This window comes from Neopelma chrysocephalum, unplaced genomic scaffold (assembly GCF_003984885.1).
Source record: "Neopelma chrysocephalum unplaced genomic scaffold, ASM398488v2 Primary Assembly neopelma1_25, whole genome shotgun sequence".
Classification (NCBI taxonomy): Eukaryota; Metazoa; Chordata; class Aves; order Passeriformes; family Pipridae; genus Neopelma; species Neopelma chrysocephalum.
Window position 1 is genome coordinate 5,181,824 of NW_020897694.1, and position 72,089 is coordinate 5,253,912.

Consider the following 72,089-nt stretch of genomic DNA (forward strand, 5'->3'; position numbering starts at 1 on the left):
CCAGTGACAGGATTCAAGGAAACAGAATGAAGCTGGGCAAGGGGAGGTTTAGGTTGGATATCAGGAAAAGGTTTTTCACCCAGAGGATGGTTGAGTACTGGAACAGGCTCCCTGGGGAAGTGGTTACAACACCAAACCTACCTGAGTTCAAGAAGCATTTGAACAATACTCTCAGGCACATGCTGGAATTCTTGGGGTGTCCTATGTAGGGCCAAGAGCTGGACTCGATGATCTTGATGGGATCCTTCCAACTCAGCATATTCTATGATTTTATGATTGTGTGGTCTCTGTTTCCTTGGCAGAAACTGCAAAATCCAGCCAGAGATGTCTGGCTCCACAAATAAATGTTTAAAAAACTCATGCTTTCTCTCATGTTTGTAAATTGGTATCTGATACATTTTCCATATTATACTAGAGGCAACTAAACTCTGTGATATGAACAACATAGGACCAAAATTTCTTCACTGAGACAATGTTTTCCATGCCAATCCCTAGTACTGTGAATTAAAAAATCCATTCAAGAAAATGGTTCAGATAATAAATGACTGTTTAACAAGAATTTTGACCAAAAGCCACTACTTAGCAACATTGCAATGGAGGGAGGGAGAGGACATTGGTTAGTAAACTCAGGATTTATGAAGACACTGTCACTGCCCCATTATGAGCCTATGTCTCATCTGTGGAAACAAACTGGACAAACATGTCAGAAGCCTGGAAGACAAAACTGAAGAGGGCCACCAGAAGCTAAGAGAGAAACTCAAGGAAGGAACCTTCCATATCTCGCCAGGACAAACAAGAGTCTCTGCTATCAGAAGCAGGCATTCCCAAGCTAAGGACAGAGGGTACGCTCCATGATGGGATCTATGGTTTTACCTCCATGAGCATGGAGAAGATATGAGAAGGCATATTTGCATGTATTAGATTAGCTATCCTTGCTTTATATGATGATGTTAAAGAAATCACGTTCTTATATATCTGTAAATTTCTTCTGCACTTCACAAAGCTAATTTGACATTATATCACATATTTTATTAGTAGCTATTTCTTACTTGTTTATCAGGACCCTAAAAGCAGACAGGGTTTAAGCATAGAATTGAATGGCCATCTTAATTTTATATGGTCTGAAATCAGATAATCTATATCATTTATGGCGATAGAGAGAGAAAGATGGAAGGAATACAGGGTCTGTGTTTGGCAGCATGGAATTTCAGTACTGCAGCTGGTATTTTGTAAGCATCAGTTAAAAAAAGGAGATTTAAATGAGGAATTAAGAAGAACAGGAAAGAAGCTTATCTGATTGATTTTGCCTTTTTCTTTCCTCTTTCATTTCAGTTTACATGAGGCACAATATCATTAAGACCTGTGAAAGGGAGTTTTCAGAACCATTACAGATAATGTATGTATATGGTAAAGTTGAAAAATGAATACTTGTGAACAGTAATAATACACAGACTGTTAGTGCTCATCTTGCCCATGCACATCCAACAGCTGTACTACAAAGCAGCACTAATTAATTCAGAATCATCCAATGTATCTTCAAGTGCTATAACTACCATGAATGTTCTGCATTCTTGCTGGTGACGCTGTTGAAGGCAGTGGTGAGGGCTGATTATGGCTATCTGATATATATCTGTCCAGAAATAATTTGGTTGTATAATGGTTAGAATATAAAATTATTTTTTGTCAGATGAGTTGTTTGGTGAGTCAGCACTGTCTAAAAAATACAAATGTTCTAACATAAATGCAGGAGTATTTTTCAAGTCCTGTCCCTTTATTCTCATGTGCCTATTTTTAAGTATCTCTGTAATTTCAAGGCTTCAGGTTATTTTGTTGTTCATTTTTTTTTTTGAGACATGTTTTCTGTCTGCAAGTTACAGAGAAAATACTGAAGAGTATGTTCTTTCTTGTTCCTTATGACTCATCATGAATGTGGATGTGGATCAGAAAAATGCAATCTGAAATCATGGGTTTCATTATTGTACAACAGAAATGTTATACTTTTGAAATCTAAGAATTGCAAAATTTTACAGAACTATGCCAAGCTCAGATATATGAAACTGAATATAATATAAAGGGAATTTTCAGAATTACTTCAAATATCTGTAGTCTATGCTTGTTTCACAGAATTTTATTAGATTATATTATATTACTCTGTTTCATTACTCTGATAAGACATGAATCTATAGCTAAGAGCATAATTAAGATGACTATTTGTTTGTTTCCTTTAAGGTTAAGCCATATATATGGCCTGTATTTAGATAAATATATGCTGGTATGTCTATATATTTGTGTATGTCTGTGTCCATGCACACGTATAGATATTTATATCTTCAGGTTTACTCCTCTGATTTATGAGGGGACAGATATTCCCTACCAGCTTTGGCCTCCTTATTTTTGGTACATAGTATATATACTAGAAAATAAGTGTTCCCCAGTAAAAATAAACCAAAAAGAAACAAAAAGCTGGTGGAGGCAGTACAGTATCACAAAATATAACTTACTGCGTATAGGGAAACTTCAAACTTGTTGCAACTTAACAGATCCCCTGGTCTGACTCCTATAAGTTAGGAAGAGATACAAATCCAAGAGTATGTATGACATCAGATGGTGTTCTCTCAGACTGAAAGGAATGCAAAACGTTACCTTGAAATGCAAAAAGTAGGTCATCAAGTTTTTTTATTTTATTACTGAGTCATCAACTTGTAATTTCTGGTGAGATTTCTGTTGTTTTCTTGTTAAAAGTCTCTCCTTTCCATCTTAGAGGCCAGTCTTTGAATGCAACTAATACAGTGAAAATTCCAGTTCTCATTTACAGCAGGAGTAAACTGCCAAGGCACATGTCAGAGAGGAAATACTGAAAACGTTATCCTTGTGCGTTACCCTAGTTACCTACATGTTTGAGCACCGGTCATAGAATCATAGAATGATTTAGAGCTGGAAGGTAGCTCTGAAGACTATCTGCAGAAGCATCAGACTTCTGCTGAAAATAGGACCATCTTCAAAGTCAGATCAGTTTGGTCAAGAACACCACGATTTAGGTGTACTAGCAGAGTTCCTAAGAATTTGTGAATGCGAATCCAGAACTAAACCTATCTCAAGAGGAAGTCTGGTGAAATGTTTTTGAATCCTGTAGCATCCTGAAGAGTAGGCCCTTTGCAGATCTGAGTTTTCCTCAGTGACTAGCCCATGCTTTCAAGAAAATTCTTTCAACATATTCATTTCAAAGAGAAGAACAGCAAGCAATAATCTTGTCACTGACTAAATAAAGTATGGGAGAAACACAGGAGTTTTCCTAATGATTATTAACAAGAATATAATTTTTTGTAAGATTTTGAGCAGCGATGATCCAACTTCTATTTAAATAAATAAAAAAATATATGAACCATTGTTATGTAAAGAAGAGGGGAAAAAATACAGTGGAGCAAACAATGTGTATTTTACAGCAATAAAGTCATGCTGGAAAGTTATATGCTTACAAGGAAGTTTAACTGAGGAGAAAAGATGCCAAAAACTGTAAACAAAAAGAATAGTGATGTAGAACATTGCATGCAGCCATTCTTATTCCAATACAAAGCTGAACCACAGGATATTTCAGTTCTACTGCAAGAAAAGAATCTTTCGAAAGTCATGAATGAAAATAGCAATAACAAAAGGCAAAAAGAACAAACAAAAAACCCCTGAAGAATTCGGGTCTCAAACTAATTAGTGTTTTTTGAATGAAATATTCCAAAATGTAAAGGAAAAGAAAAAGAAATTCAGATGAGGATTGAACAAAGTAGTTGATTTAGATGTAACTGATGGAGGTGCTCTGTGGACATGAAATGGAGACAGAGGTATACTGAGAAGCGTCACCTAAGAATGCCAAACTGTATGAATTAGAAGAGAAATGGGATAAAACAGTGCAATGCTGGAGCCCATCCACAGTTGCTTTAAGAGAGACTTTCACTAATGCTGTCAGCTACCACTCAGAGCATGAGGTGAGAAAGATTATTTTGTACCAAAGCATTAGAAACCAATGGAGTCAAGCATAGTTCAGGTCTATTATTTTGTGGACTTAAAACATATGTGAGACATTGTTGTCAGCTGACTCATAAGTGCCATCTTAATATTTGTCAAAGGACTTTACAAGTTAAAATAATTGTTTAATTTGTAAGTCACCACTTGTGCGTTGCTTGAAGATTGACTAAAGTGCCAGATCATACAACAAGTAGCAAGAAAGAGGAGTGAAAGGGATGTTAAGTCCTTACTGCTGATCTTTCTGAGAAAAGAATCTTGCTTCATTTCTCGTACTAAAGGTGGCAGAAACTACCAGAAGTCCATGTTGATTATTTTGTATGGGCTATGACTAAGAGTATGATTGCTCAGTGAAAACAAGGGAATTATCAAGTGGATTTAATTTTGGACTAGATATTAATGTTTACACTTCAATACAGATAAATATTGTAGCCACCATTTCATACATAATCAGATTGTGTGACAGGGATAAAATTTACTAATTAATTGTTTAAATCATAAAACTACTTCAGGATAATAGTTGTAAACAAAATATTTTAATCCTGTAGAAAGAAAGAAAGATGTAATTTAAATCTTTCTATAAGGAAATCATAGGAAAGGTTTGGTTGAAAGGGACAGATCATCTAGTGCTAACCCCACTGCCATGGAGACATGTCACCCACTAGATCATGGTAGTGGGTTGACCCTATCTGGATGCCAGATACCCACTAAAGCCACTCTCTCACTCTCCCTCTGCAACTGGACAGAGAAGAGAAAAAAAACAAGCTAAGGATACATGAGTTGAGATAACAGCTGAGAGAGGTCAATGACTGACTACCTTCATGGGCAAAACAGACTCAAAGTGGGGATATTAAATTTATTACTAACAGGATAAGAACCAAAGATTGAGAAATAAAACAGTCTTAAAAACACCTCCCCCCACCCCTCCTTCTTTCCGTGTTCTCCCTCCTCTCCCTCAGTGCTGCAGGGGGACAGGGAATGGGGGTTATGGTCAGTTGTTGTTTCTGCTGCTGTTTAGAGAGAGGAGTCCTTCCTCTGCTCCTGTAGGGTCCTTCCCACGGGAGACAGTCCTTGATGGACCCCTCCGGTGTGAGTCCATCCCTTGGGCAACAGTTCTTCATGAAACTGCTGTCCCGTGAGTCACTTCTCCATGGGGTGCAGTCCTTCACGGATGAGCTGTACCAGCGTGGGTCCCCCACAGGAGCCACAAGTCCTGCCTGGGAAAAGCCTGCTCCAGTGTGGACCTCCCTCTCCACAGGCTGCAGGTCTCCAGCAGAACCCTAATCCATCTTGGGCCTCCCACAGGGTCACGGCCTCCTTCATGCATCCACCTGCTCCAGCATGGGCTCCTCCATGGGCTGCAGGTGGGTCTCTGCACCCTGATGGTCCTCTGTGGGCTGCAGGGGGACAGCTGCTTGACCATGGTTTGCACCACGGGCTGCAGGGGCCACAGCTCCAGCACCTGGAGCACCTCCTGCCCCTCCTTCTGCATTGACCTGGGTGTCTACATTGTTGTTCCCATGTTCTCACTCCGCTCTTCCCTGGCTGGAATTCTTTCTACATCACAACCTGTTCTTAAATATGTTATCACAGGGGCGTTACTATTACTGCTAGTTGGCTTGTCCTTGGCCAGCAGCAGGAAGCCCATCCTGGAACCGGCTGGCATTGGCTCCACAGGACAAGGGAAGCTTCTGGCAGCTTCTAATAGAAGTCACCTCTGTAGCCCCCCCCCCCCACTGCCAAAACCCAGCCACAGAAACCCACTACCAATCATGCTGCTCAGAGTCCCATCCAACCTGGCCTTGAACCCTTCCAGGGATGGGGCCTTCACAACATTTACAACTGATGCTTCTGCCACATAGTAATTACATGTTTCTTTTGAGAATTGAGTGTACAGGTAAATTGACACTGATCATAATAGAGCTTACCATATTTTTTGGTAAGAACAAAAGAAACCAGAACAAAAATAGAGAAATTTATGAAATCAAATATTGTAATTTTTGTCCAAATTTAAAAACAGAGTGATGAGTCTCTGTTAAACTTATAAATACATCCATAGAGTGAATCAGGGAGGTGTCTATCCACTTGTATACTTCAAGTTTTACAAGTGTCTTGAAATCAAACTCTAATCATTATGTCCTCTTGGAGTTGTCTTTTAATAGGTAGTATCATTGAATTCAACAGTACTTGATGTTTAACTGGTAGAGTAGTGCTAAATAGACATAGCAGATGAACTAAATCTTTGAGTAACTTACTTTTCCCAGCTTCAGTGTAGCTACCACTAATAATCTTAGTATAATTCTCATGATATTTCAATTTTTTTAGTTTTTTAAAAGTCCACCTCCTGGAGCAACATAAAAATTCAGCTTTAAGATAATAAGAAAAGTAATTTCTAATTTTTGTCTTTGAGAAGAAGACATTGAAAACTCAAAAAAAATCCTGTAGGTCTTCAGGACAATTGATTTCCAAAATTATTCTTTAAACACTTTATGATAATAAACATATATTAAGACATTCTTGCATCTGATTCATGATTTTAAGAGTATTTTTTTTGTAATATATTATTTCAATCATAAATTGCCAGCTACTAATACTAGCAACTAGCAGGCTGAAAATCAGAATATCTATGACATTAAAAATTTCAGGATCTCATATAAAGAACCAGATACTTTTGAGACTGTATATGAAAGCCAATATCTTCAAAAAGATATTTTTGAAAAGTTTCAAGCAGCAGTTTGAAGTTTTTTTCAGAAGAGAACAAAAGACACTTTAATCTCTAGACGATGCTTCTATCAGTAGTAGCTACAAAAAAATGATTAGACAAATAGCATATCTCATTATTGTGACATAGCAGTAGCAGAAGTATTTTACATGTCTGTTATAACCAAAGACAAATTGTAAAAAAAGAATGTAAAAGGTAATTTTTGAAACTTTCAGAGGAATTTTTATGGAATTTTAAAATAGTTACTTGTTCTCAGGCAGAATTTTCTCCAATGGTTTCACAGAATTTCTCTGTGAAGACAGATTTTTCTTCCACTGGACAACTATCTTGTGAAAAAGGTCTTTACTAAATCTCACAACCAATGTATAACCTGTAGGAGAATACCATAGATAATTCTTAAGTGTAGCTGAGATTCACTCTGAAGATCAATATTTAAGAGCCAAGACAGACTAAATCTCAATATTATCTCTTTTTATAGATGAAAAAATCCAACCTAAATTGTTCTCATACTGCCTCAAGAATTACATGCATTTCTTCTATTAGCAACAGATTTAGGGATGTAACTCTCTGCATGCTGAGATGAAGCTTTGCCACTGAAGTCTAATTTGATTTATCTATCAGCCAGTTAGTGTATTATTAAAAATTCACAGCAGGGTCAATCTCTTGTTGATTTACATAATTGAGTTATCTGCTTTCTAAGTTAGGGTGTTTGGTAATCGCTAAAGTCTGTAGGCCAAATTCCACCTTCCCCTTTCTATGCAACTTTACAGCAAGAAGCTGTCTCAGACTTTGGCAGAAATACTCACGTAAGTAGTATTCCTTGTGAACATCATTGTCCAACAAGAGCAGCATACTAGAATGATTCTAGGAAGACCTGAATTTCCATAAAGGCACTAAATGAAGGGTGTAAATACAAAGGAGGAAGAGATTTGCCTTTCTCCAAGTAGATTCAAAATAGTATGTAATGGTATGCAATAATGTCAGTTTGTAGTATTAAATCCTGGCTACTGTTCAGGACACTTGATGTGAAAGTTAATTCTAAATTCTTGTCCAGAAATAAGACTTTCACAAGGGTAAAGGCATAAAGGCATGATGGAGAGATGTCATAAAATGTGATTCATGCAGAGTTTAATACAAGTACCTAAAGACATGCAGAACTAATGGAGAGATATTTTTTGTTTTGAAACTTCTGGAGCCTCTGTGTAATCTTGAAATACTCTTTTTGTTCCTTCCCATGTCAACTGAAACTACATAAAGTGCATCAAAACCTTAAGTGATCAGAATCTTCATTGACCCAGTATTTTCTAGAGATTACAATACCAGTTCGGGTAAATTCATGGTTATGTAAGTTCCAGTGTTTTCAGTGGAAACAAAGTATGGTAAACTCTAAACACTCCAGAAAACTGCTACCCACAGTTACTATATCAGGTTTTGCTCGTCAATCTCACCTGCTAAAGATGAACAAATATATTGATGTCAAGCAGTTGCAGGTATGTTGGGAAAATATTGTACAAAGAGGTATAAATTCATCACAAACTTATGTAATGTGAAGACTTCTGAATTATTTTTTACTAAAAGCAGACTTTTGCAAACCTTGCTGTTCAGATGGCTCACTAATCACAAGATGCACTATAAATACCAGTTAAAAGGAGTGATAAATTGAAAATAAGCATGTTTCTTTGCCTTTTGTGCTACTTGCAAATGAAATACTTGAGCAAATAATTTTTTCCAGAAAAATCTCTTTCAAAGACAGAGATATTCAGGAAACCATTAGTTTCTGCAATGAAATGTATCAAAGAGCTGCCTTCAGTTAATAGTTGGACTCAATAATCTTAGAGGTCTTTTCCAACATAAACAATTCTATGATTCCAAAATTCTTTAAAAGGGGTCCTTTGTTATGCATTTCACACTTCAAACAGACATGCCATCAGAAAAAATAGCACTTAAAAAGATAAACAGAATTTGACTATTTGAACCAGTCATAGATATTGCTAAAAAAAAAAAAAACTTCCTAAATGCCATCTTAAATGCTACCCATAAAATTTATTTCATCCTTCCTATTCATTGTTTGTTTTCTGTAATATGCTGCTAAATTAATAACTTGTCATGACCCTCCTTATGCTACTGCTTCTGTTAGTTCTTTAATGATGTTCTTTATTTTGAACTTAAAAGGCTAAGGTGACTCTCTGCAGAAAAATCAAGGAAATTCTGTTCATTTAAAAGGACAGAGGAGAAAAGAGTCAAATTGCACTATAAATTTAGGAGGTGGTGAGTAATAGTAACAAAACCAGTATAGTTGTTCAGATCTTCCTTTCAAATATGTTGATTTTTATCTCTTTTTGAGTTCCAACCATTAAGACCCACCATATGAGACAGGGAAAGAAGAAACTGTTTTATGAAACGTCTGGGGCATCCCTTAAAGGTGTGCCTATATGTCTATGCATTTCAGCTGGCAAACACTAAATGATTGACACTTTGCATAAATACTTTGAAATCCAAGACTTTGACCTGTCATTTGTTAGAAATGCTACTTATAACAAGTGAAATCCACAGGTAGCTAATATACCATCCAGACAGGGCAATTTTTTTACCATACAAATTCTAACTGTGGTGAATTTCAATATTCAATATCTCAATAAAAAATCAGAAAATCAAAATAAATTGATAATTCTTACTGCTTTGCTGACAAGAATGGGACTATGAGTATTTTACTCAAAAATTAAGAAAAGTAAATTTGTCAGCTCCTCATCCTCATGGCTAGGCTTTACGAATGAAGATTTGGGAAGGGCTCTACCCACGTTTGTTGCAAGCGTGTTGGTGGCTAAAAAGGCCAATACGAGATAGAAAATTGTCAGCAACTATAAGCAAACTATAGCTATTTTAAAGTGTCACTTACAACTGCACTAAGAAAACTTGAATAGTATAAAGGAAAGTCATGAATATTAACCTTTCCTTTATGAATATAAACAATGGATACATAAGCATACATAGAAACTGATATAAGGCTTTGAAATTAGTATTTTTTTTCTGTTAGCAAAAAAGATGTTGTTTTCTTTCTCAGTAGTTTAGAGATAGGGACCCCTGGTGGCCTAGTGGTTAGCGTGCAGGACTTTCACTGCTGCGACCACGGGTTCGATTCCCAGTCCCTCCCGGGCAGATGGAACCCGTTAGCCCTGTGAGGCCATCCATCTATGAGAAGGATACTCTAAACAAACCTACGTCCTGAGGACCTCACTGCCATTGTCCAAGCTTGCTTGGCCCCGGCAGATGAACCTTAGGATTAAAGGGTGGGCTCAGTTCAGCGCAGGCTGTGTCTCACCTAAAAAATCCATTGCGCAGGCTGGAAAGGTAAAAGACCTTTCCCCAAATCTTCATTCGCGAAGATGGGCCATTATTATTATTATTATAGTTTAGAGATTCATTTAAAGGATACTGCATATATTAGCAGGTTGGTTATTTTCCTTGTCCAGAAGTACATTATGTGGTTTATAGCTAGAGTTATGCTATCATCCCTTCAATGTATGAATCCAGGGCACATTCTTATTTAGAACATCAGATGTTAACTTATTTAAAAGCAGGGAACTGTCCCTGCTTGATTATTTGATGGAGCTGAAAACTATTTAATTGAACACTATCAGTGACAGAATTATGCACCTATTTTTGTATTTGTAATTCATTTGCATAAGTGTTTTCCAGATAGTCCAGAAGGAATATTAATTTTCACAAGAAATTTGTGGTCAAAGACTAAGCAAATATGTAAAAAGTGAACAAGAAATTCATCTCCTACACATCAGTTTACTGTGAGCAGCACAGCTGAGAATATAATGTCCTCAGTAAGATAAAAATTCCTTCTAGACAAGTATCCTGTCCTCAGTAATGGGCTATCTTGAAAGCTTAGGCAAAAGCATAAAGCAGGGCAAACTACAGGGCAAGTATCCAGCATCTCTCGGTGATCTATAATGTCAGTAATGCTGTGAGACAGAGATACCATCATGCTCAGGTAGCACTAATAGTATCATCTTGTGGATGAGGCACAAGAGAGACAATAGTGCAATTGAGTCCTAGATTTGAGTACTTTTTGGCTTAAGTCTTTTGAAAGTGTACTCTGATTTTAAATGCTCACTTCAAAGGCTGCCAAGAACAGAAGCACTCCACATCAAGCAACAGTAAAAATGTTCACTTCTTTGCAGTTTTCTCATTTGAAGAAAGGAGGATAACAGTCTTAAATTCTGTGGGTTTTTTCTGGAAAGTAGAAAGACATGATTGAACTTTGTGAAAATATGACATTTAAATACAGCTAAAGAGCTATCAATATAATAAAATGGCTACAGTTCATTACCATTCAAGTTAATTAAGTTAATTTAATTCAAATCACAGTGCCCTCTCTAACTCATCCTCTGCAAAGTAGGTCCTGTAGTGATAGGACTAGGAGTTGTAATTTTAAACAAAAAGACAGTAGATTCAAACTAGATATGTGGAAAAATGTTGACAATGAGGGTGGGGAAACACTTGACCAGGTTGCCCAGAGATGTTCTACATGCCCCATCCCTGGAAACTTTCAAGGTCAAGTTGGACAGGACTCAGCAACCTGATCAAGTTGAATATGTCCCTGCTTCCTGCTTGAAAGTCCCTGCTTTACTGCCTGTAAATATTCCTTCTAACCCAAACCATTATATGAGTCTATGAAATGTAGCCTGTACTGATGAGAAATGCTTGGATGTGAAACTATGGGACTCTGTGTAGTGACTTAAAATGATCATCACAACTATGACCTAAACTCCCTGAAGGCTAGAGATTGCCACGGTCCGTGGGGGAGGGGAGTAGGACCACGACACTGCACAAAGAGTCCAAGACGAGGTTGAAGGTCTGGTGCAATGGCTGTTTATTCCTGCAATAACTTAAATATACTATGGGTCAGGCCCTGCTTGGATGTTCATGAAGTATATTCTATCTTCTGTAGCATATGAAGAGAGTTTTTCCATACATGACTGTTTATAATGAGCTTCTACAGTATGTCCACCAACATATGAATTTGCTTAAAATGTTAACATAATGTTACAGTATTTCTTTTATCTACCTATATGGAAAGTTTTAAAACATACTAAACTTTTTTACTTAAAAAGTTCTTCATATCAGAATAACATTCACAGGAGCTCTCCAGTCTTAAAACTTCAGTATGTATCTCCAAGTCAATCATCAGATTGCAATTAGTGCAATTAACTCTGTTGTGTCCATGGTTGATGCTAATTTATGCTGCTTTAGAGAATATAAAACTGTGTCACCAATGTTTAATTGGAAGGGAAGATATTAAAGGATAGGGAGATATTAGAGAATTACAGTGCCGTTAACAGAACAGATATATAGGAGTAATAAAGACCATCTGCCACGTCAGCAAGCACACTCCAGAGACAGTATTTCACTGTACCTTAAGAATTCTACTGACAACCACAGAGACACTGGGTCAGGAAAAGGCATGCCAAGGGATCACAGCAAGGGCCCAACATTGCTGCCTCCACACCTTTGTAGTCTGGGCCACCCGTGGTGATAGGTGTCACAACCCACCGGTAAGGGGCGTAAATTCTCATCAGGCTGAACAAAGACCCCAGACCCATGTCAGAGAACTCTTATGTTTTATTGTATAGTTGCCTTAACTGCAGCAACCAGCCCACTATTTAGACTCAAAAAGGTGTTGGCTAACAAGCCCTTAATTTTTACAGTACACTTCAATAAGCTCCCTCGCAAGGCACAACACACCGGTTTTCAAAGATACTGACCAACAAGTCACAACACACTTCTATAAGCTCCTCACTCTCAAAACAAACTTCAGTAGAGAATGTGGGTAGAATATGACAGCCACACTTTGGCCAAATGAAGCAATGGAGGAGAGAATAAAGGCAGAAAAAGAGAGGAAGGAACAAAGAATATCACTCATTCTTAGATCTCATGTTGGTCCTGCTGTATGGATGCTCAGGAGCTTGGAAAGTGAGACAAAGAAAGTGAAAGGTAAAGAGAAGAAAAAAACAATGAGTGGCATGGATCCGCTTGCTTTTATAGTTTAACTGGTACACGCCTCTTATGTAAACTAGATTTTTCATGCCACTTCATTCCCACTTGCACAGCCAGCCCTTCGAGCCCTACCAGAAGTGAGTCGAGGAGGTGCGGGGACTGAGGCACGAGTCCCAAAACGAAGCCAGAAGTTGGCTCACCACAATACGGCCACACTTCCACAGGACCCACTCTTCAATTACATCTTTCTGTTTGCAACAGTCAGAATGTTTAAAACAAAATTGTGCTTATGCCCAGTCCTCCACAATAGGGACCTCAACCACAGCACTAAGGTTGCTTAAGGGTTATAGTTAGGGTTAGGTTTCAGAGAGCTCCAGGGACACTGGGACTGGAAAATGCATGTCAAGGGGATCACAGCAGAGCCCCAACATTGCTGCCCCTACACCTCTCTAATCTGGGCTACCCGTGGTGATTGGGACCTCAGCCTCAGCACCAAGATGTCATTAGAATTACAGTTAGAGTTAGGGTTCAGAGAGCCACAGAGCCTAGAGCTCCAGGAACACTGAGTCTGGAAGAGGCATGCCAAGGGGATCACAGAAAGGCCCCAACATTGCTGCTCCACACCTTTCTAATTTTGGCCACCCATGGTGATAGGGACCTCAGCTGCAGCACTGAGATTGCTGAAAGATTAAGAGAGTCACAGAGCCTACAGCTCCAGGAATACTGGGACTTGAAAAGGCACGCCAAGGAGACCATGGCAGGGCCCCAACATTGCTGCCACTACATCTTTCTAATCTGGGCCACCCATGGGGACCTCAGATGCAGCAACAAGATTAGGGTTAAGGTTAGAGTTGAGAAAGTAAAAGAGCCTAGAGCCCCAGGGACACTAGGGCTGGAAAACACATGTCAAGGGGATCGTGGCAAAACACCAACATTGCCGCCTTCACACTTTTCAAATCTGGGCCATCCATGGTGATGAGGGATTCAACCACAGAACCAAGTTTTATTAAAGGTTAGGGTTAGAGTTCACAGAGCCACAGAGCCTAGAGCTCCAGGGCCTATGAGGCTAGAAAAGGCAATTGCAGGGGGATCATGGTGGGGCCCCAACACTGCTGACATGACACTGTTTTAATCTGAGCCACTAATGGTAATGAGGATTTCAGCAGCAGCACAAGCTGCCACTAGGGTTAGGGTTAGGGTTCAGAGAGCCGCAGAACCTACAGTTTCAGGGACACTGGGGCTCAAAAAGGAATGCCAAGAGGATTATGGCAAACCCTTAACATTGCTCCTCCTGTATCTTTCTAATCTTGGCCACCCATGATGATGGGAACCTCAGTTGTAGTGCCAAGCTGCCATTATGTTTAGGTTTAGGGTTAGTATTCAGAGAGCAACTGAGCCTACAGCTCCAGAGGCATCAGGTCTCAAAAAGGCACTGCAAGGCTCTCATGGCAGAGATAATTTTGATTCCACACTTTTTTACTTTGGGCCACCAGAGCAGTGCCAAGCTGCCATTGGGGTTATGGTTAGGGCTTAGGTCCAGAGAACCACAGAGTCTGTAGTTCCAGGGACACTCTGGCTGGAAAAGACAAGCCATGGGGATCATGGTAGGGCCCCAACATTGCTGCCTCCACACCTTTTTACTTTGGGCCACCCACAGTGATGGGGTCCTCTGACACAATGACAAGTTTCTCTTTATGGTTGGGTTAGGGTTCAGAGAGCCACAGAACCTAAAGCTCCAAGGATAATGGGGCCAGAAAAGCTATGCCGGAGGTATCACATCAGAGTGCCACCTTTCCTGCCTCCACACTTCTATAATTTGGGTCACCGATAGTTATGGGGACCTCACCCTCAGTGACAAGCTGCCATTGTGGCTGGGGTTAGGGTTCAGAGAACCTACAGTTCCAGGGATACTGGGGCTGGAAAAGTCATGCCATGGTGATCATGGCAGGGTTCCTGTGTTGCTACCTTCACACCTTTCTAATCTAGGTCACCTATGGTGATGGGATTAGGAGAAGCCATATGAGGAGTGGCTCAGGTCACTTGACTTGTTTAGCATAGACAGAGATGAGACATCATTGCTGTCTGCAGTTTCCTCACAAGGGGAAGTGCAGGGGTAGGAACTGACCTCTTCTCTCTGGTGACCAGAGAGACCATGAGTGAATGGCCTGAAGCTGCATAAGGGGAGATTAAGGAAAAGGTTCCTCACCCACAGTGTGGTTGGGCACTGGGAAGGTCTCCCCAAAAAAGTGGCCATGGTACCAACATCCAACATTTCAAGAAGTGTTTGGACAGTGCTTTCAGGTACATCATCATTCTTGGAGCGATTCTTCACAGTACCAGGAGCTGGACTTTCATGATCCTTGTGCACCCCTTCCAATTGAGAATATTTTTTTATTCTATGATTCTAAATAAAACCCACTGTATTTTTGATGGATATTAGGTGGGTACATTTTGTCCTTCTCAGCTATTAGAATCATAGAATCATAGAATTGACCAGCTTGGAAAAGACCTCTGAGATCATCAAGTCCAACCTTTGATCCAACATGGCTGTGGTTACTAGACCATGGCACTAAGTGCTACATCCTGTCTCATCTTAAAAACCTCCAGGGACAGTGAATCCACAACCTCTCTGGGCAGCCCATTCCAATGCCTGATTACCCTCTCTGTAAAAATTTTTTTCCTAATATTCAAGGTTAACCTCTCCTGGCACATCTGAAGACCATGCCCTCTTGTCCTACTGCTGGTTGCCTGGGAGAAGAGACCGATGCCCAACTGGCTACAACCTCCTTTCAGGGAGTTGTAGAGAGTGATGAGGTCTCCCCTGAGCCTCCTCTTCTCCAAGCTAAACAACCCCAGCTCCCTCAGCCTCCCCTCATAGGACTTGTGCTCGAGTCCCTTCACCAGCCTTGTTGCTCTTCTCTGGACCTGCTCCAGCACCTCAATATCCTTCCTGAACTGAGGGGCCCAGAACTGGACACAGTACTCGAGGTGTGTCCTCACCAGCACTCAGAACAGGGGAAGAATCACTTTCCTCGTCCTGCTGGCCACACTGTTCCTGATCCAGGCCAGGATGCCATTGGCCTTCTTGGCCACCTGGGCACACTGTTGACTCATGTTCAGCTTCCTGGCAATCCAAACTCCCAGATCCCTTTCTGCCTGGCTGCTCTCCAACCACTCAGTGCCCAGCCTGTAGCGCTGCAGGGGGTTGTTGTGGCCACAGTGGAGGACTCGGTACTTGGCCTTGTTGAACCTCATCCCACTGGAATCAGACCATCTCTCCAGTTTGTCCAGGTCCCTCTGCAGAGCCCTCCCACCTTCCAGCAGATCAACACTCCCCCCTATCTTGGTGTCATCTGAAAATTTGCTAATGGTACACTCAATTCCCCCATCTAGATCATTAATAAAGATATTAAACAGAACTGGGCCCAATGCTGATCCCTGGGGGACACCACTAGTGACCGGCCACCAACTGGATGCAGCACCGTTCACCACCACTCTCTGGGCCCGGCCCTCCAGCCAGTTCCTAACCCAGCACAGGGTGCCCCTTTTTCAGGAGAATGCTGTGGGAGACGGTGTCAAAGGCTTTGCTGAAGTCCGGGTAGACACATCCACAGCCTTCCCCTCATCCACCAGGCGGGTCACCTGGTCGTAAAAGGAGATCAGGTTGGTCAGACAGGACCTGCCCTTCCTAAACCCGTGCTGGCTGGGTCTGATCCCTTGTCCATCCTGTAGGTGCTGTGTGATTGCACTTAGGATGATCTGCTCCATAACCTTGCCAGGCACTGAGGTCAGGCTGAAGGGCCTGTAGTTTACTGGTCCTCCTTGCAGCCCTTTTTGTGGATGGGCGTGACATCTGGGACCTCCCCAGTGAGCCAGGACTGTTGGTAAATTAGTATCAGAAAATCTGAATTGGAAGTCTTTAGCACATAATTTGGTTCTGATTTAGACTACTCTTTTAAAAATCATTTTCCTAGTAGTAAAATATTTTTATAGAACATAAGTGGCATCTTATTACTCGGTTCAATCTCAGGTATATATTTTTATAGGTTGTTAATTAAACAGTTAAGAATTTAATTTTTTTTTATATAAAAACAGGATTTTCTTTCTGTATAAGTATCCTGTGTTTTCTGTATTCCTTGGCTTACAGAAAAAACTCCAAGTCTGTTGATTTCTGTAAGCTGCAGCAGCGCTATTTCTAATCTTACATATTTACAGCTGAGGCTCCTCTTTTATAGCAGTAACAGTTCCTCACAGAGAAACTCCCAATAGCTAACTAGATTTGTAAGCTAACCAATGTATTTATGTAAATGGAGATAGCCAACCATCTGCAGTCTGACAAATCTGTGGCATGTTCCCATATTACAATAAAAAAAGTATCTATTGGATAGTAAATTGTAATGCTTGCTGAAGTTTTCAGCAAAAAAGAAAGGGAAGGGAAGGGAAGGGAAGGGAAGGGAAGGGAAGGGAAGGGAAGGGAAGGGAAGGGTGAAGGCAAAAGCACAGAGGCAGAGGCAAAGATGAAGGTGGAGAAGAAGACGGAGAAGAAGAGAAGGAGAAGTCATGCACATAGTCTCACTCTTCTGTCTTGTGAGGCCAACAGTCCAAGCACCTATTTTGGATTAAACCCCTAGATTTCATTTCCTGGGTAGCCATTCAATCTCTTCAATCCCATTGCCTTTTCCCCCTTATGCTTATATATGAATTTCTGTGTAAATGAACATGACTTAAACATGTCTTACTCATACTATGAAAAAAAAATCTAAAAAATTTATTTGAGTTGAATTATATTTTTTTTTTCATAATTGAAACAATTTTTTTACTTTTTGGTATTTAATCATGAACACTGAAAACATATTGTATTACTTGCCAATTTTCAGATCTCACACTCCAGCAGCTTTACAAAGGCAGGCTTGAGGTTTCTGTCAAGCTAAGGTAAAATATGGCCAACTGTATTTGTTATTCAAGAGAACCCTAAATTTAACACAAAACCTGTCAATGTTTTTACTTCTGTAACTGGAAGATTGTTGATGACTGGTAAAATTATAATTCTCTCGCCTTTGTGCTATTGTATGTACCATCCTGTTACTGTGATGGTTTGGGTTTTTTCCCTGGAACGACTGCATTGATGAAAGGCACATCACATATGCAGTAAAACTCATGTCTTAGTCCTGTTGGATGTGCACATTAAGTCTGATGCAATAAATCTATAATTTTTTCATTTGCCATAGTTTCTATGCTTAGTTTAAGCAGGCTTTTCATAGCTTCCTATTTTCTGATTTAGGTCTAAGATTTCCTGAGTTTGCTGTTTTCCCAAAGACAGTGAAGAACAGGGAAGCTTAATTTGCTAATGTAGAGCAAAACACTCTGGGGTGACTCTATTGTCTTAACAGATCTTTTTGGCCAGATGATTGATTAATTTTTCGTCAATGGCATAGAATGCTCCATGCATGGAGGCCATTTAAATGACAGTCTGGAATTACATATGGCATACCTGGAGTTGGCTTCAACTTGAAATAATGTCTAACAGTAGGATTAATCTCAACTAAATTTGTCTGCCTAAAAGTTAAGCATCAAGCTCAAGTTAATTTTAAAGATTTCTTCTAATGTTAATAGAAGAGACAGGTGCTTCCATGGGACAATTAGTCCTGACATCATTTAGGCTGGGTATGCAGTACTCTTGGAAATGGTGGTCTGTCCATTGCCTGTGCAACTATTCTGGATGGCTAGTTTACCAGTGGCTGGCTAACTTAACATAAGCAGTGAGTTGTTCTTTCCTTTAAAAATATATGATACTTATCTAAAGAAAGGATGCCTTGTCTCTGTCTTTTTTCTAGAGAGAAAGTGTTAAAATGTTCAAGTGCCCTGAGTTTTTTTGGGGTTTGCTTTTGGTTTTTGATCCTGGCTTCAAATCAGCAGGTGAGTACACCTAAATCCTAGCTGTATGGGTGTATGCGTGTGCTATATGTATGAGTGACTGCTTTGTTCTAGTGCTTCTGAAGCCATTTGAAGGACAAAGCAAGTATTCAAAAATTAAAGAAACATGAGGCTAGATATTGGGTTGTATCAGGGCTGAGTCTGCACCAAAATACTCTAAAAACTAGTTCATACCAAACAGTGATGCAGTGCTTTCATGTAGGAGGAATCTCAGGAAATATACAGTTGTCATGATGTCTCTTTTGCTAAACCCAGTCTCTAGAAATAGAGAAGGTCTGAAATTGTCCACAAGCACAATTATCACTGAAGCCATGTACAGCCAAAATCTGTTCTCAGTTGTCTAAATATGTGCAGAGAGCTTGGATTCTGCAGTTGGGTATATTTGAAAGAAAACAACTACTGTATAAATGCCTAAATTCTAAATGAGCACTTTATCTAGTCTTGTGAAACAAATTTGATTTTCATTCAATTAATGACACGTGCTTAACTGAAAAGTATCCCAATACAGTAAGTGTTGTGCTGTCTTCCATAAAAGTAAAATAAATATGTTTTCCTTGAGATGCTGAAGTGATAAAAAGGTAGCACATTTTCCAGTCAAATAATTTAAGTCTTTTAGGTCTGTTCTTGTCTCCCATGAGTTTTCTGCAGCATTATCAGAAGAAAGAACAGAGGGAAAAATAACACAGAGGAAAAGAAGAAAAGAATCATTGCTTACCGGTTTAGCAATTCTAAAGCAAAGGAAGAAAAAAGCATCAGATAAATTTTCTTATTGCTAACAGTTATAAAAATCCCTGGGGAAAGGATTTTAATATCATTGCTAGAAGAGAAAAAAATCCCTGAGCCAACAGGTTGGTATTACAACGCTTTTTAAGTTTCTCCTAGGGATGCTAAGGAAGAGAAAATTAATATATGTGTAGTGGTGGTGACTTTGATCTAATGTAAGTTCCAGTCCAAGTTAACTAGTAAAGTCCCCTCAGATACTTTCATCCTGGAAACTTCCTGAATACAGGTGTGCAAGATTAAAATATAGAATAATACTAGACACAAAAAATGTTGCCAGATCAGGACCTTTAGGAAGCCCTTGTGTTTCCAGAAGCTGAGCCTCTCCTGTGACTTTAGGTGTTAAAGGAGAAAGGAAACAGTATGAGCCTTTTCTTTTTTTTCTGAAGAGTGTAACATGCTTTCTGGCATGTACTGTGTGTTCTTTTTGTAAAAAGTAAAGCAAACTGCCCCCTAGTACATGGTACATATACTTAAAAATTACAACATCTATTGCCTTAGTAAAAGCAAAAATACTAATTTTATTGTCAGAGAAAATTTATGGAGACAAATGGTATTAGAGCAGAACATCAAATTACTTAATCCTCAAAGAATGTTTCTTTTCCTTGACTATAAAAAGACAACCATATTAAAGAAACATATTCTGGTTCATAGTAATTTTCAAAAGTGGGGGCCAGAGGTTAGGCATGTCTGGGAATTTGACTCCTGAAGTTTAAATATTCAGCATGCCAGATGTCAAGGAGAACAATAATCCAGCAGTAACAGCATTAACATTTGGAAATTTGCAAGTCTGGAGTACACAGAGATTAAATCAAAAGTTATATGGCCCATCTTCGCGAACGAAGATTTGGGGAAAGGTATGGGATAAGAAAGAGAAACAGCAGTCTGCAAGCAAGGAAGAAAACCTGTGAAGTTTAGCAATCCAGTTGAATTTTAGAGATATAGGAAGAATTAAATACACTGAAAGGCTTTATGGGATCTTAGAGGATTATTTAGATGCTTGCTTCCTGATGACAACATTGGTTATGACACTGAATCATTATAGATATATTGATGAAATAATATCACAAGATTGCCTGATAAACACTGTTGAAATACTGCTTATGCTGTTGGATGCCCCACAAGCAGCTTTTTGGTTAGCTGGAAGCTAGAGCAAGCCCCACAGAATTCTAGATCTTGAGGAAATTCAGGTGGAGATAAACAATGTTAACATAAAGGAAATGAAAGAATCTGATTTAAGTTCAAAGGACAAACAAGCACATCCAAATGTAAACACAACTAGGCATGCAGTCACGCTCAAGAGGCTTAATGGATGAAAGGTGGAGGAGGAAAAAAAGAAGGCCACAGTTCAGTGGAGATCCTTAATTCATTAGAATGCCCACAGCAGTAAGAGTCAACTGGAGGAATCAATTAAATATTACAGATGAGTTATGGCAAGCATAAAACTCTTCAATAATCAAGTGAAATGAAAAAAAAAAGTAAAAAAGAACCAAGAAAATGAGATATGCTGAAGGTCTCCTTTTTGTGCCTTACACATGCAAATGTTTTTTTTCTCCACATATTGCAATTCTTGTATTTAATATTTCACTTATTTGTGGAAATTAAAGAGCACATTAAAATAACTGTGAATGTTCGATATGATTGTCACGTTCGAATGTTTCAGGAGGGGGTGTGCCATGTCTCTAGCTCAGTCTGCTGGTCATGGTAAGAGGAAAAACTTTCAAGTGAAATATGGTTTAACAAATTTACATAATAAGATTCTATATCCCCCCCTCACACAGAAGCCATAAATTTCTTCAAGATGGCTATAAGTTATCCTAACATAGTTATACACTAACCACTGACATTTGCCTAGAAGTAACTTGTTGCAAGCTTTAATAAACTCTCATGAATCTCAAAAGGGACTGGCAGGCATTTCTAACTGAGGTAGAGACTCAGTGGAGGTTGTAAGCAAGTTTTTTAGAGACACTATACACACAAGGTAATTTCATCATGTTGCAAAAGGCTTCTTAGGACTTGTGAAAGCTTATTTTAAAGAATATTGGTTTACATAAATTGATGTAGGTAGGTTTGGGTTTCACAGAATCTTAGAATGTTTTGGATTGGAAGGGACTTCTGAAGTAAAACACAACAAACACAGGAACTTATGTACAGTTATACTGACTCTATTACAATAAAGTAATCAAATGGTTTAACCTGCAATACATGAAGCAAGTCTTAACTTTGATGCATGCTTATCACAGAGCATTTCAAATAACACTGTGAAATTACAAGACTTTTCCTCCCTCATGTTGCAATAACTTACAATCATATGTGTTTTTTGAGGGTTTTTGGTTGTTGGTTTTTTTTTTTTACCTTAGAGGGCTGAAGAGCACTTTAGAAACCATCTTCATCTTTCAGTGGGTCTTTACTTGTCTGAGGAGAATATTTGAAAACATTTTTAATATCATCATATAGTTGTTTAATCTTTAGCTGCAGTCAATCTGTATTTGTCACCTATTTACAAAGAAGGACACTACCAAAGAAGACAACATGAACAGTCACACTGATCTTGATTTGTGTGAAGTTTCACCTCATTTCCTCTGAAACTTCAGAGGAAAGTAATTTTCAAGTTTGTGAGAGAAACTCTTAAATTGCACTCACATAGTTCCTCAGAATAAAGGTCAAATGTACCACGTGAATATTATCTCCAGTCTTAATGTATAAACAGTTTTTTATGAAATTTCAGCTGTCATTTTAAAAAAGCAATTACCTTGTGCAAGGTAAGTATGAAACATTACAGTTTTGCTTTAGTGACTATCATTTTGCTGTTGTCTGAGAGTAGATAGAACAAGAATTAAACATTGGTTATAGTTTACTACTCCTTTGTGTACACACACCCATGAACCATACAAATACACACACTAGTTTATTCATTTTGATCATTTGAAACAAAAGGAGTGGATATGAGTAGGAAATAAACATCACTATGAGGGTGATCAAACACTGGAACAAGCTGCCTGGAACAAGCTGTTCCTGGTTGTAGGAACACTTTCCTCGGACACAAAAAAAACTCAACCAGAAAGGGCCCCAAACAACCAAGTCTAGTTGCTTTGAATCTTTGAGGCTGATTTGAATCAAGGGTGAGTGTAGAAAAACTCTGTTGGTCCTTTCCAAACTAAATGATGCTGTAATACTACGATTATGGTAATCAAAATCCTACTTAGTATGACAACCTTTTTCCGTATAGGACAAAATGGATGTTTTAAAAATTCAGCTCTCTGAAATCCTGCAAAAAGAACAGGAACAGGCAGCTTTCCAGATGATCTTTCAGGTGTGACTCCTCAGGTGTGACTTCTCCCAAGTCCTGAAATAGTACTACAAGGAAAGGTTGTGACCCCTTTATGAGTGACAACCACACATTATATATGCATACTGCCCTAAGCAAGATCTTGTGAACAGTTGTCAATACCTTATATAAGTCTATTTTAGACAGGTATTGGGATCTTTTGTAACATGTCATTGGAATCATTTACCTGTCACTTTACAATGAGTTGCTTTCACCTTCATGACCCCAGTGACTTTCTCCCTTGTAAAAGACTCAATAAAACCCTCAAAAAATAACTAAACCCCTCCATTTTCCATAATTCTCCCTCACAGCAGCACTATTCATGCCCAAACATAGGAAAGAATGACTACTTTCACAGAATTATGTCCCCATCTCAGTGTGAATACTGTTCCTTAATAAATTCACTTTAATAAATTCACAGTAGCTTTTCTGGCTACTGAAGTAACTGCTGGTCCAACAGCTTTCTCAGGTTTTTTGGGTAGAACCCAGATATTAAGAATAAGAAGGAAACCATAAGGAAAGCAGATGTTAGAACTACTGGAGGATAATGAGTATGTCATGGCATTCTGACTGCATTTGGTATTCTGGGCTGCACTAGGCAAAGCAGTGCTGGCAGGTGGAAGGAGGTAATCCTTCCCCTCTACTCAGTCCTGATAAGACCACACCTGGAGCACTGTGTTCAGTTCTGGACTCCTCAATACAAAAGGGAAATGGGCATTTTGGAGACAGTTCAATGCAAAAGGCCATGAAGTTGATGAAGGGACTAGAGCAGCATCTCTTCTACGAGGAAAGGCTAAGAGAGCTGAAACTGTTCAATCTAATGAGGAGAAGACTCAGAGGGATCTTATCATTGTTCATAAGTACCTGAAGGGACAAAAGAAGGATCCAGGTTCTTTTCAGTGGTGTTCAGTGACAGAACTAGAGTCAACAGGCACAAACTGAAACACAGAAGGCTCTGTCCAAACATCAGGAAACATTTTTTCTTCCAGGCGTGACTGAGCAGAGGCATAGATTGCTCAGCAAGTTGTGGAGTTCCTCCTACTTGGAGATTCAAAAGCTATTTGGACATGGCCCTAAGCACCTTGGTATCCCAGCTAGGGCAGAAGGGTTGTACCAGATGAACTTCAGAGGTCTTTTCCAATCTCAGTTATTCTGTGATTCTATGAAAGGCTATGACACAACATAGTAATGTGAGGTACTTTTGTTTACATTACCAAGACATGCATGAGCTACCAAGCTGCTGAATCCTCAGTTTGCTAAGCTCTTGAGGGTTTTTTTCCCCTGTTTTTGTTTGGGATTTTTTTGTCATTTTTCTTTCCTTGGCCTCTACATTTACAAAAGAATGCGTGATATCAAGCCAGCTTGGATTTGTGGGAGAAATGAGCAAAGAAGTGTAAGAAAGTAAGAAAAACCTCTCAGCAAATGTGTTGAAGCAACTTCTTGATGAAGAAATGAAAATAAACATTTTGTCTATTTTTTGGGGGGGAGATGCCAAGACTTTAATCCCTGAATCACAAAAAATTTAATCAAGGTTTTACCACATACAAGGTCCCTTGAGTAATACCAGCATGTTTTCTGTTCTTGGCTCAGCAATCTTAAACTAGAACCAGCTGAGAAGAAACACCAGAGCATCCATCCCAGTCTGCAGAAGAATGGCAATGGTAAGACCATACTTAAAAGCGGATAAGTGTGAAGAAATTTCCACTAACCAAATCTGGCCTTGGTAGCAAAACTTTGCTTGTATCCTCAGAGCAAATATTACATCATGATAGAAATTTTCATATTGTTGCTATGGTGAGGGAAGGAACGAAGAACACATGACATTTAATTATTACTGTAAGGTTCTGCAAAGCAGACCTAATGAAGATAAACAGTAAATATGGTTTCTATTGGAAACTAGTATTAATTGATCTAATCAATCCTACTATGTACCTATCAGCACCATTGAACACCTAGGAAGTACACATATATATGCACACACACACACATATTTGTACAGTAATTCCAGTTACAAATTTTGTAGAAATTGGTCTGGATTTTGAACTTAACGAAAAAAAAAATTACTTGCTAGAACACAAAAACACTCATATATGTAATTAATAGGACTGCATACACATATAAAGACTTAGAGAAATATGATTTGCCTTCTTGATAAGCCAGGAATGGAGTAAGGTGCCTCCTTCCAACAGAGCAGTCCGAGTAGCAAAAGGTGCTTATAAATTGGATATAACAATAAACTAAGAAAGGTTAATCTGCTGGACTCTTACTGTAAACCTGTAGGTTATAAATAATCTGCAAGGGATTCCTCTCATTTAACTAAGTCCATTGAAATAAAATAACTTCTCTGTAAAGACCTGTTATTTTAGTCTGTCACCATAGTGGTCTGTAACTACTTTTTAGCTGGTTACAGACACAAAAAGGTAAAAGCTGTGTTTCCAAGATATTGCAGCTATTGCCAAAGACTATATATGGGAAGAGGGAGTATAAGTATCTGCTTCTACCAAAACCCAGTATTGTCCTTTTCAAAGTGCACTAAAGAAAGTGTGATATTGTACACACTACCTCATTCTTTTTCTTTCTGTCTCTTTCTATCTACACATGCAAACATCAGCAAGAAGGATATAAAGAAAAAGGTGCATATTTAGTTTCCACTTTCTTGTCTTCAAAGCTTTCCAGGAAAAATAAACAAAAAAACTCTATTACATTTCATTTTATTTTCAATCTTTTCCTCAGCTGTGTAGCTGAGATTCCTGTTTGTATTATGAACAGCAATGTAAATCCCACTTCATATTGATACTCTTCCTATGGTAAAATTTCCCTATTTCCTGATTTACTGGTGTGTACAAACATCCTAATGTTGGGACTGTCTTATTATGTATGGGAAGAAATGATCCTTCATTTCCTGGAGAGATAAATGTAAAATCATTTGGTGAATTTTGAATATGTTAGTTTATTGGGGAGCCACGGATAAATTAGTTTTAATATACAAGTATTTACCTGCTTTCCTATACTTGCATGAAAGGATGGTCAAAAGCCACTGCAACTAATGCGTAATTCCTAAAAACAAACGTGTAATTTCCCAAAGAAATCTTCAAATATTATGAACAATAGTGGTGAAGACTCACTAATCCACACCATTCAGATTAATCATAGTTTGTAATTTCTGCTGGCTCATGAAAATATGTATCTTTTCCATACAACATTGTGGGATGATGTTTGATTTTTCAGAAAAGAAACAAAAGAAAACAAGTAATAAAATAAAACAAAACTGAAATATATTACAAACCAAAAATATTTATATGACAGTGACTGCAGAAGCACCAAAAACCCGTGTTATTTCAGCCAGTGAATTCCTTCTGGTGTAAGGAAAGTGTTTTTCATTGTTTTGGAAGACCTTTGAATCAATCCACTTTAGTGCTGTAGGTACTGCCCTCCTAGTTTAAAAGTTTTAAACCATGAAGTCTAGGCATTCTTTTGTGGGTTTAGATTTTTTAATTATTTTTCAGAAGTACTTAGCATTCTGCATTTCTTGGAAAGGAACCCAGGAATATAGGAAAAGAGAGTGCGCTTAAGACTAGAAAACACACCTGTTTTGATTTTCACTCCAAAATGGTCAGCAATCTACTTTCCTTTGAATTTGCCTGCAGATCAACTCCAGCAATGAGCACATTTGCCTTCAAACCCAGGTTAGGTGTTGTTCATGTCAACAGTGCCTATATACAGCTGTCGCGCTTTAGTTGTCCATCATAAAATAAAGGGAAGAATATTTAAGCTAAAATAGGAAGTGGCAACACACTAGGAACTAGGGATTTAATCCGTTGTAGTCCCTCTTTTCGTTTTACCTATTCTGATTCTCTTAAGAAGACAGATTTCTTTTACTTCTTACGCCCCTTAAGTTCTTCCAATGACTTTTTTCTCATGTTGAATTTGGGTAATAGTAATAATAGCACAAGAGTATTACATATCTTAGTTTCCTCCTAGGTTAATCCAAGATGTCTGGTACATACTGTTGTTATTAAAAGGGTGTCAGAGCTTCAAACTTAGAAAACTTGAACTGGGTGATGTTTCCATGAGGAACTTGCTCAAGACAGGTGAAAACATATCTCATGGTGAGATATTTCAGGCCATGTGTGTGGACTGAGATGTGAGGCTGCCACAGTCATTGAAGTTTTTGGAGTTTCATTCATAAAAGTAATCACTGATTCCAGAGTTTACAACTCTACCCTCAAGGTAAGCTCAGTTGGTTACCAGGGGTCGAATGTGTGATACCAAGAGTTCAATGTGGGCAAACCAGAAATACACCATGTATTTTCTTTTTTTTTCTTATTATTTTTATAGTATTTGATTGAGAACACATGTTTTAACTAAAGGGGAAAAATATGTCAAGACCTGTAAGAGACAACTTTTACAAAGCTCCCTCTGTCACTTTAAGTGACTAGTTCCCTTTCTGTTTTCTAAATAAATAATTACTATTCCTAGATCATAAAAAGACTACAATTCTTTTGTTTATCTGAATTTACAAATCCTTCCTACATAGGCTCAAAATTTATGGTAACAATTTGGTGGTATGAAACTTTCCTTTGTCTTTTGTCAATACTTTCCAGAATACTTTCTCTCAGCTACTATTTGTGACAGTATGGTTTCAACCTACCAGAAGAATACGGTATACTTAGTCATTGACAGTAACAATAGACAGTTTAGTCTTTCCAGGGAGATATATATACATTGCATCAATCTGTTATCACTGTACTGTTAAAAGGCCACTAAAAGGCCATAGCTTCAGGACAAGAGGCAATGAGCATGAACTGAAACACTCCATTTGAATAGAAGAAAATGCCCTTTTACAGTGAGAGTGACAGAGCACTGGCACAGAGAGGTTGTGGAGCGTCCTTGGAGACATTCCAAACCCTCCTGGAAATGGTCCTGTGTAGCCAGCTCTAGGTGACCCTGCCTGAGCTGAAAGATTGGACTAGATGATTTTCCAAAGTGCCTTCCAACCTCAGCTGTTCTGAATTTCTGTGAAAATCTTCAGAGATTCACCGACCATGTCAGTGTATCAATGCATAGATGAAAAAAAATAACTTCTGGAGAAATAACAACCTGATACTCTCCTCCAGTGCTTCTGAAGATGTGTCTCTATACTTCCAAAGGTACCTTTTGGATAATCAAATTCCAGTTGTTTATGGCAAAGGCAATGCACAGTATGTTTGTTGGGATCACTTCAAGTAAAAGGGGTGATGGTATATGCACAGCCAGAGGCCACAGCTCTTGCAACAGAAGTTTATTTGCTGAAACACGGTGGTTTGATAGCCTACTATCACGTCAGCCTAGCCTTACAATTTGACATTGGCTGTTGCATCTCAGTGATTTAGAAATGTAAGCATTTTTCTCTTCCCATCAAAAATCAAAATATAAAACCTTTTAATAAACTGAATCCAATCATACCCAGAATTTCAGCTGAAGTACTTGAAAAATTAATTCAGATAATTTCTAACTTCCTGTATGTTTTTAATCCTACATGAGGCTATATTTTGCTATATTTTGCAGAAGAAATTGAAAAAAAATTCCTTTAAATTTAAAAAAGACTTTAAAATATCACAGTGGGATAATTTTCAACATTTTTTCCCCCAAAATAGCTTTGAAATGGAGAATGTATTGAAATGTTTCCATGACTACTTCTAATGATTTTGCAGTTTCTGTAAAAACTCAACCTTCAAGTTTGACATAGCTGCAACATAATTCTTCCCAAAAAATTCTCCAAACATTTGGTACCTCATGTTTTCATTTCATCTGTGGAGGAGCTCTGTGCTATCAGGAATATTTTAACTCTAGCGGAATCCTTATCACAGATTTAATTCTTAAAGGCAGACAATGTCCTTTCCCTCTTTTCCTGAGAAGATGTGATGGATACTACTCCCTAAAAAGTATCTCTATTCCTCATGGGATGTAACATTTTCAGGTTCTTAGGTGTCACTCTAAATATTTCTCAGTTTTTTAGTACAATCTTAGTAGCTCCCTCATCTGGGCAATGTGGATGAGAGCACTCAATGGCTTGTTTAGAAGTGCTCAAAGATTTATGGATGAAAAGCATGTGAAAAATGGAGATACCTTTCTTGATAGAAATCAAAAAGCTTAGGGAAGCTTTTAATTCTTAATTTGAAGATTCAATTCTAAAACTTTCAGCATTTATATTACAGAAATCAAATCAGACCTATCAGAAACTTCAAAGTTCCATATTTTTTATTTTAGCCATTACATTGGTAATCAATTTTCTGTAGAATTAGCTCTGATTCCATTCCAAACTGCAAACCTCATTAGCTGCAATGTTCTGATGTGCTTTTATCCTCCATTTGTATTTTGGGGCTTTTTTCCCTCTTCACTTTACCTCTTTATTGCAAAGCATCTTACATTCTCCTAATTTATGTATGGTTGTGCCCAGTCTCAAAATGTCATTAAGTTGATAGGTCACACTTTAAATTAAGTTTGTCATATAAAAGTGTAATTTAGATGCAATAAAACAGTTATTACCACTTTTAATTAGGAAAAATAGGAGTCAGGTCTGTCTGAGAAACATTCTTAGACATAACCATGCAGAGAGCCAGGCTGCATGTTTTTTTCATTCAAATAGAATCACTGATTATTGCAGTAGCCCTATTCAAATTCAGCTGAGGGTGCATTCGTCTGTCAGCAGAACAAAGCTCAGTTAAAGAAAAGAAAGATATTTGGAAATTACAGTTTCAAGTGTTCAGCAGATCTCAAATTTTTGTTGATTGTAATGGTGCTGTCTCAGATTCATTAAATGTGCAGTGTTTCCCCTAGCAAACAGCTACAGATACATTCTTGCAACATCCAAAATCATGCAATTGAGATGAAGACTAATGTGGATCAGTCTAAAAGCAATGGATTTTTTTTCCTCTGGTTGGTTAGTCACTCCTGTCACACCCACCACACCCTGAGCAACAACTGTTGCTCATACATGTCCGTTTAAAAAGTTCTAATCATACATAACAGCTATCTGTTCATACCTGTCAGTTTAAAAAGTAAAGGTAAGCACAGCCATAATTTACAGTCATTGTTGAAAAGGGAGATACAACTGGAACAGTAAATTTAAATTCAGTGTGGTATGGAGCCTATAGGATGTAATGGGATATGTGGGATATAACACAAGATATAAATGTGGAATTTGCAAAACATATACACCTGTCAAGTCTGCTTCTGCTGAGTGTTACTGCTCTTCTCCATTGTATGAGCAGTGAATACATTACCTGTTTACCAAGGAAGCTAATAAAGATACCTTTGAAATTACAACAATCATAAAGTGACACAGGGTTGGGTTTTTTTTGAGAGAATAGTTCTGGTCACCACTGCACAGATTTTAGGTTAGTGGAGCTGTACTGAGTTTGAGAGTGTACAGCCATGGGAAAGGGGAATAAGGCCTGTGGCATGGACTCATCTGCAGTTTCAATTGCTCACTAAGATGTTTTTGTTACATGGACTTTCTTTTGACATAAAAATACAGATGTGGTTGTGGCTGCAAAACAAGGATACTTTCATCAGAAAACTAAATGGCTAAACATAGGAGAGAAGAGAACAACAGTATGAAAATAAACAGTACTCTATCTGAAAGAAAATACATATCTAGCATGAAAAAATGTGGCATTTACCTATAAGGTATGGATGTTAACTGTTTTGTTTAACAATGCTATCTGGAGCTGTCTTTGCAATTCTGAGGAATGTACAATATTCCATTTTTTCATAACATAATATTACACTGCATCAATTGAGTATTTTGCTTTTGGTTGCACATTTTATATATAGAGACACAGAAACGTTATCTATATACATACATATATACATATATATATATACACATACATGTACATATGAGTATACAGTCAGAGGGACTTTCCAAGTGAGCACTTTCCAAAGTTGTTACATTTTCAAAGGACTGACAGAGTGTTAAATGTCAGTATTCTGAAAAACAAGACATATTTTGTATATCTTTTGTCACCAGATATTCTTGTTATCTCACATTTTCCATATAGCTGCTTGTATTAGAGTGGCAAGGTTACGTGGTATAGTAGTTCATCTGTAATAGGAAGTGATCAGCTCACCTCTATAATTGCTTTCCTAGAGCTCCAGGCATAGATTTGCCATGAACCTTTAATTCCCTCTCATACACCACCTACTACATCTTGTCTCCTGCTCTGTTTCTATGACATAGGTACAATTCATTTTCCCGGCATTTTGTGGTAACATCTGCCTGGCTCCACAATCTTATGTGCTGCATGCAATAAATCAGCAACAAGAAGAATTTCCCAAGAGTCTAGGATAGATTGCTTTTTTCAAAGTTAAACTCCATGCTGTCCTCTTACCTAACATATGCCCTGATATTGAGAAATTCCCCTTTCATGAAACCACAGTCAGTCCAGCCACTATTTGCATCTGCCTCTACACTTGTTGAACAGAACTCCAGAGATTTAACTTTTCTAGGGCACCCTAATATTCTGGTCTTGACAATATGCAAGAAAAGGTCCCCAGGGACAAACATAAGACTAAAGTAAGCGTTTAGTGATACTCTTCTATTCTTCGGCTCTTTGTGACTTAAAGAGAATTCCTTCTTGAGTTTGTAGATAACATAGACTCCTTTATATATACCTTTGAATTTTTTACTACTTGTTGAATCATTTTTTAACTATTTATGTTTTTAGCATCTGTAGGCTATGTCAGTGGTATGAAATTAAACAGAGCCAGGAAATATTACCAAACGAACTAGATCATCTGCTAAGCTGTTATAACAGTTGCTAGCAGAGTTTTGGCTTGTACCAAATATTTCCTAGGCACAATTTGGGAGTTAAGCACAAGCTAGGATCATTCCTAATAGATAGTTTGGATGCAGTTACTCTGTCTTGGAGGCTACAAGAATTTAGTGCAAATACTAGCTGTCCCTTGCCAGTTATCCTCAGTGCCAGAAAATTATGATCTAAATGTATCTGTATCTAACATATCTAGTCTGAACATCCTAACATAGCAAGGAATTATATAGTTTATTCTTGATCTGTACTAAACCCAATTTTTTCACTTCACATTCCCTAATTCTTGTTTGTTTACTTTGTTCATGTAATTATTAAGCCACGTAACAAGAAGTATAAAATAGCTGCAGTATTAAGAAATAATCTAAGGGCCAGATCTAGGCTAACGTAGCAGAAAACTAAAGCCAGATGAGATATCTTTACTTAAATGGAGTGATTCACTAAATTATTTTTATTAGCAAAAATATGTTGAGAAAGCATTCAGATGTGTAGCATATATGTATAATATATCGGTATAAACAATTAAATTTATTAAAGGACAACATAATTGCCTGTAAAGCAGAGTGTGTTTTTAAAAGCACACTAGCATATTGCTAAATCTGGTAACTCAGTTAGGAAATATTTGGGATATTTTATTACAGATATGCTTTCTGAAATTCAGCCTTCAGATATATTAATTTGGATGATGGCCAGGCTCTCTGATCCTATTAACCACATTTGAAAACCTGCATGTGGCTAGAAAAATATAACATCTGTACCACATTTCAGAATAGCAGTAAGGGAACTCTGTGAGTAATTCACCATCAAAGAATTACAAAGTCTTCCGTCACTAGGCCAGTATGTGTCAGGGGACAGGGATAGCCTGGTAATTTTGACCTGATAACTCTGAGGACCCCACACTCTTCCACAGCTAGGACTTGGATTCACTCAGAAGCTTTGAGCCAAGACCTCTTTGTTGATAGTTATGCAATGAATCCCTAGAATGGGGATTTTGCTTGAACTGCTGGGAAGTCACCAGTTGTCCACCATGTTCAAAATTGATACCCTCATCTTATATAAAATGACTAAAAAAACTTGCTTATGATCTGGATGAGAATGTTAACAAAACTACCCTGTTATCACAGGGCTACATTCATGACAAAGTCTTTCTTTCTGCTATTCTGGTCCACAGGGAAAAAAGGGATGGTATTTTTTATTAGACACAAATTATAAAATGAAGTAAGGATGAATGTTTCCAAGTATAATAATTTTTAATGCACTTCTCATCACTTTTCAATTCCACTACAGTAAGGTCAAATTTTATACTAGCCTGTTCTAATGCCAGAAATTAGCTACCTATATATTACAAATAATACCTTCACCTCTCTGTTGAGTCCAATAGTATGTATATGGCTGATATGTAGCTTGAGTTAATAGATCAAGATCCAAAAAGTATCCAGTATTTATATGGGAGTAAAGAGAGAGAGAAAGGATCCATTAATTCTCATAGGAATTTCTTCTGGGAGCACATCATCGTCATTTTTCAAACTTTTATCTTATTTCTAGTTTGAATATGGCTAGCTCTAGACCGGTTTCAGATTTTAGTCAAGCATTTGTGTGACCCCCTCCAAGAGTGTGCTGACGTTGCCTCTGGACTGACTGTACTGTGTTTGTGAGGCAAGGTTTTGGTAGTGAGGGCTCTACAGGCATGGATTTTGTGGGAAGTTGCCAGAAGCTTCCCCCATGTCTGACAGAGCCAATGCCAGCTGTCTCCAAGACAGACCTGCCCCTGGCCAAGGCCAAGGCCATCAGAAACAGTGTTAGCACCTCTGGAATAGCAGACTTAAGAAGGGGTGGGGGGGAGGGTGTAAGAGCAACCAGAGAGAGAAGAGACAATATGTGAAAGAAACAGCCCTGCAGACCCCAAGGTCGGAGAGGAAAGAGGGGGAGGAGATGCTCCAGAGGCCTGAGCTGAGATTCTCCTGTAGCCCACAATGCAGACCATAGTGAAGTATAGGCTGTCCCTCTGCAGCCCCTTGAAGCCCACAGTGGAGCAGAGTTCCATGTGCAGTCTGTGAAGGACCCCACTCTAAAGCAGGTTGATGCCTGAAGGAGGCTGTGACCTCACAGGAAGTCTGTGCTGGAGCAGGCTCCTGACAGGATCTGTGGCCCCATGGAGAGAGGAGCCCATGATGGAGCAGATTTGCTGGCAGGACTTATGACCCCATGAGGGATCCACGCTGGAACAGCCTGTTCCTGAAGGACTGCACCCCATGGGAAGGACTCACATTGGAGAAGTTCATGGAGGATCATCTCCCATGGGAGGGAACCCACACTGGAGCAGGGAAAGAGTGTGGGGAATCCCCTCTCTGAGGAGGAAGGATCAGCAGAGACAACTTGTGATGAACACAATGGCCATTCCCCATCTCCCCGCACCATTGTGGGGAGGAAACAGGCAATTTGGAGTGAAGCTGTACCCGGGAATAAGGGAGGAGTGGGAGAAGCTGTTTTAATATTTGGTTTTATTTTTCATTACCCTACTCTGATTTGATTGATAATAAATTAAATTAATTTTCCCCAAGTCAAGTCTGTTTTGTCCATGATGATAACAGGTGAGTGATGTCTCCTTGTCCTTATCTCAACCCATTACACTTTCATTATATTGTCTCTTCCCTGTACAGCTGAGGAGAGGAATGATAGAGTGGATTAGGTGGGCAACTGGTGTCCAGATAAGGTCACCCCACCACACTGACATTGATAAAACAAAACATGAAAGAAAGACTCTGACCCTGTGATTTCAGTAGGATTGAGTGAAAGCAGAAACAGAATTGCTAAAATTTTTTTTAAAAAGGAAAGGAGAAGTTCACACATTCAAGCACAAATATCTTCAATAATTAGCAATAACAGCAAGGGGAACACAATTACAGACAGACTAAATTGCTTTTTATTTAAATGTTCTCTTTTTAAAATGTATCCCAGTGTGAAAGTCCCTCTTTAAATTAGTGAGAGCATGCATAATCTCAATGTCTCCACTGGGGGTTGTAGGAATATATGTTCTCTCACTTGCTTAGTTGTGCATTTAGGGGATTAGAAGAAAATTATACAGCCCTGGGTACTTTATAATGACAGATATCAATAGTAATTTAGCTAATTGAGTGTATTCGAGCTTTATTTTAATTTACTGGTGTTTTTCACTTTATTCTTTGTTATTTAGTTCTGCCTCAGTATTCTATTACGACTATAAGCCTTGACCCTGCAAACTCTTTCTTGTAGAAATAGACTTTTCTTTCTGTATGAGGAAGGAGTTTTACAAGTAGATCTGTATCCATTAGAGAACACTTAAGAAACTAGGGCAAAGAAATGCCTATCTCAGTTTCTAAAACTTTTTCAATCTACCACAAAAATAAATCCAAGCAATGTTTCTGTAAAAAAGAGAAAGTGTTTTAAAACATAAGCAGTTTCAGTTTTGTTCATCTCATTCAACTTTGTTCTCTGTTTTCCTGTACAGTAGAAAATTAAACAACATGGGTGAAAAAATCATAGAGCTCCCAAATTTGTAAGCACTTGGTGAAATGTACTGTATATTGAAATTTACAGGTTTTGCCAAGCTCTGATAAAACAAATAAATCACCCTGCTTGGAGAAATTTTTTCATGGTTTACTGAATATTCTGAACATGCTGCAAACTCAACTGAAAGTAATAATAAAATCTAATCAAAACTATTACCAATTTGTAGGACAAGACGAAGGTTAAGAAAATGAATCATGATTTTTATAAAGTATTTTCTGGAAGGATTAGCTCCTGTAATTCTCATAGGCTATGAGAAAGCCTTTGCCTCTTTGCTATACCTACCCTTACTGTAATGTCAGTGTACTTCACAATTCTTACTGTATTTAACACAATAATGTATTATTTTGACTGGGATAGAGTTCATTTTCTTCATACAAGCCTATATCATGCTATTTTTTGAATTTGAGTTGAAAATTCAACACAAGTGTTGTTAACCTAGGGATGTTTTAATTATTATTGAACAGTGCTTACAACGCATCAAGGACCTTTTAGTTTCTCAGCCTTCCCTGACAGCAAGGAGGCTGGGGGTGCACAAGAAGTTGAGAGGGGATGCAGCTGGGTAATGAAAACATTACCACTATATCGGTATATTCCACACAATATGACATCATGTTCAGCAATAAGAGCTGCAGGGAAGAAGGAGGAAGGGAGAGAACATTTGGAGCGATTACGTTTCTCTTCTCAAGTCACTGTTACATAAGGTGGAGCCCTGCTTTCCTAGAGACAGACAAACAGCTACCTGCCCATGCAAAGTGGTGAATGAATTCCTTACTTTGTTTCTGAGCACATCTATGCTTTACCTATTAAACTGCCTTTATCTCAAACCACAAGTTTTCGTGCTTTTCCCATTCTGATTCTCTCTCCCATCCCATTGGTGGGGACTGAGCAAGTGGCTATGTGGGGCTGAGCTGCACACTGGGGTTAAACCACAACACAACTCCATGAATTGCAAACTTTATTTAATAGATGGGGAAAATAGAGCAAACAGAGCAAGCAGACCTATTGAATATCACTGAGCAAGTCTATGACTCTAAGAAACTGAAGATTTCTTGCCATAGGCTAGAAAACAATACTTTGTCCATTTTTCCTGTAATCTGTTACTTCCATTTGCAAAGTACACCCAGATAAAACAGCCCACACAAAAATGATAGAATTTTCCTTGATAACTGAAGAGGATGTAGGTCAATCTCCTTACAGATAATACTACACCAAAAAAAGTAAATTGCATCTGGGGTTTTGGATGTACCCTCTGCAATCAATATTTAGCTATTTCTTTTACAATGGGGAAGACATGTTTCTTATTGTGATTAAACTGCTTCCCAAAAGTCTTCTTCCGTTTGCTTGTTTTGTTTGCTCTCTTCAAGGCCTGATCTCCCCATCACAGAAGCCACAGTTCCCTAAGCCTACACAAAATCATATCTTTTCAACCTGGGACTGCTGGAGCAGAAGGCGCTGAACACATCCTTGATGTGATCCTCAGTGGTTGTGTTAGTCTAGAAAATGCAGAATCCCATGAATAGGCCGAAAAATCCTATTACTCTCTAACACTCCAATATGGTTTTATTGGAACTCTGTATTTCAAAGTTGAATACATTGGAATTTTAGCTCTTCTGTAAGCCTGACTAGGAGTGACTTTTATAAGTGTTCTTATAGTTTTTGGACCATGTCCAAATGCATTATTGCTATTAGACATTAGCTATTCAAATTACTTTACAAATATGTACTGCCTATAGAAAACATGAATGGAAAGCACACTTATTCTACATCTTTTTAGTACAATGATAAAAATAAATCCCACATTATAAAAACATGCAAAATGGAAATTTTCACAATACAATTATAGAGTTGGTAATATTAAAAATACAGTCAATTTTGCCTTGGCAAATATAGAGCATAGCTTGGAACTTTATCAAAGCTTTTAAAAAAAATCTTTTAAATACCGTTTTTTCCTGGATTTTACTGAACTCTTGGGAATCAGTTGCTCATAGTTGATGTAGAACTGTTGAGATATCTGACGACATAACATGTCAACAACATGAATAGTCTGACACCACAATAAATTTCAACAATCTAACATTGTAAGCATCAAGAGAAAACAAAATAAAGCAACAACTTTATCCCAAGAGGATAAAGTCCTTCTTCTGTGGACTAGATTGAAAAGGAAAACAGTAGGTGTATGCATGTTGAGACCTAGAGAGTCTTGTTGCAGGGTGAAAGGTTGGTGTGGTCTTCTAGACCATAGTCCTGTTATACACAGAGCAGCCTGACCCTTAAACCCATGAGAACTCCGTGCAATTTAGGCATGTAGTTTATCCATCTATAAGCTCTAATAAGTCAGTACATGATTGTTTCCTACAGTATATTCTCAAGTGCTTCATCCAGTATAGTAATAAATTATTCACATGTTGGGCTTCCAATACTTCCTCGGAGAGATTACTATGGACTAATAGACCTCACAGGAAGTTTTATTGGTGTAAAGTCTGCATTTTTCTTAGTTCATTTTCATTCAGTTGTTTCCACTTATGGTACCTTGGACCTCTCAAAGCAAATCCCATGCCTCCTAGGTGTTTACACTATTCAGTTGCTTGTAGACAGATATTGCATCCTCTAGTAATGAGTTTCTGGCCAGTGGTATCCACTCTGTTATTATTTACTCTTTCTTCATAATCTGTCTTCCTCAGTATATTTTTCTGTTGAGTTTCTTGACATGATAATTAGTTGTAAATTGGTGGATTAGCAGCAACCTTGAAATCAGATTGTTTAATATGGAAAATATATGGACTAAGAACTAACTTAAAAAACTTGGCCAGTACATTCTCACATACTTATTTCATCATCCAGCATCAAGGATATTTTGAAAAATTTGTGTTCTTAGTGAAAACACATCAACAGTTGAAAACTGAAGTCCCAGTAGGGACTATATGATTTAATGACTCTCGCTTAGCATCAATCTTATGTCATTAATTTTCTGAAATGAACCATATTGACAAGCATGTACACAAGTTATTTAGCCATGACCTCCCACTAGTTTTCAGTTGTTCATGCCACATGGGAGCATACAATATGACTAGAAGTCCCCTGAAATATTGCTGAAGATTATTGTCTGAGGCAGATTCTTGTATTTGACTGGCCTATATATTCCAGTCTTGTGTACTATGGAATTCCTTCCTTCTTTATAAGAGGTTTGTGAGATGGCAATTTAAACAAAAGTTCAAATCCTTCATGACCAGTGCAAAACAATAAAAATCTTACAGCTCTGAATTTAAAACTCATGGGTGTACCTTAATTAATAGGAATATTTAGGAATAATTACATATGATTTTCTTTTCCTTTTAGTATAAGTTTTCATAAGCTACTCAATTAAGTCTCCAACAGCACCTTCCACCTTAGTAACTTAGTTGAACACAAGAGGGAGAATTTTGTTATTTAAATAATTCTAAAGATAAATTATTCCTTTCTTTTATCAAGCAATATAGAATTTTTAAGGAAACACTGCAATGGGTTTTCACCTGTCTTCTTAGAATTTTCAACCTTTTTACCATATTTTGTTTCATGCTTTTTAGTTATAAGCCTTAGTAATGTATTGTCAGCATGATTAAGAAGGCACTGAAAATAAAGCATGGGGATAGTTAGAATCAGCTTAGATTTTAAGTATTTTTATTTTGGATGTAAATTTTAATGAAAAACATATTTCCAGTGGCAATGGAGGACTTTTAAATCACTCAGTTTTAGACCTTCAGAACAGACATTTAACTTAGTATAAGCGTGCAGGTTGCCTGCATAGTAAACAGAGAAAGCTAGCAATGTTAAAAGGCTCTTTGGGAACTACCATCTTGTTTTACTATATTTTTAATTTTTGTTAAAAGAATTGAAAATGAAATAAAGTAGTTGCTCTTAAAAATTTCTATGAAAGGCCAGATGACTACTTAAACCAGCAGCAGCTGTTTCAGAGATGAGTGCTAAAAGATTTCCAGTAGTTTAGGTGACAGATTTTCATGGAGTTATTTCTAACTCACAAAAATATCAGTGAATATTCTTTTCAATTCTTTCTTTCTTTCTTTTTCTTTCTTTCTTTCTTTCTTTTTTTCTCTCCTCTACAGCTATTTAACAAATTGTGTTATCATATCAAATGAACAGAAGTAATGTGTATCAAAGTATCAAAAACTCAGCATATGACAATAACTAATGGTACCTAAGGACTTTACTCATGACCATGTGTCACTTTCCTTACTTCAGCCCCACTTCGGAAGCCATATAGTCTTGTTATAATTAGTCCTTTGGAGAGGCAAGATTTACCGATTAAGCCAGAAGACCAGAGTTCACAGGTTTTTTGACTTGCAACTCAGAGCATGAACTTCAGGTAAGTTCTTGCACTTACCTGAACCCAAGAGTGTAAACACATCCAAAATGACCCAATTTGTTCCTACATGTATGATGAATATTGACCTCTGATGACTTTTGCACTATATAGTAGCAGAAAAATATATAACTCTCTCTGCTCTTACCTACTAGAGCACTTATATTTTCTCCCATCAAGTGATTTTTAAAATCATAACTCAAAGCCTGTAGTCATTTTTAAAAAGGAAAAAAAAGCAGAACAGATGGTAGAAATATGAGGGCATTGCTGAATACCTACCCAGACCTCCTGCATTTTGGAGTAAAGACAGTTCTCAGTTAATAAATAAAAAAAAAAAACAAACAAATAAATAAATATGTCCCAACCAATACAACTTACATATTTGACTCAATGTTTAAAACAAATGAGCAAAATCAAAGCAAGCAATAAAACAAAACCCCAAACCCTTTCAGAACAGAAAACAGTGAATAAAATTTGCCAAGTGGAAAGCCCTGTGATAGCCAGAATTCTGCCTATCTAGGTTACAGATGGTAAATATAGCTAAGGCAGAATACAGCTAGCTGTAGAAGATATGGAGAAGGCAAATCAACAAGAGGAAAGACCTGAGAGCTAAAGCCACCAAAGATCATGAGAAAGTGCTGTGAGTGAGAATTTGAACCACGTATTTTCTTTTTCTTACATATATTGACTTCCTGAGATGAAGCAGTTTTGCACTAGAAACTGGGAAAAACCGTTAGAAGGTATAAACAGCTGTACGAGCCATTCATTCATGGCTTGCTACTGTCACATTTTGATGCATTACTTCCATTAGGACAGCATGTCATGTTCCCCCTTGCAAGTAACATTGTTAAGTGATGGACAATGCACATCTGTTCCCAACATGTAACTACACAAAATCTGAGGTTTTAAAAGGATCTAAAGATGAGCTCCACTGGCCTATTAGCTGTGTAGCTCTTGCGGCATCCATGTAAAGTTGAAGAAGGCACTTCATCATCACCTTAGCCCTCATTTCTATTGTAGAAAGAGAACAGGCCATGCCAGAGTGTGATTGAGTACACCTGAGGTCTGGATTGTCTTCTAGAAGTGCCTGCCTCTGCCTGTTGCCCAAAGACAGAGCATAAGACAACACTCTTCTGACTTAATTGTGAGGTATATGTGAGGTACATTGGATGAATCTGGCCTCTCTCCTGTGCTCAAACAGGTCCAGCAACATAAAGTTTTTAAAACGCAATGAGGTATAAGACTGTAGAGGAGTGTTAAAGAGGAGATGTGATTTAATACTACTGTTCTGGTCTGTTTATTTAGGACGAATTTTTCTGCCAAACATTCACGAAAGTTCATCTGGAATGATGCTTTAGTACTGTGAATGCTTTCATACACACCAATAAATGAAACATCCTTATGAGTCACAAGCTCTATAGATTCTCACACTCTCATTAATTAGCAAAGAGGTCAATTTGATGGATGAGAAGGTGAAATCCCATTTGGTCTCATCACCCACCATCAGAAAAAATGAGAACTGAAGATTCAAAGGTACATCTTTAGTTTAATTGCATTTCACATTCAAATAACATAAAACTGTTGGCTAGCAACAAATCCTCTTAAATCACTTATAACTTTGTGTGCTACAACCCAATTCTCGCATAGGTAAAACCACTTCAGACATGAATAAAGATTTATGGACTACTCCCAAAGAGCATAAAGAAAGACAAAGCTCATGAACCCTCTCTCAGACAGAATCTGAACTGTTCAGCTGCACACTTTAGGCTATATACATCTGATATTTTCATTTCTTTTCATTTGCAGAATAGTGGTATTCAGCAGCACCAAACACTGACATTGTCCAAGGACAGGGTAAGAGTCAGTTAAGGAGTCAGGATTTAATTTGCAAAACAATGCAAGTAGTTGGAGAGCATATAGAGGGAAGGTGAGGGTCATAGGGCCAGAAGCATTAAATCACAGACTAGCAGTATGTATAGATCCGATTTCAAAGAGCCCTTGGACTTAAGCATATATTTTTTCTGGTCATGATTAATCATAAACATCAAGCCTGTCATGAGCAATGTAAATGATTTTGCAACAGACTATGTGTATTAGTCCAGAAAGGGCCCAGAAGGGGCAATTCTTTCTTCACTGTTGTAGCAATATTTGTATTAAAAGTAAAATAGGTTGGGGGATAATAAATTCAAGATTATGATCAAGAGCCAATTCTTAGATATGTTCTTAGGCATTTAAATACCAATCAGCATGCCAGTAAAAAACTCCCGTGCCATAGTTGAGAATCATAGAATTATAGAATGTTCTGAGTTGGAAGGAACCTATAAGAACCATTGAGTCCAACTCCTGGCCCTGGTACAGGACAACCGCAAAAATCACACTGTGTGCCTAAGAGAATTGTCCAAATATTTCTTGAACTCTGACAGATCACTTCCCTGTGAAGCCTGTTCCAGTGTCCAACCACCTTCTGGGTGAAGAATCTTTTCCTAATATCTAATCTAAACCTCCCCTGACATAGCTTCACATCATTTCCTCTGGTCCTATCACTGGTCACCAGAAAGAAGAGAGTGCCTCTTCTTCCTTCCTCACTTCCATCCTCAACAGGAAGCTGTAGACCACTATGAGGTCTCTCTGGTTTCTCTTTTCTAGGCTGTGTTTGTTAACAGTATCAGCCATGCACTAGCATATGCTACGATGCCAACTTTTGTATTCTGATCTTATAAATAATAAGTAAACTCAGTAAAAAGTGCAATTCTGCTTCACTAGAAACTAAGTTGACAGTTTTGTTTAAACTATGGCCTATGACTCCCCACAATAACATGTTCTGAATAAGACATGCACAACTCAGATCCATTTCCACATCATTAATAAAAGCTATAAATCATTTACGTCCATTTGTCTTGTGACAGTAGACAAGATATAAGCCCAAATTCAAAGGAGTATGTGCATCAATAACAATGTTAATACCTCAAGTATCAAAGAACTAAAATACTGAAAGCATTCTAAGTGGTGTTGCACAAACCATCCTGTTATTTGTGACGCTTGCTCTAACACCACCACTTCAGGAACTGCTTGTGATTATCTGAATTGCAACAAAAGTTAAAGGTCCAAGTAGCACTAACACGTGATAACTTTATGGCCTATTCCTCCATGGCAACTGAGGTATTACACTTATTACACTTAATAAATCCTATTGCAATTTTGCAGAATGACAAAATGGTTGAGGTTGGCACAGATGGTTGCAGATCATCTAATCCAACCCCCAGCATATTCAAAGACCAGGTTGTGCAGCACCATGACTAAAAAGGTTTTCAACATCTCTAAAAATGGAAACTATACAAGCTCTCTGGGCAACATGCACCAGTGCTTGAGCATAGGCACAGTAAAAACAAGTGTTTTCTTTGTGTCCGAAAGGAATTTGATGTGTTTTGATTTATGGTCATTGCCTCTTGCCCTGTCACTGTGTACTTCTGAGAAAAGTCTGGCTATGCCTTCTTCATTCCCTTTGCATTATGTATTTACACATATTGACAAGATCCCTCTTAGCCTTCTCATCTCCAGGCTGCACAATCTCAGCATTTTCAGCCTCTTCTTATCAGGCAGATGCTCCAGCCCCTTAATCACCTCAGTAGCCCTTCCCTAGACTGTCCACAGTATGTCCTTATCTCTCTTGTACTGGGTAGTCCCAAACTGGACCACTCACTCCCCATGTATCTCACCAGCTCTGAGTGGAGGGGAAGACTCATCACCCTTGGTCTGCTGGTAGCACTTCTAATGCAATTCTTTCCATGCTGGCCCTTTGATGTTGTTGGCTGATGGGCAGCCTGTTTTCCATCAGGACCCCCAGGCTCTATTCTGCAAAACTGCTCTCCAGTCTGTGCGCCCACAGCATATATTGGTGCAGGTTTCGTCTCCCCAGGTGCGGGACTTCCCTCTTCTCTTTTGCAGAACTCCATAAGGCTACCAGTTGCCCATTTCTTCAGCCTGTGTAGCTCCCTCTGAATAGAAGTACAAGCATATTGTCTATCAACCACTCTTCCCAGTTTTGTGTCCTCTGCAAACTTGCTGGAGGCATACTTGATCCCATCATCCAGGTTATTAATAAAGATGTTAAACAGTATCAGAATTGCTATTGAGCTCTGGGACACAATGCTGGCAACTGGCCTCCAGCTGAACTTTGTGCCAGTAATCTTTGAACCAGGGAGTTCAGCTAGTTTTCAGTTCACATCCCTGGTCATCCAACTGACCAGAACTGTCTATAATTTTAATAGATTATATAAATATTAGTATGCATTATAACTTGTTCTAATTTATCAGTGCTAAATAGCAAAACAATTTGCCTGATAGAGTCTGCTCTGACAAATCATGGCTGCCCAGACATCAAAGGTCCAGCGTAAGCCCAGGGGATGAAAGATATTATTGACTGGTTATGTCTTCCACCTATCTGAAGTCATGTTGTCACCCCAGCCATGGCAACACATAATTCTGCCTCATCTATGGTCAAGGAGTCAAAATCAGAGGATGCACTGTAGAAAGAAATCTAACAGCAAAAAAGATCATCCCATGGTTACAGAAAGGGGACTTTTGTGCTGAAATGGGACAGTAATTGTATTGTTAACCCAGCACAAATATATTTACCATAACTTGTAGCAAGGCCATCTCTGTATAGCAGTGGATAAAATTGGCCAGCAATTTAACAAGCAATAATTTCAACAATCCTAAGATCTAAATCTAGACATTTGTGATTTCTAATTATGAACACTACCTGTAAGTATATGCAGAGGAAGAGGTACTACTTGGGGTTAATTCATCTAAATTTAAAATAGATGTTTCAGATAGAAGTGAATCAATTTCTGCATATGTCTTTTTCTCTCAGTCAATAAGGTGACTAGGTCAGGCTAATTCCTAGTCCTTCTTCAATTCCTAAAGGTAGAAATAGCTGAATCCACATTGTGAAAATGCTGTGAATGAAGAAAACAGAGGACTTGGAAGTAGTGCACCTGTACAAATCCACAGAGAAGTCTTAAAGGGAATAAATGGGTTATTTATGGAGCTTAGTGATCAGGAGTGTGATGATGGAAGTGACAGTGACAGAAGAAAAAGAGGAGGGGTGAAAGTAGTGACAGGAAGGACAGTAGATCACACGTGGCCATGTAAAGTTGAAATTGGCAGCAATCTAACAAGGAGATGTCAGAATTCTGCATCACCTTGCTAAACAAAGGATAGGGAGGCAAACCCAGAGTAAGAAGTTAGGTCAAGATCTAGGAGTCACAGTCATTAAACATGTGAGTGGGTAAAACCACTTTAAAAGGTACATATAAAATGTCATAATGAAATATGCATTAACTTAATTAGGATCATCAGAGACAAATCATTCCCTTTTTATGTATTTAACTGATCCATGTGAATAAAAAATGATTGAAAAGAAAAATTAAAAAGGTAGACTAAGGACAGCCAAAAGACATTGATGTTCTAGACATATCAAATTACCCAGTCACTCTTTGATGACAGTATTTAAGACACCTAAAAATGTACCAATATGGAGGTTACAATGGGTAACACAAAGGCAGGAAGTAGTTGTTCCTGGCAAAGGTGTCCAAAATGTATTTAACAATGTTACAGAGACTTTTCCAGAATTAATATTCAGAAATTAAAAAGTCACTCTATTATTCACATTTTTGGTGATTTGTAAGATATTTGGTTTACTCTGATAGACTAAGATCTCCTCCCTTCACTCCCAATAATCAGCATTCGCATGATAATATCAGCATCCCCATAACGCTGATATTCATGTATTGCGGGCATTGGGTTCTTTACAAATCTGCTCAAACCTCTTTTCTCCTAAGGATTATGCCTGTCTACATGGGGATATTGAACTCTGAGTGGTATAGTCTTGCTGCTCTTGGATTTTTGACTGGTTTCTGTGTTATTTTAGTCTACTTCTGAGTCTTAATATTTACCCTCCTGTTTATCTTCCAGCCCAAACAAATAAAGCACTGCCTTGACATTAAGCTTGTTCTGGGGATGTTACCAGAGAGTCTTGAGAAGATTCTTGTTTTATGATGACATTTTATGTTTTTGCTATTTCTTTTGACTGGGATTCAGTGGAGCTGCTCTGTCTATGGGACCACTATTTAAGGGGGGTAAGAAAATAAATTATAAGGAAATCATGTGTAAACTGGTTTGCATGAAAATGGAAAAAAGCCAAAGGCGAGTACTGTTGTATTTTGCTTCATATTGTCCATTTAAAAAGTCTTCACTATAAGCTTTTATCAATATAACCTTTTATCAATATAACCATTTATCAATATAACCAATTCTTTATATTGATAAAAAGACCACTCATGTTTAAAGTAACACAGTATTTATCACTGTATTAATAAAGTAACCTTTATTAAATCCAGTAGTCTATGTCCAATGATAGCCAGTACTGTAAACTCCAGGAGAAATGACCAGTGCACTGATTTGTGACATACTGCACATCAAGTAAAAATTTATGTTGTGTGTTTTGAGTGTAATTTAGTTATAACTGAAAATTTAAAGCACTGCATGCATATCCTACTTATTTACTGAATTCACTACAAACAGTTTATTATTCTTTGACGATTTTTTTCATCGTTAGCAGGATGCCCTGAAGGGTTGAGGAGAATGAGTATACATATGTAGAAGCCAGAAACATTTGATCTCATTAAGCAATGAAAATTGTCAGTGTAACGCAGGAATGAAAGTATATGACATTGCTAGTCTTATTTACACAGATGATTAAAAAGAGATAAAGTAGCTGACCCAGACAGCTAATAAATACAGCATTAAAAACACAGTATTTTCCACCTTATTTTTTCTGACCTACTTTTCTTTCCCATAATTGTCTTACAGTTATATCCTGAGTTCACATATTGGTTGTATTCATTATTCTGGCTTCCTAGTTATTTGTTAAATTTAGTAAGAATTTGTTTGATTAGGTTTGATTTAGCTCCTCTTGGGAGCCCTGAAGGACTGGGAAAGATAAGCAAATCCTACAAGTAGGACCTACACATGTTCTCTATCTCATTAAGGAATGAAAAGTGCTGGGTTAAGGGAAGAAAGGAGAAGTGTTATTCCTATTTACACCAAAGTTTTAAAAAGCTGAGGTATGATTCTCTGTTGTTTAAAGCTAACTACGTTCAACAAACTTTGGAGTTCATTCAAAACCAAGGGAATTGGATACTTCTCAGTATATGAACTTTACATCCTTAATGAAATTTAAAATAATGACTTACAGAATCTTACTTTTCCACTATAATTCTATTTTTTCACATCACTTTGTCATAATAAGAGTGCATCACTAATCGATATTTCAGAGCTGGATTTTCAAAATATTAAGACTTGGCCTTAAAAAAGCCTATACCTTTATTTAAGAAACAGAGAGAATATTTCAATCATTAACAAAAAAGGTAGTATTTGGCCCTTAGTTAACTTACTATAATCAGTTATGCCTCTTGCGAGCAGTAAAGCAGAAAGAAATTAATTCAAAATATTAAACCTTTATTTTTGGCTAACATTGCCAGACTGGAGTGTCTGATTTACTACATTTTCTATGTAGTCTATGTGCAAAGTTGACAACTCCCACATTATGTGTCATGCCACCCCTTCCAAAACTGGTAAAGTCTACTTCTGTCAGCTTGTTCATGTTTCAGAAGCATTTTTTAAAAGGAGCTTTAATTATATTTGCAAGTCTAGTATTTGCCCTTGAGAAAGACAAATTAAGATGTATTCTTCTCACCATTACAATTATTTTCCTCACCATTTTTTTTCAAACCTTTTTCTACTTTTCCCTACTCACGTGATTTGCTAGATAAACACATTAAGAGGTACAGCAGAGACACATTCCCCTCAAGTATTTTATCTTCACTGGGAATTTAAAATAAAATTCCTGTAATACATTAATTTGAAATGTTCATAAGTCACTTAAATACATATTCAGATGTAAGATTAGTTTCTCATAGGTCGCTACTTCACTGAACATGTAACCTTGCTCAAGCAAGAACTGTAAAAACTGCAACTCCAGTATGCTGGAAATCATTGAATCATAGAATGGTTTGGTGACGCAGTCCGAAGGGGGGAGGGGAATGGGGCCGCAACCCAGCACGGATCCGGGACACAAAGGTGGGATGCAGGTAGAGGATTTATTCCAGCGCGCACGCGGGTTTTATCAGCTCCGGAGGGAAAGGGCCAGAACATAGGGTGGAGCAGGAGACAGACAGGCGGGGGGACAAACCAGGATAGGGACACGGGCAAAAAGGGGAGGAGCGCAGGAGGAACCAGGGGAGGAAAGGGCGAATGGGGGCTGTCTCCTGCTGCAGCTTCTCCAGCCAATCGGCAGAGAAACAGAGGAGCAGGGAGGCGAACAAGCTGGGACATGCCCAGAAGATACAAATTCTGGGGAAACATACAATGTGTATATGCATAACAACTATGAAGTCTGCATCATAAAGTCCGTTCAATTGCTGTACATATTTTTCCATTTCTGGAATCGTTCCCATTCTGATTCTTGGTCCTCGACAGTTTGGGTTGTAATAGACCTTAGAGATCATCTAGTTCCAACCACCTGCCATAGGGCAGGGACATTTTGCACTAGACCAGGTTGCTCAAAGCCTCATTTATCCTGGCCTTAACACTTCAGGGATGGGGCATCCACACCTTCTCAGGGCAACCTGTTCCAGTGTCTTACCATCCTCACAGTAAAGAATTTATTCCAAACGTCCAACCTGAACCCTCTGTCAGTTTAAAACCATTCCCCCTTGTCCTATCACTACACAACCATCATAGTGACTTTTTCTTCCCCACCCAGGGGCAGAGGTACAGAAGACCATGCTGCATCTTCTGAACAGTTGTCACATTTCCATGAAAACAGGAAGGTCAGAAATAGGTTTTTTAAAAATTTTTATTTCTGGTGAAAACTGAGGTTCTCATGTAACCTCTTAATAAAAACTTTACCTGTTGGTAAAGTAATCATCACTAAAAATCAAGAAAAATCCATAGGCATCAATGTTATCAGCTTATGAATGCATGACAGTCTCGTTTTTATTCAGTAATACACTGAAGGATTACAGAAGCATAAAATGAAATTTTCTTTAAAGGAAACCCAGCCCCTGGAGCCAAGTCTAAATATTACAACTGAATGAGTAGGATTTTTGCAGAGAACTGGGGTAAAATTACCACTTAATGCCACTACTTTAGAGACTGGTCAGAGGAGATCAGACTGAGAAAGGTGCTAAGGCAAGTGTCTAATCAAATGGAGAGACTAACTGTGGTCAGTGGAATAATTTATGAATTTAAAATTAGAGACCTATTTCAGCAGGCAATCAAAGAGATGACAGGATCTTGTCCTTTAGGAACAGCAAGGAGAGTAGTTTTCACAGTTTCAAAATACTCCTTACAGTGGTATTGCAAAAGCCATAAAGCCTTATCAGAGCTAGTGTTTTGAATCCTGGCCCTGACTCCTGATGGGATCAGCACAGAGCATCTGCCTAGCAGCCAGGGGTTCCTCACAGCCAGGGGCAGGATTTTTTCCTTAGTTACAGGTTGACACTTGTCCAGGAGATGTTTGCTGCTGAGAGATACTGAGATATACTAACTTGTGCCTTTTACAGTTACTGTGAGGCAGCTTGTCTTAAAACAGACAAACAAAAGATAAATAGGGGTGCATTAAAAACTAACCACGTCTTTATGCTGTATGAATATTACAATGTTTGAGATCTAATTTAGTGAATGTTATCTATGCTTCACTAAGACTATTAAATTGGTTTTGTTTTGAAAAATGCACTGCCTCCTTTATTTTTTATTTGTGTATATAGGAATTTGCACTCCCTGGTCCTTACTATTGTCTGACATGCACCATAATATCATCTTATCCCTTTAGCTTTGTTCCGTTTCCTTTCATACTACCTCTTAATTATGCCTTTTTTACCTCTAGTCTATGGTTTCTGAGCCTTTAATACACGTCTGTGCCAATTCCACTACCCCCAAGGCTTGTCAGGTTAAAGATTAATGAGTAGACTTTACCCAGAGGCTTTACAAAGGTTACACATAATTACAAATGGGTATTTTACGCAATGTTGAAATTGTGAAAGCTACAAAAAAAAAAAAAGGGAGGGGGGAAATGATGAAATTTATTTGATTTAAGTCAACAACCTAGACCTTTTAAGACAAAAAAAAAAAGGCAAAATTACCATGAAACCAAACAAGTTAAGAAGTTCTGCTCTTTGTTACAAAGATGGTGATAAAAATAAAAACACCATATGGTGGAAATTAGACTGCATCTCAAGCTTGCAACATCACTGCATCCTAATTCTCCTTTCAAGTAAAGTCAAATGTGTTTCACGAAGATGTAAAGACAAAAGGGTCTATAATTGTTGGTAACCCTTCAGTTTGCTAAATTTTCATATTTGACCACTTTTAAAGGAAAAAAGAAAACATTTCTCCTGTGGCAAACCCTTAAAAAATTGCTTAACCTAGATGCTTGATGAGAAAAACTTATGTTGGCTAGTCATCTTAATTTTTTGTTTTCTCAACTTACAGAAATACCTTAAAATGCAAACTTAGTATCTGGGACAAGATTTTGATAAGTCTAAATTTAGGTTCCTAAACCCACGGTATCATACTAATGAAATAGTCTGACTTTAGGAAGTTCTAAACTTCACCATATCCCATTTAAGTTAATGGAACTACTTTGAAGTCTGCCTTCAGGCACTTTACTTGTTTTTTCCCTTGTTTCTAAAGCTTTCAGTATAGCTGATAAGCGGAGATTTACAAAACAAAAAGAGCAAAACCACAAAACCAAAACCAAACAACAAACCAACAACAAAACCTCCCTCTTCCTTTTATATTGTATTAGTGTTCAAATTATGAGCTAAACCTTCCAGAAATGTCTAAGAAACTTGGATACCTTAGAATTTGCTTCCAAGTGTGGATTGTAAGACTACGTTTTCAGAGGTGCTTTGTTTCTTTGTTTTCAGTTAGGCTTATTGGTGACTTCAGCTCTATAAAAACACCACAAATTTTAGTATTATTACTTTTTTCAAATCCTTACTGGTAAAGGAAAAAAACTGGTGTCTCAAGAACAGTGCAAAAAGTGTCACCACTCTTCAAGAGTAAGAGAATAACAAAGTGAATACATAAAACTACTGAAGGCCTAGAATTGTCTCTGAAAATGACCTAAACCCAGATGCTTTGTATATTTATTTGGATTTCTCATTTAAGCATTTGCAATATTTTCTTCTGTTATTTTCTTTCTTTTTAGCCTTCTCTTTTGCCTATGAGCAATATCTGTCTAGCTTTTATTCCAATCATATATGAGTTTAACTCTTTCAGCAAGTGGCATTTGAATAGACAAAATTTAAAATGTTGCATTTGACCATTAAGCAACTTGAGTTCTTATTTGAAACACCACATAATTTGTTGGATTTCATTGCAATTCTGATTATTAAGTATAAAACACACTCTCGCATTACATGGATCAGGGACAAGGCCCCTAAATGATGAGATACACATTATGCAAACAGTAAACTAATCTTTCGATTAGTACAAAGAATTATAACTTATAATTATTACCGCATTCCTCTTACATGGTTTTACAGCTGTTTATGGCAAATGGTTATTTTATTAAATGCTAATGTCAGAATTTGACATAAAACTCAGATTCTATTTTTTTTCCATGAGTGAATGACTCTAATTTAAAGTAAACATTATCACTTACAGTTTAAAATTCTAATTTCAGTAACTGTTCTTTCTATTCAGTAATAACATACTTTTATAGCTGATCACAAAGCAAATTTAACATCACTATATTTTTAGAGAGGGAAGCAAATTCTGAGAATCAAAAGGAAAGCAAAACCACCCAGGCACTTCCATAGGAGAGCAGTATTTTTCACCAAAACACTTGTCTTAAAAATGAGACAGGATTATTTAAGTTTTTTTATCACGGAGTGTTGAAACGGTTCACAATGTGTAAGGTACTTTTGCATATGTAAGTAGTTTCTAGCTCTCTTGTAGAGATTGAACTACTCTGAAAGCAAGGCAAAAAAAAAGAGAGATGTAAAGACTGACTCGAATCTTACATTCAGAATGCTTAAGTCTGAGGAGAGTTAATTTTTAACTGTTTTGATTTATTTTAGTTTTTAACATAATTATTGCTTAGTAAAAAAATCATAACTTTAGGAGCACCACACACTGCCCTGAGGGAGTCAAGTTCCCTTTTGCAGCATAACCAGAATATTTTGGGTTTTTTATATTGTATTTTGAATTTTTTTTTTAAAGTATTTATTTATTTTCCTAGACATGAATAGGAAATTATTCTTTTAGCAAGAGCATTGCCAGCAGGTTGAGGGAGATTGTCCTGCCTTCTACTCAGTTCTAGTGGGGCTGCATCTAGAATGCTGTGTCCAGTTCTGGATTCCTCAGTGCCAGAGACACATGGAGCTCCTGGAGTGGGTCCAGCAGAGGGCAACAAAGATGATCAGGGGACAGGAGCAATTCTCTTGTGAATAACCTGAGGGAGCTGGGCCTGTTCAGCCTTGAAAAGACTGAGATGGGACCTCATCAATGTTTTTAAATATGTGAAAGGAGGGTGTCAAGAGGATGGATCCAGGCTCTTCTTGGTGTTGCTAACTAACAGGACAAGAGGCAACAGGCAGAAACTCTTTCACAGGAAGTTCCACCTAAACATGAGGAAGAACTTCTTTGGCATGTGGGTGACCATGCACTGGAACAGATTGCCCAGAGAAGTTGTGGAGTCTCCTTCACGGGAGATATTTAAGAATTGTCTGGACACAATCCTGTATAACATGCTCTAGAGTGACCCTTCTTGAGCAGGGTCCAGATGATCCACTGACGATGACCCTTCCAACCTTACCCATTTTTGAATGGGTACAGAAGCAAGAAAGGACATCTATATCAAGATTTTAAACATTCTTTTTTGTGGTGCACCAAATAAGGATTTTTCCCGCTGCTTTGGAGATGAGGGAAAAATTAGACGAAAAGGATTTAAAAGAAAGTAAAAAAGAAATTCAGTGTTGGCAAGTGATACATCCTACTTTTCTTTTGAAGGTTATTTTAAAATTACAAAGATGTCTCATAGTTCCCATCAATAAAAGATACAGCTTAATTCTTTCTCCCTGGACCTGCAGAGCTGAAACTTAATCACACAAGTAGATCCACACTGGCTTCAGTGAAGGTGCTTGTTTGTTTGTATCAAACACAGACACATATTCATATAAAATTCTATAATTATTGATGTGCATAACATTTTGCAGGACAGCCACCTCATGTTTATGCCTGACCTGCTCTAATTACATTAAGCATGGCTAAAATTCTTGTCCTCCTGCCAGGCTGCTGCACTTTTAACTCTGTATGAGGCTTCTAGGAAGGAAAATAAATCTATGTGCAATCTTTTGCTTTCATGGAGTTTTCCTATTGCTTATTTAACTTCCATCTAAGCTAGAAGTAAACAGGTAGATCAGTTAACAATATGGGAAAAGAGAATTTTGTATAGATTACAGTTTGCATGAAAGCAAAGCACAGCACAGCATGGGTGCTCATGCAAAGGAGAGCAGAGGCATAAATCACATCCTTATACTATGAAAAAATCACTCTGCTACTGCTTTTAGTGTGCATGAGAGGCAGGTTTGAACATTCAGGTGTATTCTTCAATCTGACTTTTGAGTGCAAAGTGTAGAAACTGGAAATGTTTTGAATCTTAAGCATCATTCAGAAAAACATTTTGAGAGAATGTAGAAAGAACATATTCCTTTTTCTAAGGGGAACAGTCAAAATTATTGACAAAGTAATTTCACTTCATGAACTCTGGCTTCTACTGCTGTCTTAAGATTTCTCCTTGTGTCAGTGCCTACACCTGGATAGCTACAGATCCATGGCAATGTTACACTCTCACATCAGTATGTCTGAGTACTAAAGGTGTCATTGTAAGCCAGTAGCACGGATTGCAAAGGACCCACGAGATAGTGACTGTGCTACATTTTCTTTAAAGTGTACTCTTTTGATCCGGTGGTTTTTCCTTCTGAGAGTGTTTGTATCTTGATGTGTTGGATATCTCTAATCAATTGACATAGGAAACAGAAGATAAATTATTTTTTTATTCAATTATAAATCCATTTAATGTGTTCTAAATTTGCTCCAGTTTTCAGGTTGCTATAGCACAAGAACAGTGAACTGGACCAGATGGGTCTACTGCTACCGAAAAAAAAAACCAAAACTGAAACCTTTCTTCATCTGAATCTTATCAGTCTGTCATTTGGTTATTTGAATTTCATGAAAATCTTCCCAATAGGTGACACATAGAAGTGCCCTCAAGCCTTGGTATCTTGAGTCTCACTGCACTCTTATTTGCATCCATCAGCAAGTAATTTAGACTGGACAAAATCATAAACTTTGATGGATGGTAAAAGTAATATAATAAGTACTAATATTTTTAACTCCATAGCATGTGTTTCATTCAGGTTACATTCTAACAATGATGGTCAATGATATCGTCCACTAATATAAATTAATATCGCTTACCATTTCCTTCTACTGTTTACATTGTTCTTTTTTTCCCCAAAGCAGCTTTGTTGTTCACTGGAAATATACATATGGAACAAGTGACAGCTAGTCTCTGCGGCAGAAACATGAAGAGAATTTGAGTATATTTGAGATTAGATTGATTTCCCAAACAGAAAATATAAGCAGAGTATTTCTGTATTTAATGAACACTGCATTCGTAGCAACAGAAAAAGGGAAAATACGCACCATACAACCATTTACCACAGTGATACAGCTGCTGTGTTTAGCCTGAATGGTAAGGGTTTAAAAACTTATGCAACAAAGTTGAAGAAAGCTAATATGCTGGTACCCCTGTAGAATATATATTAATTATTGGAGAAATTGAGACAATAATAACAATAAACTGGGTTAAACCAAATACGCATCAGTTCATCTCCAACAATGGCCAACAACAGATGCCAATAGAAAGGAGTAAAATAGGTCAAGCATACAATGACACTTTCTCAGCCTCCAGCAATATGTAGCTCTTGGCTTTCCTAAGCTAGAAATGTCATTTTGAGGTGGTGTTTGGGACCAGATTATTAAGAGTGGGGAGGAAAGAAAAAGTCTTTAAAATTGAATGTTTGTACTGAGCCCACTGTAAAGTATCTATAATAAATTTCTAAAATACTGGTCTATTTCAATTTTCTTGTAGACTGTTTACTTAGAAAAACCTACAGGAGCTTGTAATATCTACTGTTAATGGGGAGTGAGGAGGTGTTAAAATAATGCAGAAGCATTGAATGTTTTCAATAAAATCTGCACACCAGCTGTGAAACCTCTATGACATAGCTCCTAGTAGCTCAAGAAAAAGTTACTCCTACAAAAGTTAGTTACATTAACATGTAGTGATGTACCTGTTCTTGTGGGCTATTAGGAATTAGAAAAAGTAATGAAAAAATCCTGAAAAGCCACAGATGTCCCAGTTTTAGAACATTAGAACCACAAAGTATTTAACAGGGGAAAAAATCCCAAACAAACAAACATACCCACAGCAGAACAAACAAACAAACAACTCTACAAGGAGAAAAATTAAAATAATATCACAAGATAGAGTGCTGGATACACTGTCATGTAACTCTTCTATCCAGTTCTTACTTCTACTCACAATCTTTTTCTCCCCTGAAATTGTATCCCACGTTACAACTTGGTCACTGCAAACTCACCTAAAAGGAAAAGTGATATCAATCTAGAATCAGCTTCTTGGAGTTAAGACATGAAGACGTACTTGAGAGCATTAATAGTGGGCAGATTTTCAGGTTCACTGTACACACAAGATGAAAAAAGAAATCATAGTAACATTAATGCTTAATCAGTAGGGATGAATGGGAAACAGATCTCATCGTTTTTCCTGTTGAGGACAGGAATTATGTCCTGTTGAGATTACAAATACGGCTGACAAAGTGTGTACATAATCTGACTCAGAAGTTCATCTTATTTTGATTAATAAATTTGTTCTGTTAAAAACAAATAAATCACTGTGCTATATATTCAATGGATTAAAACTGGCTGGTAGTCATCATCTGATAGGAATGTTTTTAGTGGGATCCCACCATGATCTACTCTTGGCTCCACGCTAGTCAATATTGTCAAGGTCTATAGATTACACAAAATCAGTGGAGTGGTAGATCAGGATGAGGATTGGTCAGTTCTACAGAGCAATCAAGTTCCCTTAGCAAGATGAGACCATATGACCATCGTGCCTTTTAAAATAATGGAGTTCAAGGACAAGCATCTGTGAAAATGGAATTTAAGTCAGAGTTGCAGGAAGGGGGAATGGTTTTTGGAAAACTGCTCTTTCTGAAGTGCTAAATAGGTGATGTTTCAAACATGACCTCTTGGTATGGTAGAATACATAAAAAGCAAAGCAGTAGTCATATTCAGAAATAAAGAATAATACTGAGAGTAGGCGCAAACTATTTATTCCATCATATATAACCATTAATAATATTAATAAAACAGTCAAGAAAAATAATATGAAGTCTGTTGGTCGCAAAAGGGGATGTTTACAAATTAGAAATATTTAGTGAAGACCTAAAAGATCTACATAAGACCTGGAAAATCTCACTTTTTCTAGGAGCCCAGTGCTCAGTTCTATTAATGTATGGGAAAGGTTATGAGTTGGTTTGATCACTGTGAGTGTCAGAGAAAGATTTCTGACTAGCAAACAATGATAAAACATCTTCCACTGGAAGGGAAAATTAATCTTGATAAATTTAGAGTGGTAATAAGTGATTTTTAACAACGAAAGCTATCAGTTGGTAGAAGAATTTATTGCATCATCTATTTATTGCATCATCTACTTAAAACATGGTAGAGCCTCTGCTACTTGAAGGCTCTACCTTTTGTAAAATATATTCTTCAATTCACCCAAGGTTGTAGATGCAGGAATGAATATTTACAGAAGAGATGCTCACAAAAATCTGTACATGAGGAATCAAAAATATTGTTATAGATGGGAAAAAAAAAAGAAAGACAAAAAAGCTACATAAAATGAACCAAAAGGAAAGTACCTTTCCTGAAATAAGATTAAAAAAAGTTGTCTCAGTAACACTGATGAGGTACATTTGGGATAACCATTTAAACATTTCTAAACTTTTTAAATTTTGTATTCATCTCTGCAGTGCTAAGCAAGGCTAATACCAGGGGGATTAGTTTTAAGCACACACCTGGCCACAAAAGGAGAGAAGGGGACACAGTTGCTGGAAAATGCATTGATGTACAGCTTTAGACAAGCTTTGCTGCTATGGAGGCACAGAGAAAATGAATGTTCAACAATCGCCAGTGGTTGATGACCCTCAGCCAGCAGTGCAGGTGAAAAGCAACAGTGGCACAGGTCAGAGCACAAGTGGAATGAATCATGTGCAGGACTTATTCTACACAGGGCTGCTGTGGGATTGGATAAACATTTTGCTCAGTGCATTTACTCTTCTGTGTGCACTTCATCCAAAACACATTGAGCTCAGCCAAGCAAGAGGACATGTACATGGATGCTGAAATGGCCCCCACAAGAGGTGGTCCTCTACAGGAGATGTAGAAATGCCCACCTGTAATGGGTGAGCAGCTTCTGATTGGGTCTTCTCAATCAGTGGACAGTCATCAAGCAAAAGTGACACCATCACAAAGAAGCAAGTCAGAGGCTTGTGTACATGATGCTTCTCTCAACTTCCATATTGTTGCCATATTTCTAATGTGAAATACTAAATAGTTTCATATTCTATAAAAAGATTAAATCATCATTTTGTTGTGGCAATGTTATCTTGTTTCCTTTTATTTTCTAAATCAGAGTATCATTCCCAGATATTGGCAATTGAATGATCTTTAGTGTTTTGGTTTTCTGTTATTACCTCCAAATCAAGATCATTTTCTGAAAGCTTATTAATCTCAACTGATGTAGCAGGGTGAATTTATGCTGATACTTTTTGTCTGTGTTTGGCCCCAGCCACCTGTAGTAGTTTATATTCTCCCTGTCAAGTCCACTGATAAAACAGTGAATTCGTCCTTGGAGGGAGAACTTCTGTATAAACTATTTTAATTGGTGTTCTACTATTGGTTCATTGTCTGCCAAGGGCATTTGAAGGAGAAATCGAAGAGGAGGGAAGGCTCGACCTCTGACTCGATTAGAAAAGACCCCCAAAGCATACTGCACATGCGTGAGGGGATTTCCAAAGTTCTCACACATGCGCAGAAGAGATGCACTTACATAACCAGGGGGTGGGACGGAGGGCCTCTGGCTGGGCGGTGATGACCACTCCTGCCTAGGCTGAGGTCACTGAGTTAATTGTATAAAAGCAGATAGTGCTTTCTTGGAGGGGAGTTAACTTCACAACAAGGACAACGTTGCCTTTCGGCGGGGACGCCTGCCAGTTTGTGAACTTACTGACTCTCCAAGGATGCAGCTTCTGCTATGGGTAATTATAGGCATGCTAGGTCGGTAAGACAACTTTATGGGCAACAGCTGGGTAACTGGGGAGGTCATGCTGGGGGTTTATTTCTCTCCTCCTTCCCCCCTTTTGGGTTTGTTCGTTTTGTTGACCACCTCTTGGTAATAAATATTGGGGTTTGTTGAACTTGCAATGGTGTCATGGTTTTCAAGCTTCAGTATGTTCGAACCCCTCCCTAATATAACTGAAAATGTGGAATTCCTTATAATAGTCTACAAGACTATTCCAATATGGATTATATTCGATGATATTTACTTAATGTACCCAGTACAGGTCAAAAGCTCATAACAAGAAAGTGACCTGACTCCAAATCCTATTTCAGGCAGCACAACATTTCATACTTCAGGCTGCATTGTGGTTTTGCATAATGTTTCCCTGAAAGCCATGTATGGAACAATCGATGTTTTCAGCAGCTGCTAATTAGCACTATTACAGACTGGACTGCATTATGAGTCAGTGCAACAGAGCAATTCAGAACAGCCTGTGAAAGAAATGGGATCTAAATAGAAGTGCAGGTTCTGCCTGGTGAAAGATTTCTAAGTATTTGAACATCAGCGTGTCCATGACAAATAAAGCCAGGTGAAGCTCTGTCCTGTTTATAACTGCAATATATAAAGGTCAAGGAGGACAAGTCTTAGAGAAACCAGTTTGCTCATAACTGGACAAATACTTTTCAAATCAGGTGTTTTAGACAGACAATAAAACTCTCTGAGCATGACCCCGTCTCTCAATGCAATAATAGCTTTGTGAATTCTGCTCCAACTCCTGCCTTGGTATATCCCAAGGTGACTGGTACATCCTTTCTCGCTACCATTTGTAAAGATTTTTAAACCTGCTAATGACTATTAGTGTCATAACCTGCAGGGAAAGAACTTTCTGCCAGACACTCAGATAAATACATCTCTATTTTCAGAACCAAGAAAAGTCTCTTTCATTAACAGCATCCTCCTGGAGGTTTTCAGCCCATGAGGAGTACATGCTCAGCACCTAGAAAGGGAAAACCTGCCATGACTGTGAGCCTGCAACTCAACTTCACAGGTCTCCCAGCCAAGCAGTTGCTAATACATGTTACCACTTGGTACCTGTGTAAATGCACATTAACCCTTTCATTCCATTTTTTTGTGTTTGACTTTTATTCCAGAGACTCATAAAGGCCACCACTGGTAAGAGTCTTTATAGTGGAAAAGAGAAAATACTTCTGACAAGGAAGAGAAAATATCCCTGAATAATCACATAGTTTCTAAATGTGACTACTTGTGCTTTTTATGTGGTCTCTCTCTTTAGCAGAAACCTGAGTTGAGTATCTCACTGGTATCTCTGGTAACAAAATGTGAAAAACAGTGTCTGCCTCTAAAACAGAATAAAATTGACCTATAGCTCAGACTGTTGCTGCTAGCTGAAGGTTATTTTGCTTTGACATATCCTTGCAGTGTCCTCTGCTTTAATTAATAATGCTGCTGCCATGTATTATGAAAGTCACTCTTTTGCACATACTGTTATCTTTCCAAATTAGGCATTTTAAAGTTTAAGCCTTTAGAAACGCATAGAGTATTTTCAATCAGAAGTCCAATCTATTTACATGCACAAGAGCTGAAAGATTTTTCATGCAAGTGGTTGTACTCAGGCTTTTATTATTTCTGCTTCAGCAGAAAGCAATAAATATGTCTTGAGACACGGGAGAAAGTTAATAAAAACTGTCCTTTCCTCTTTGTTCTAGACCCTGTTTTAAAACCAGCTTGTCTTTCATGAACAAAGTAATTGGATTAGCTGTGCTTCAGCCACAAAGGACAACACTGTATGTTACGAGCACATTTGTATAATGAACCATCCCTGCACTGGTATACTAGGGGACTGATTCTGAAATCATATTGAAGCAAGTATTAGTATTAACATTACAATTCAGTTTGTGGGATACGAATAAGAAGAGACACAAGTTTTAAAAAGTCCCTGCACCAGTGAACTAATAATTGAAATAAAAAAGATCTGTATGGTGAATGATGGTATAGACGGGAAGCTTATCCTCAATGATCCAGTTAGTCAGAGGGCAGCTCCTCACTGTCAAAAGATATTAAAATGCTATACCCAGAGATATTGTCAATGAAAATTTCACTGTGGTTTGAGAAGATGTCAACAAAAGGAATAAAGCTTTATAAAAATAAATAGTTCTTCTTTCCTGAGATAGTAAACAGACTGCATTTTTGAAAATAATTACTTTTTTTATTTTTAAAATAAGACAATAACTATTTATCCCTCTCCCCTTCATTGTGGTAATAAATTTTAAGCTGAGACTATCGCAAAGTTAGTTCTTATTCAACATGTTCATTTTTTGTTAATATAAATGGTTTTACATAAGAGTATCATAAGAGTATATACTCCAAGCTCCATCCTTTCCAGCTTTCATTGATCCTCATTTGTGTTTTATAAAAATAATTTTTGTCTTTTTCTGAGTGTTTGTGCAATATCTCAATTCAGAATGGGTCTCTGGCTGCTACTATAGCAAATAAATGAATAAGAACTAGAACAGTCATACAGGAACATAACCTATGGAATTGAAATGGCCATAGTTTATTAAAAAATTTTTTTAAAAAAATTGAGTTGTCTTCTTTCAAAATTAAAGTGATCTTTTTGTTTTGTTGCTGGCTATAAACTAGGGTAAGTATTGATACTGGGAGACCCATGAATGCTTATTTTCCAGGGTATTATTATGCTATGCCCTATATGGACCATTTATCATTGATATTTTGTTTAAATATTAAATAATCATAACACCTAATCAGAAAAAATTAGAATTTTTTCTTAATTGAGTTCCTAGTAAAATTTTTTATAGGGGAATGACTTTTCCTTTAGTAGTCAATGAAAAATGACCTGCAAATTAGATCGTAAGGACAAATGTCCTCTTGTAAATATATAGAATAAAAATATAGAATCTCTAGTCATGACAGTCTTTCTGCATTTTGGGAAGTTAATTTCACAGTTCCTATCAATTTACTATCAATTACTGCTATTTTTACCTTCTTCCATTACAACAAGGACAGCAGCTTAAAATAAAATAACTTCTCATTCTGAGTGTTCTTTGCAAACACCCATCAAGAAGTAATGAGGGCCCAAAGAAACTTCCAGCTGCAGACTAAGAAGGAGTGTTTATCACTAGTCAGGACATCCTGTAGTTACAGATTTGCAGTAGCTGTTGGATGGGAAGGAGGCTGTTACATGGCCTGAATAACTGTTCACATACAGTACCACACATGATGGAGGGTACTATATTGAAGACTCCTGCGTCCAAAGAAACAGATCCAGAGATGTTTGGAGTTGAGCCTGGAAGCTGGGGCATTCTTTAAAGAATCTTTCTATGTAGTAATAACCCGTGGCTTGCACAGACTTTCTTTCTTTCTTTCTTTTTTCTTTTTCTCTTTCTTTTTCTTTCTTTCTTTCTTTCTTCCTTTCTTTCTTTCTTCCTTTCTTTCTTTCTTTCTTCCTTTCTTTCTTTCTTTCTTCCTTTCTTCCTATATTGTTTGTGAACAAAGTATGGGCAATGAATTTCTAGCATCTGTAATATAAGCCTTCCCGCTTGCTGAAACTAGATACACCTTTCAGTTATGAGAGGCATAAATCCTTATTAACTATTAACTAGTGTTATAGGTAGCATAGAATTATTCAAGCAATAAAAGAGTTTATTTTTTCCCTTGGTTAGTTGTAAATGAGCCTAGAGGGAACCTAGGAGTTCTAAGTTAAGCTCATTTCATACCTGTAGCAATAGCTTTAAACCCTAATCCTGAATATGTTTATACATTTTTAATAGCACCCCCATTTTACATACAGTATCCTCCAGTGGCTTCAGCTGCTGCAGCATTCTCCTGAACAGTTTTTCACGTAATAGGCTCAGCAGGTTCAATGCTTGATTATCTTTTTTCCAGTTCAATATCTTCTCTTTTCCCTTTGCTATATACCGACAAGAGCATTATATGCAGGTTCTCTGAGGAGGATGCCTCTTATGTGAACGTGCAAGCAATGTGGAATCGATTTGGCTGAATCCAGCATTCAAGAAATTTAACTGAATTATTGAAATTCAGGGTTGGACCCCTGGGACCTTGATCCTGTATTGTCAGTCTCAAATCCAAGGTGCACTAGCTGCTTGATAATGTGTTCATAGGATTTGCAGTAGAAGGGGTGGTGAATCAAAGCCTGTGACAGTATCACTAACTGACAGAAAACAGAGGAACTGATGCTGAATACATTTAAAAATAAATCAATATAGACTGGTCTGATTGAACAATTCTGGCAGTGTTTTGCTGGCATGGCTGCTGACTTACCAGTTTAAGAGTAGGCTCAGGATTCATGGTAGTTGGAAAGCTGGAGAGGCCTGTTGCTGCAGCAAAGCATTTAACTTCAAGGCAGAGAATATTTCTCATCTGTTTTCACTTGCCAGAAGCTAGAAACTATTGTTGCAGCTGCCAAATGGAACCAAACCAGGATTAAAAGAGAAATGAAAGGATAAAATAATACTTGCAAAAAGGTAACAAATAAAAATCCAAAGAAATGGCTTTCATTTATACTGATGTGAGTGCAAGTGCTCTGCTTATTTTCCTCGGATATTTAAAGACCCTTGAGAATTTGAGGCTGAGGTCAATTAAAAAAAAAAAAAAGAAAAAAAAAAAAGAGAGAGACAAAGGAGTTTAAAAACATTAATGCAAAATAGTGCTCAGCCTTTACCACCTCTACTGAGACCTAAGTCCCATCCTTCCTCAAGTGGGACCACTGGAAAAGGGACACAGAGACAGCTGCAGAACTGCTCTGCCCCATTGCATGTTGTTCCTTCATTCTCTCTTGCCAGTTCACCTGCTTTGTTCAATTTATCATTGTCTACTTCCCTTGAAATGGGATCTGAGAACACTTGGCTGAGCTGGACTGTGCAGCTGTCACTTTAACTTCTGCAAGAGGAGGACAGCTTTATAGCCTTTCTGCAGCATTATTCCCTTTGAGAGTACAACAGAGTAGTGAGACACAGGAATTAGTCTCATTACCTATGGGAGACCCTAAGAAATCTGCAACAACCTAAACATAAAAGCAACAATATTCATTATTTCTGATTTAATTAATAAATCGGGTATCACCTATCTGGCAACCCACCCATGCCTCTTTTCTTACATTCTTGCTCCATCTACAAACACTTTGTCTTGACATCTGCAATCTAAATTAGGGGCAACAGCCACCATCGGATCAACATGAACCCACATTCTCAAAGTAGGAAAGTTGCTGGAGTTAAACGATGCAGAGGCTATTGTTTGGTGAATTTCAGCTTATGTCCTAAAATGGTATCATAATGAGTGCTTCTTTCTGCCCTGCACTTGATGTTCACTTCTCACTTATTCAAAGGTATGTGTGGGTGCTGTACAGCAAGATAGATGGAAAATTACTGTAAAGCCAGAAGAAATCCCTACCTCTGAGGTCTTTGTGTTGTAAGCCTCAAGTCAAAAACCAAGTAATTACCTACATTAGAATGTATCACCATGTAATATGAGAGGTAACAACAGGTCAACGTCCCTCTCTCCACACTTCTGAAACCCCACATCACGCAGATCCCTCTTTCCACCCATGAATCTAGAAGATATAAAAGGTCACAGTTATTTTACAGCATGAATTGCCCTGTATTTGTTGGGATGTTGGGGTTGTCACTGTTTTACAAGTAGCACTATAAGCAGGAGGATATTTTAAAATCCATTTACTTTAGTATGTATTCCCAAACACTTTTTTATTTTCATTGTTTCTTGGTTTTTCGTCTGCTTAGGGGGCACTACTTTGAGCAGTCCTGGCAAAGCATTTGCTATGTTGGAATGATTGAGGTTATGACAATTTAAAAGCAAGCAAGAAGTTTGGTTGTAAGAAGGCGGAAAAGTCATCACAGGAGTAAAACACATAGTTTTCAGAACTCACAGACCATGCCTATACTAGTTTATAAAATGAGTTAACCTGTCTGTTCTCTGGCCATGTGGGGAAGTGACAAGGCAAAGCCAGCATCCCTGTAGCTAACCTCTCTTTCTCCAAATGCAATGGCTCATCTGTCCTTTGCATTCAGGTCCACTGCAGATCATGCCTGGGCCCATGTTCACAATGAAATAATGTGTCAGGAAACATATTAACTATGGAGTCAGGTCCAGAGGTAGAAAAAGGACTTTGTGTCCTCCATTCAGTTAATGGAAGCTTCATACCCTCTTATTCTGCCCCAGGTAAAAAAAATGAAAAACCCTTTGCAACACAAGCATTCCTGCAATTCTGAGAAAAAAGAGCTTCAGTCTCAAAGTATTTGCATAAAAAGCCCAAACAAACAAACAAAAAAAAAACACAAACCACCAACCAACAAACAAACAATATCACAAACAACACAAAAAAATCTAGAATCACAGAATATGCTGAGTTGGAAGGGAGTCACAAGGATCATCAAGTCCTGCACAGGATCATCCCAAGAGTCATATCATGTGCCAGAGTCACATCATGTGCCAGATGGTATCATCCAAATGCTTCTTGAACTCTGGCAGGCTTGGTGCTGTGACCACTTCCCTGGGGAGCCTGTTCCAGCACCCAACCACCCTCTGGGTGAGGAACCTTTTCCTAGTATCCAACCTAAATCTTCCCTGACACAACTTCAGGCCATTCCCCTGGGTCCTGTCACTGGTCACCACAGAGAAGACATCAATGCCTGCTCCTCCTCTTCCTCTCATGAGGAAGTTGTAGACTGCAATGAGGTGCCCTGCTCCATCTCTTCTTCTCCAGGATGAACAGACCAAATGACCTCAACCACACCTCATACAGCTTCCCCTCACAGCTCTTCACCATCTTCACCACCCTCCTTTGGACATTCTCTAATAGCTTAATATCTTTCTTATAATCCAGTGACCAAAACTGCACGCAATATTCAAGGTGAGGCCACACCAGTGCAGAGCAGAGCGTGACAATCCCCTCCCAATCCCATGGCTGGCGATGCTTTGCCTGTTGCCCCTCAGGACATGGTTGGCCCTCCTGGCTGCCAGGGCACTGCTGACTCATGTTCAACTTGCCATTGAGCAGGACCCCCAGGTCCCTTTTCAAGGCACTGCTTTCCAGCATCTCATTCCCCAGTCTGGCACTTACCCTTGTTGAAATTCATATGGTTGGTGATTGCCCAGTCCTCTAATTTGTCCAGGTCTCTCTGCAGGGCCTCCCTGCCTTCGAGGGAGTCAGCAGCTCCTCTGAGTTTTGTATCATCTGCAAACTTGTTTAATATCTCTTCTGGTCCTTCATCCAAATAATTTATGAAGATGTTGAAGAGCACAAAGCCTAAGATGGAGCCCTGTGGAACCCCACCAGTGACAGGTCACCAGCCTGATGTCACCCCATTCACTATTACCCTCTGTGGTTGACCCATGAGCCAATTGCTCACCCACCTCATTATGTGTTTTTCCAGCTGTGGGTTCGACATTTTGTCCAGATGGATCCTGTGAGAGATTTATTTTCAATTTCAGTATTGAAAGCTTTTCTGAAATCCAAAATTATTACATCAACTGGCTTCTCTTGATGAACTAGATGGGTTGCCTTGTCATAAAAGGAAATCAGATTTGATAAGCAGGATTTTCCTCTCATGAAGCTGTGCTGGTTGTAACCAATGACTATGTTCTCTTTCAGGTGTTTTTCAATACCTCCCAGAATAATCTCCATAACTTTATGGCACCAAAGTGAGACTGACAGGCCTGTAGTTTCTGGGGTCCTTCTTCTTGCCCTTCTTGAAAGCTGGGACAATGTTTGCCAACTTCCAGCCATCTAGGACCTCTCTGGATTCCCAAGACTGCTCAAAAATCATTGAGAGAGGTTTTGCAATGACATCAGCCAGCTCTTTAAGGATTCTGGGATGAATCCCATGAGGGCCCATAGACTTGTAGGGATCCAGCTTGAGCAGGAGATCCTGCACATTTTCAGGGTTGACTGGGAGTTAATCATTCTTGCAGTCATGGTCCTCCAGCTCAGGGCATGGAGACCTCCTCGGCCCATCATCTGTGTTGAAGACAGAGGCAAAGAAAGTGTTAAACATCTCTGCCTTGTCTCTGTCCCTATTTGTGAGGTGACCATCCTCATCCTGTAACAGGCTGATGATATTTCCATACTGTCTTTTGCCATTAATATATTTGAAAAAACTCTTTTTATTGTCCCCCACATTTCTGAGCAGCTTCAACTTCAGTCGAGCTTTGGCCACACAAATTTTCTCCCTAGAGCAGCAAGCAGCATCTCTGAATTCTTCCCATGCCCCTTTACCTTGCTTCCACTGGGCATACACCTTCCTTTTTTGCCTTATTTCAAACAGAAGATCCCTGCTCAGCTAAGCCCAATAACCTTTAATTAATTCCTATTTTCTCTTTCCACATAGCTCTTTGGAAGGTGGATGTTGCACTTTTTTGGGAAATAAGTTTTATTTAATAAAAATTGTTAATGAACCTCACTCTCTTTTTTTTTCCACCAAGGACTCAGTGAAATCAGTGGAAACACTCCTGAAGAACTTAACAGGAAATGGATCCAACCCTCTTGGTCTTTTGCTTCCCCTGCAGCATTTTTCTTTTTATGTTGGTTCCTCTTTCCCTTTTTCACTGTCATCCAATTACAATCTTCATTAACATAAATCAAATACTAACATATGATTAGTGCATTCAAGTAAAAACAGAAAAATATACACAGATGCTAACAACTGAGAATTCAGAAAAATTAAATATGTTGATCTGGAAAAGTTACTTTGCTGAGACCTCACTCTCTTTCTATTTAGAAGACTTTGCTTTTGGAGCATGCATTAAAATATTTTCTGCATGCTTAGAATATTCTGTGATCTGTGTGGAACCAAATAATGTAGTCCACATACAGGAATGCTGGGGGGGTCTCTAATACATCAGAATGGTGCTATAGATCCTCAAGGGGGTAAAAAAGCATTCTGAGAAAATGCTTTGGACTGGGAAATTGTTATAGCAACACAATGTGTATTTTCACAAATACAACTTCTTTTTTACACTCCAAAAGGGAGAAGAAAAAAAGAGAAGAAATAAATAAAAAAGAATCTTTGTTTTAAGTTTTTTGGTCTCAAGTAACAAGTTAGTAACTACAAAGAAAAATGAACTCCCTTCCCATCTTCTGTGCAGCAGCACAGTGGTAAATTACCTAGGAATGTGAATCATTTCTGTACTGCTTTTGCTGAAATCAGAGTGCTGCTGCAGGGAGCCTGTACCAAATAGATTTCTGTGGAATACCCAAAGCAAAATTAAAACACACAGGACACCTGCCATTGCAGCCCCTGGGACTGTAGAGGAATTGCAGTGTTCTCTGCTAACCCTGATACATCCATCAGCAATTCATCAGCACTTGAACAAGGTTTTCAGCACTTCTAGATGTCAGGGAGAGCTTTAGCACATTATGTGGTGAAGCGCTTGTGCCTTCAGTGTTCCTACCTGGTTAAGTTGAATGCTCAGAAGAAACCAACTGGATTTTATGTACTTAGATACTTTTGGTATTGGTATTGACAGAAGAAATCTAGTATTGGCCTGCCAGGCAGCTGCCAAAGAGAGAATTCCAGAGTGCTTCCCAGCTCCCAGGCTTCTCTGCACATCCCAGATCCACTCCTTGCTCAACTGCCCTTTTACTGCCCCTCAACACTGCGAGTAAACCTGCATTTACAGATTAAAAAGGAACAACTGCACTTCCCAGGTCCCCAGAGCAGAAAAAATCACAGAATATGCTGAGTTGGAAGAGATCCACAAGGATCATTGAGTCCAACTCTTAGCCCTGCACAGGATCATCCCCAAGAGTCATACCATGTGCCTGGGAGTATCATCCAAATATTTCTTGAACTCTGGCAGGCTTGGTGCTGTGACCACTTCCCTGGGGTGTGGTACTAGTTCCCAACCACCCTCTGAGTGAAGAACCTTTCTTTCCTCTCAAAGTAGTAATACAGACCATGAAAGTAGTTTAGTGTCAGGGTTGCTAAAGTCCAGGATGCTCCACAAGGGAAGGGGTTCCAGGAGGTTGGGTGGTGACAGGGCAGCGAGGGGCAGTGTCCTGCCTGGCAAGTTTGCAGTCTTGTGGTGCCCCAGCCAAGCCAGCAAAGCAGGGACATGGACAGACAGACACTGCAAACTGCCCCTTAGACAGGGCAGCCAGCCCCAGGGATAGGGAGTGATGCCCATGGGGCCCTGACAATTAACATAGTTAAGTAGATCATTATAGAGTGAGATCTATATACAGGTATAAAGTTACAGGTATCACTGATATGCACATATCAAACTAGAGTGACAACTTTCCACTGAATAATTTCTTTAGCATTTTATCCTTTCTATTGCTTAATTTCAGTCTCATTGCTCATTGTTTACTGCTTTGTTCGGTTAAATATTACTTTGATTTCAACAGACCAGGTCCATAGGCATAAGGGCAATGTAGGTATTATTAAAATCAGGGTCTTGATCTTTTTGGCTTCATTTTCCCAGCTTCACCATGAAGACTCATTCTAGGACACTTCTTCATCTCCAGCTCTTCATCATAATCAATCACATTATCAAATCCTTTTCACTGAAAATACCATGCATTGAAACTAATTCAATTCCTTGCCACCACTACTTCTATTATAACATTTTTCTAGAACATCTTTTGTTTCCCATTTCAGCGCTGCATTTATTATGTCCTATTTAGGTCAAAATTGTCCCTTAGCTTTAGTGGGCCTTCTTTTACTTTTTCATCTGCTTTTATCATGTCTTTATAAAAATAGACCAAAAGTAGTCTTGGTTTTTATTTCATTACATTAAACAATTTGATAAGATTTGGCCACAAATCAGGCTTTCTGTTCCTATAGCGCTGCTATTAACTCTTATCCTCTCTCCACCTGCTCCATTAGGAGTTTAACTTGTTGAGTTTTATGACTTGAATTCTAAACTCCATACCAGATAATGTCTCAACAGTGCAACTTATAATTAATACTTAATGCTTTCGTTTTGCAAAAGCCTCACTGGATACATTTGAGAATTATATTTCCATTTTTTACTGCTACATGCACCTAGGTGGTGCATAATAATTCTTTGACTGACTAATACCCCTAAGTCTTCCCATTTCAACCAGTGGGCCTTAGGATGATTGCAGAAATTCTGATTGAAGAAATTCTCATTGCTCCCTATGTTCATTACCTCGCATTTCAAACTAATTAAATCACATACGTTGTCCCGTTTCTAAAGCCTATCCATTTCTTCCCATGTGGTATTCTGATCATCTTCCATATTGTTCATGTCTGCTACATTTGTATTTCTTGAAAAAAAATTAACACTTTCCTATATCTTGTACTCAAGATATTGCTGATATTTTCCATTACATTGGCTCTGATTCTGATTCTTGAGGAATTACAGCCAACAATTTATTTTTCTTTAAGCATAATTTTTTTGCAGTTCCCACATTATGATCTTGTGCTAATCTACCTTTTATTGCCAATATGTAGTTATTTTCCATGTGCATTGAATCCAAGTAGATTAAATGCTGAAACAATCTCTTCAGACAAGTTCAGTTACCAAAGTTATGATGAGATCCACTTACTTATTCATGGGCCTTTTTACTTCCCTTTTCATTCATCTCCATATACTTAAATATAATTCAAATGTTGTACTTAAACTTCATATAAAACTAATGTAAGACTACCATGTTTTATTGGGCCATTTCTAATCCCTTTTCTAGACAGACTTTGCTCTAGCTGTGAATGGTAGGTCTATCACAAGCTAGAGTCACTGCTTCCAGGTTCATCTAGACTTTATGGTTCATCTAGACTCTCTTCTGAGTGGTCCCCTGATCCATGCCTATGGAGTTCAGTTGTCTCAGCAGGCTACACCGAGCACCAAGGCATCCCCCAAAGGCAGGTCCAGAAGTGCCAGGCTTTTGAAGGATGAGCTACTTGTGAGCAGGTCTTGCTGGTTCAGTCGTAGACCAGGATTTCCAAAGACCATATTGCTATTGACTGAATCTCCTAGAAAACAGCAAACTGAAGCTGTATTATCTTTTCCCTGGAGCCTAGTGACCTCCAGTCCTACAAGCAGGCACAAACAAGCAGACACAAAAATACAGATCCTTGCTCGGACCACCCTGCTTGAAGAGCTGCTGTGCAGAGGTCACCATGCAGCTAGAGATTCATCCTAGATGTGGGGTTTGCCTCTGGAGGGGAGGATCTAGCCCTGCGCTGTCAGTAGAGACAGGAAAGATAAATGCAGAGCAGAGAACAACTGATGAAAGGCAGGTCGTGAGAGCGAAGCTCTGTAGGAGGTAACACAGCTTTGTGAAAATAGTATGCACTGAGTGGAGACTGCAAACTCCAAAGATTTCTATCCTATTTGCAGAGAAAGGAAACTCCACTGGAGCTTTTGCTTCACTATTTGAAAAAACCTCCAACTTTTTCAAAGAAGTTATTGAAAATATGGGACTATTTCTTAATTAATATAGCTTTTTAATTCAGGGATGTCATCTTATCATGGATGATAGAATGAAAAGAACAGAAAAAAGCATTTCAATCATATTTACATATACAATAAAAACTAGATAGAATCGATATGATATTATGAACAGGCAATGATATTTTTTAATCTTCATTTTAAAAAACACTTGCCTTGCTGATAAGCCCCAGTGCAATTGTCACAGACACAGATAATTTCTGTCTGCCCATGAAAACCACAAGGCCAAACAAGAATTTTCCAATTTTTTCACTTTCCATGTGTTCACCCATAATTTCTGAACTTTTTCTAATTGCACCTATGGTCATTAGGCGATTCACAATCCAAAGACTCCTGGTGCCAAATTCATTTGGCTCCTGAGTGAGGTATATCCATCACTGTGCCAGGTGAACATTTATAAACAGAGGCAAGTAGGGTGTTCGATAAAATGGAGGGCACGTGCTAGGAACCATAAAAAACCATCCATTATACATAGTCCCTGTCAGAAAATCTTCAAAAGCCTTCTTGCTGCAAACAGCTTGGCACTTATGTAGCCTAACTGTCAGAGTGTGTCTCCACCCATTCAAGGATATAGCCCAGTCCATAAAATTATCCATGTGCATAACTGCTGACGGGTTTAAAACAGCAGAGGCAAATGACTTATAAATGAATCTCACAGATGGCAAAACTGTTTGAAGAAGATTCCTCTTCTCCACTGGTGTGAAGTTGACTCTGAGGCACATAACTGCTGACGCCTGAGAGAGGGCCAGAGAGTAGTTAAAAAAAAAAAAAAAAAAAAAGAGGTGGATATTTGAGCCTCACAGCCTAAGCATGGAGGAGTTGAGCACCACGACACTTTTGGTGGCATGCAGCACACCCACCAAACAGAGTTTATGCAGTAGATGTAGACTCCCAAACTGAAAATATACAGAATTTGGAGGTGTTCAAAATGAAATAGTGGCCTTTGTAGCATCTTCTGCATTTGATTTCAGAAATTGAATACAACTTTCAGAGTGAGTTCTGCTTAAGAGAGTCCATTATGGTATCCTCCAAAATAAGCAATGAATATTTTCAGAAAGTAAGAACAGGAGAGAGAGAGAGAGAGTGAGAGAGCGCATATATACATAGGCAGTATACCCTGTTAGAGAATAAGGAAATGGTTGCTCTTAGTTTTTCAAAAGCTTACCACAACCATTTTCCTGAAAATATGGTTACCACAAACTAAAATAACATGAAGATGCATTGAGATTTACAAATGCTTTTTTACCTGATTAGATTTACTATGAATTCCCCGGGGCTCCTCTTTGCTTTCAGGTCTCTTTAGTTTCAAAGATAAATGAATTGAATTGATAATTTAACCATCCACATTATTTTCTTTTCAGAAGAAGTAACAGTATATGTAGTGAACTGAGGCTTCATGACATTTTAAAATTATCAATAAATAAAATAAGATTTGGAAAATAGAGAAAGAAATGTCCATGAACTCCTCTCATTACCATAAAATTTTATGTTAAAAAAATAAAAAATAAATTTCAGTACGCAACACTGGAAATATTTCTGCACTTTCAGTTCAAGTCACAAAATATATATTTCCTCATTTATCCTCACTA